General features: G+C 45.0%; 2 pseudogenes; one reads left to right on the forward strand and one right to left on the reverse strand.

Annotated features, from left to right (window-relative positions):
* Positions 1-41,714: 41,714 nt before the first annotated feature.
* Positions 41,715-43,023, reverse strand: LOC149328472 (uncharacterized; annotated as a pseudogene).
* A 2,893-nt stretch (positions 43,024-45,916) lies between these two features.
* LOC149328473 (uncharacterized) lies at positions 45,917-49,738 on the forward strand (annotated as a pseudogene).
* The last annotated feature ends 22,351 nt before the right edge of the window (positions 49,739-72,089 follow it).

Raw genomic sequence — 72,089 nt, forward strand, 5'->3', positions numbered from 1 at the left:
TACCGTTCTCTAGTGCGCTCGTGTCTAGATTATGGGAGTATAGTGTACGGCTCGGCAAGGCCTTCATATTTAAAAAAGATTAGATCCAGTTCATAATCTAGGTCTCCGCCTTTCTTGTGGAGCATACCGAACGTCTCCGGTAATGAGCCTTCATGTTGAAGCAAATGAGTCATCACTAGAAGATAGAAGAAAAGCTCTTACATGTTCATACATTCTTAGAATAAGGTCGAGACCAAAACACGTGTGTTATTCAATCGTCACAACATGCCCTTCTCGAATAATATTTACAAATATGCCCCAAGCAACCAGGCCTTTGGTAATGCGGTTTGAGGAGATCTGCCAAGAACTTGACTTATCAGAAACATTACCAAATGTTGCAGAACGTGGCGATGCATTTGGCCCTTGGTACAGTTTTCCGTCCGTCTGTGATATGTCTTACACAGTTCAACAAGAGACAAACTCCAGCAGAACACGTCATACAAGAGTTCCTTACACTAAAGGAAAAATATGATATCTACACCGAGTTCTACACAGACGGATCGAAAACTACAGGTTATGTTGGAAGTGCAGTAGTGGAAGGGAACTGGGAAAAAATAGTAAGGCTTCCTCAGTGTGCATCGGTTTTTACAGCTGAGTGTTAAGCTGTGTTTCTTGCTACGGAGAAAATAATAAGCAAGGACATCGAAAACAGTATTATCTACACAGACTCCCTCAGTGTACTGAAAGCACTACAGTCCAGAAATGCAGTCATGCCATCACTAGGTACTGTCATACACAACATAACAAGGATCATAACACAAGGACAAAACATAAAATTATGTTGGGTTCCAAGCCATGTTGGAATTGATGGTAACGAGAGAGCGGACGCATGCGCTGCTCAAGCCCGCAACAAGGAAATACAGAACATAAGCATTCCACATAATGATTCTATGAAGCTAGTTCAAAGCAGACTGAGGAACAAATGGCAGAGCACATGGAATAGTCAGATAAATAACAAGCTTCACTTAACAAAACCAATATTAGGGGAATGGAAATCATGCACACATCAGGAACGCTTTTTTGAAGTTATTTTATGTCGTTTACGTATTGGACACACGCACCTTACCCACAACTTTCTACTAACAAAACAAGACAAACCTACCTGTGAAAAATGCGGAGAGTAACTCAAAATAACTCATATTTTAATCTCATGCATAGAACTTGAAACACTCAGAAACAAGTTTTTTACCCCGTTTTACAACCAACACATCCCTTTTCATCCGTCATTGATTTTAGGTGAAGAGGCTGTTATTGATAAGTCAAGTGTTTTTAACTTTTTAAAAGAAGCCAACGTACTCTCGAAACTCTGAACAATGGTCAGTTTTTTACAACTTGCGTTTTTTTTTTGAGCCACACCTCAGCCACCCTCTCGTCGTGAGAAGACGGCTGAGGTCACTATTCTATCGGTTGGGGATCTCGAGATCCTTGCACAGCCAAGGATGGCTGCTGAGGTTGCCAACCCTTTTTAAAGCTTTTACCATAAGCCTCTTTTAAAATTCTGTCTTATATTTTTACTACGTCGCACGAATTAACTTTTTAGGCCCTTTACACCGCCGTTCATTTATACTTTAGCATAACAGCTATTTAAAAGAATTTTCCATACCCTGAGCTTGGCGCATGATAGCCTTAGTTGCTTATGCGCCACTAAACCCAACTCAACTCAACTCTTTTTCTTTTTTTTTATTTGCACGTTCAGTGCTATCTGGCGGAAACGGGGAAGCACCGAACTCGACCGCGAAAGGGCCCTAGTGTCCGCTCTTTACTTTGATGTTACTCTATGGCGCCGTTCATCTGCCGAGAAGCTTGACCTTCGCGGCATATCGTCTTCGCGTGGGCATCACCCTATCACTGTAGTGATAGGCGTATCGCAGCTCTGCCTGCTGGGATCTGTCTGCGTAAAATTACCGCCAACGACTGCCTTTAAAAGAGAAGCCACATCGATCTGCTGTTCAGTTTGGTACCAGTGCGTACATCGAACGCATCGCGCTAAATTCTACTGCCATTGCAGGTAAGAGATTTACTTCTATAGGTCGTCTTTTGACGGTATTCTGCGCACTGCTGCTAGACTTGAACCTGATTTCACCCTGTTTGGTAAAACTGTAGCCTTCTTGTAATCTTAAAGGATGACGAAGGAATTCTAGGTCATGAAAGCACTTGAGGATTTTAAGCGAGAAATGAGGCACGAACTGCGCTCCGTGAAGGATAGCGTCAAGTTCTGTAGTGACACGTGTGACGAAACAAAAGTGATTAGCTTCGAAGTTGAAGCGCTCAGACAAGAGTTCAGCGAACTCTTGAAATGCAATGAAAGTCTGTGAAAGGAAAACAGGCGACTGACGCAAAGAATTGAGGAACTTGAGCAGTAGAGTAGTCTGAATAATTTGGAGCTAAAAGGTGTGAATTCAAGAGAAAGCCCCGAGGACATAGTGATGAAAATTGGTGAGCTAATCGAAGTGCCTGTCTCTGAGGACGATATTGATATCTGTCACAGGGTTCCTACTCAGAAGTTTGATGAGACCAATATCGTAGATCGATTTGTGAGAAGGGAGAAGCGACATGTTTTTCTTTCGAAGGCTAGGAAACACAGGAGTACAAATGACAAACTCGGTTCCGTTGAAAAAGATCTTGTGTTTGTTAATGAGCACCTCACGCAGACTAACAAGAGGATGCTGGGGGCTGCTGTTGCGCGCAAAATGCAGGTTGGTTGGAAGTTTGTTTGGACTTCCGGATGCAAAGTGCTTGCGCGCAAGAATGAGACGGGTGTCCTTCTAAAGATCCGAGAGCTGTCTGATTTAGACAAGATGACTCCATGCAGTGTCTTTTGCTGATGGGAAAACTGTTGCTGTTTTTTTTTTGCCTCATGTATTCTTCACCAACATGTGGTTATTGTGACAATCATAGCTTTAACTTAACCTCTTGTTCATAGAGAGCTAGATTTTCTGTAACTCATCTCAGTGCTCGTAGCATGAAAAATAAGGGCTACTGTATCAATTGTTCTTTGAATCTTGAAAAGTAAAATTTGATACAGTGTTGTTTACAGAGACATGGTTGACCACTAACAATGATCACGTTTCGCTTCCTGGTTACAGCCATAATGGTCTTATTAGGTCGAGTGGTAGGGGCGGTGGTGTTGCAATTTACGTCAAAACTTGCTATCCACAAAGGGTCATAGAAGATGGTTAGGTTTGGTTATTGGGGTTTAACGTCACAAAGCAACTCAGGCTATGAGGGACGCCGTAGTGAAGGGCTCCGGAAATTTCGACCACCTGGGGTTCTTTAACGTGCACTGACATTGCACAGCACACAGGCCTCTAGAATTTCGCCTTCATCGAAATTCAGCCGCCGCGGCCGGGATCGAACCCGCGTCTTTCGGGCCAGCAGCCGAGCACCGTAACCACTGAGCCACCGCGGCGGGGTGGTCATAGAAGAGTTTTCGATCTTGACTGCAAATGTTGAATCATTGGTCATAGCTTTGCCCTATACTATAGTTGCTACAGTATGAAGACCACCTGCTGGTAACCGACTACAATTTTTCAGGTTCTTAGAAAATATTTTGGAATACCTAACATCCACCAATCTTCCATTTGTTCTTATGGGGGATGTCAAGATATACCTGATGTTTGATTACAATATCGCATGTGAGCTACATAGTATTTTTCATACATACGCATGCTCTAACAATATAACTTTACGCACACGAATAACTGCATCTACTCCTACTTTGGTAGACATTAGAGTCATAAATGTGTGTCTGGTGTGTCCTTCCTGAAACTGTGTCTGGTGTGCTGATAAATGACATTAGTGATCATTTGCCAGTTTTCTGTTTTCTGCCTGCTAGATTATATAAACTTAAGTTTTCTGTGATAACGTATAAGGCTAGAGGTATTAATGAAGACTCCAGAGAAATTCAAATCACTGGTTGACGATGTTTCGTGGGACACCATATACGAGATGACCGATGTAAATGATGCCTACGAAGCTATTCTTCATATATTTTTGGCATGCTATGATCAAGCTTTCCCGCTGAAGGAGAGGAAGGTTAAAAGTAAGAAGTTTAAAAAACCAAGGGTAAATAAAGTGCTGTATGATAAAATGAAAACCAGGAATAAAATGTACAACAAATTTTAATGAAACTAGAAATACTGATCTCTTTGCTGAATACAAAAATTATAGGAACAAACTAAATAAAGAACTGATGACTTCAAAATCCGATTACTATGTTCAGCGCTTTTTAGAAATACGCAGTGACTCCAAGAAAGTGTGGTGGCAAGTAAATAATTTGCACAATAGAAAAACTCAGTCTGATTTATCAGAAATAGTTACAGCGAACGGAGTAATGACTGGCTCTGATTTAGCAACAGCAATGAATGAGTTTTTTGTTATTGTGGGCAATGGTGATTGCAATGACCCAATCTCGTGTAAAACGTACTCAAAGCTAATAAAACCATTATCAAACTCAATCACCTTCTATTCTGGAACTCCCACTGAAGTAGCTAGTTTAATCAGAAACTTAAGAGACAACGCATCGACAGGGCATGACGATATTAAATCTTCTCCCATGAAACACGTGGCAATGTCCATATATGATGTCTTAGCGTACATTGCTAACCTTATGCTTGCAACCGGCACGTTCCCAAATAACTTAAAAATAGCTCGTCTGTGTCCTGTACATAAGGGTGGAAACAGAAATTAAATTTATTTATTTATTTATTTGTACCTCCAAGGCCCCATTGAAGGGGTATTACACGAGGGGGTAGAATACTCAGCAGAACATTTCTTCGATGGACGATTTGAATGAATATCAAACTATCGGCCGATCACTATATTGCCAGTGTTATCTAAAGTGTTTGAGGGAGTAATAAACATTAGGCTCGGAAGCGTCTTTCAAAGATACAGTATTATCACTAGCTCGCAATATGGAGTCAGGAAGAAAATGTCTACAGAACAAGCATTGTTAACCATTAAAGAGAAAATAATTGATAATGTTGAACGTCGGAAATATACACTTGGTTTATTTCTTGAATTTCGAGAGGCCTTCGACTGTGTTCAACATGATATTTATTACAATAACTGGCGGATTATGGAATGCGTGGTATACCTCTGGACTTATTAAGAAGTTATTTGTACAACAGGCTTTAGTATGTGCAAGTTCATCATTGCTTTTCTACTAGTATGATTATAAGACAAGGTGTTCCCCAAGGATCAATTCTGGGACCATTGTTATTCATAATATATATTAATGATATAACTAATATTCCTGATTCACCCGATCTAATAATGTATGCTGATGATACTAATACTTTTTTCACAGAATGTTTCTTGCCTATATTAGCAATAAGGGTCAATGATTATTTAAATAGGTTAAAGAATTGGTTGATACCAAATAAACTTGGCCTGAATCTCACGAAAACCACATACATAATATTTAGGCTCATAAAGTCTACTGAGCATTGTGCTGTAGTTACAAAATATAAAAACAATATCGTAACACAAGTCTCCAACCACAAATTTCTAGGTGTTTGGTTCATTTTTAGGTGTTTGGGGCAGTCAGCGGCAATCCGCTATGTCTAACCCTGCTTCTCGCTCTTGGCAGGCCGATCAGGTGTACCGCGATCTTCAAGGGGCGGCTGCGCCCGCACGGCGATCTCGGACGCTGCCACTAGGACTGTCCCGTTGCGCATGCGTCCACCTGGTCGGTTATCATCCACGTGCAGCCGACAAGCCCAAAGTACCCGGATGCAAGAAGCCGGGTGGAGGATCACGTGGTGTCTGCCAACAGCTATATAAACCGTCAACACCCAGGCATCATCGCAGTCAGCGGCAATCCGCTTCTTTGTCTAACCCTGCTTCTCGCTCTTGGCAGGTGAGTTTGATTTGCCAAATTGCTGAAACTGGATATATTGTATATTTTTTTCGCCGCTGACTGCAAGAATGCCTGTTACATGCTCTGCTTGTTCCTAACCCGTGGACGGAAAGTGTTTGACTTGTTCTCGTTGCAAAAGTAGCTACCATTTTGGAAAGAGCTGTTCTGCTATTACGAAAAATGCTTTTTCAAAAATGTAGACTGCTAAGCGTGAAACCTGGACATGCCCATCATGCGAATCCAGTGCAAGCAATCACTCAGACTCGGATGATAGTGACGTTTCTTTTGGTCACGAATTCTCTGCAGTTAACAGCAAACTTGACCAACTGAGAGTTACGGTTGAAGCTCTCACAACAAAAGTGGAGGAACTGCTCCAATTTAAGGCAACAGGTGAAAAGATGGCTGAAACCGTCACTGAAATCCAAACGTCAATGGAGTTCCTTTCTAATAAATATGACTCGGTCATGTCTACCCTAGAAGCGAACCAAGCTGAGTTAACTCAGCTACATGCCCGAGTGGAATCACTTTCTGAGACTGTTGTCGCTCAAGCTGAGCTTCTGGATCAATCAAGGTGCGCAGTTAATGATCTGAACAGTACAGCAGGCGATGCAACTTTGAAATACATGGCCTCCCAACCAACCCTAATGAGAATTTGGTTTCTTTCATGGGCGATCTAGCTCAGACACTAGAGTTGCAAGAATTTGAAGCGAATACAGTCGCTTCAATACACAGACTGCCGAAAAAGGACAGTTCGTCTCCCCCCATCCTTGTTCAGATGCGTGACGTGGCGTCTAAAGAAGTATGGCTTGCTCTATGGAAAAAGCTTCGCGATTTACCTACGGATCAGTCTCACCCTCGGCTGTATTTCAACGAAAATTTGACACGGACAAACAAGGAGCTTTTCCGATTGGCCAGGTCTAAGGGAAAAGAAAAGCAGTACAAATTTGTTTGGACACGTAATGGCAAAATTCTGGCCAAGAAATCAGAAGAAGTGAAGACTGTTATCCGCATTGAGAAGATGTCTGACCTGGATAAGATCTGCTGAGCATGGGTGATCTCGAATTCCTTGCATGTACAACATTTTCCGAAGTAACAAAATTTTTCACAAGTGACGCACAACCTGCTTTTTGCGCGACGCACGTTAATATCCGCAGTATCCGAAAGCACTGGGATGAATTCATGGCACTAACTTCACCTTCTCGTTCTACATTTGACGTATTTGTACTGACGGAAATCAATATTTCAGCCGATATTTTCAATCAGTATGCAATACCAGGTTACCAAGCAATTTCCTGTACCAGACCTGCTAGAAAAGGGGGTGGCGTCGCAGTTTTTGTGAGAGACAGTTGGACTGTCACAGAGCTAAATTCTGACTTCCAGCAAGCAGAAGTAGTAGCATTGCGTTTGAGCACGCCAGCTCTCTCTCTGATACTCTTTGCAGTATACCGACCCCCCTGCTTCAATGGCAGGCTCTTTTTGGCCGAACTTGACAACGCCCTCTCAGCCCACTCGCATGAAGATTATATCTGTGTTATAGGCGATGTTAACATAGATACATTTCGCCCTTCTAGGGCTCTGGTCTCAGATTATCTTGATCTGTTATCAAAATGGGGACTGCAACCAACTATCCAGAAAGCTACGCGAGAAGAATTTCTGTCAGGGCAACTTGTCGTCTCTTGCATCGACCACATAAATGTAAGAGCTCCGAATTGTGCCCTACAATCTACTATCGTCGAAGCAAAGCTGTCAGACCACTACTTTGTCTGTTGTTCTTTAGCCCGGAAATCGAACCCTCCAACAGCAGATAGCGGTAAAAAAGAAATTTCCATCTGCGATCCCAAAATCTTTTACCGACTGGCATCGGAATACGATTGGGAACTGTTCTTGGAAAACGTGCCCCCGAAAGACATTTATGATAAGCTTGTTGAGCTATTACAAGAGTTTAAGAAAGCGGCTACTCGCGTGGTTGAAATCAGGCAGCGCAATAAAGAAAACTCATGGATGACCTTAAATATACTATCAGCTATAAAAGAAAAAGATTTGCTCTGGGCCCAGTCGAAAAGGACACCTGCATCTATCCTGCTACGGTCCAAGTTTAAGGTTGCAAGAAATAAAGTAAACGCAATGATTCGTCAGGCTAAAAGAGTACATTTTCGTAACAAGTTCACAAATGCAGGCTCTGATCCTAGAAAAACGTGGTCTTTGATTAACAATCTACGAGGTGTCAAAAGGCGTGGCAATGATGGCAAAGATTTTGTGTCGTATTTCGGCACTGATGAAGAAAAAATAGCTAATGAATTCAACAGGTTCTTCTCGCAAGTTTCGGGCAGTGCGCAACAGAATCCCTTATTTTGTACTCTGAAGAACAGCACAGTTGAATCTGCACACCTACCTTTGCTAAGTGAGGATGACCTCTGTTCAATTATTTTTGGTCTTAAACGCAATAGATCTGTGGGAATAGATGGCATTTCAGTTGATGATTTGCGAACCTTGTTCGACATACTTAAAGAGGTGTTGCTGTCGCTGTTCAACAGCATTATCTCAAGCGGCATGATCCCGGTGAACATGAAAGCGGCTATAGTTACCCCAATTCACAAAGGTGGTGCACGTAATAGGTATGAGAATTATCGTCCTATTTCAGTCTTGCCCTGTTTGACTCAAATATTAGAAAAACATCTGCTGTTTACAATGACGTTTTTTAGATAAGCACAAAATCCTGTCACCGGTCAATATGGTTTTGTTCAAGGTAAAGGGACGGAAATGCTTTCGGAGGATTTTTCTGACATGTTAAATCGATCTTTTGAACGTAACCAAGTGCTGTGTGCACTGTTTCTGGATGTCAGCAAGGCTTTTGACAACGTGTGTCACAGTGTGTTATTGTGTAAACTGTCCAGGTTAGGCTTCCGTGGAGCGTTTCTTTCGCTTTTGGAAAATTTTTTACTGCAGAGAACGCAATATATCTCCATTGGCCGGGCAAAGAGCGCTTCTTTGTTAATTAAAGCTGGCGTCCCGCAAGGTTCTATAATTAGTCCCCTGTTATTTAACGTCTACGTGAATGACCTTTCAAACTTTGTTCCTGTAGGCCTGTACCAGTACGCTGACGATACTGTACTTGTAACCCAGTCACCGAACTACTCTGACTCAATTTCTTCTCTTCAAGCTGCAGCAATAATTTCTATGGACTGGTTCTCTAACAACCTAATTAAAGTTAACAGCTCTAAGACTCAGCTTATATGCTTTCACAGCCCGATGAAGAAGGTAGATTTAAACCATCACCTTTTCTTGCACGGATCTGATTGTTCCCAATGTCAATGTGTACCCTTGAGCTATACAAATACAGTGAAATACCTAGGATTATACTTTGACAGTGCTCTTTCATGGAATGATCACTTGTCCCACGTTTGTAAAAAGCTCCGAACCGTCTCCTGTGTGCTTTACAACATCAGGTACTACATGCCGCTTTCAATAAGCAAAGTTATCGTAAACGCCCTTGGTTATAGCATACTGCGCTATGGCATAACGATTTATGGTCACTGTGCAGTTCGCTGGAAGTGTAGGATTAATTCTCTCCTACGATCTTTATTAAAAAATATCGGCTATGATTTAGGCCTTCCCTCCAATTCTGATCTCTTTAAGGTATTTTCTCTACCTGATTTTGATCGCCTTTTGATGGAAACGATCGTCCTGAAACATTTTTGGCTTAGTGACTATAAGATTCCGTATGTTCCCACACGGTCTCTTCGACCGAAGGAACCTTTTTGTATTCCCCGACGGTCTACAAGATATGGAAGGCGTGTAAGAGATTATTACGTTCCCTTTCCCTTTAACAGGTTACCTCCAAGTGTTCGCCGGGCAAAAACTAAATACAAAATAAAAAGATGCTGCGATACATTAATTAGAGGGTTTACGACATCATGCATGTGCTTTCCCACCTGTCAAGTAAATCTCGTGATTTCATTGGTTACTGCTGTTTTTATTGCACTGATCTGACGTATTGTCATGCCACTTTGGTTTTTCTTCCTTGCGATTTAATCTGATGAGGATTTTTTTTCCTTCATGTAACATCAGTCTTGTGTCTATTTTGTTCTCACCGTCATACTAACTTGATGTCCGTTATTTTGAATGTTTTTTTTTGCCTGTGTGTACGTCTGCGCGGTTCCGCTGCCTGTCGGGCTCTGCCGCTCAAGCCCTATGAGGCTTTGGCAGGGCGGATTTCTGTACATTTTTTTAAATATTTGGCGCAATAAAGTATTATTATTATTATTAAAGTATTATTATTATTGAAAACTTTCCATGGAATGTCCATGTTTTAAATTTAGTGAGGATGACTTTAGGATGTATAGGATGATTGTATAAAATTACAAACTTAAAACCCACTTGGCTCAATATTTTATTGTTTTATGCTCTTTTTGTTTCGGGAACCACTGGATCTAGTAACTTTAAAGGGTTGCTTGTTCTCCAAAAGAAAGCTCTAAGAGCCATTGAAGGCTATTATGAGAGATCGCGAGATTTGCCTACCAAACCCTCATACAAAAAACATGCTAATCTACCGGTACAACAAATTTATTATTTTAGTTTACTGCAGTATACTCAGTGTAACTGATTGTATGCCACTCTACCTCACAGGCCTACCATAATGTACCACCTGAGAACACGCAAAAAATTTGTGCCCATCACTCGGGTTAACTACGGGAAACAGAAATTAATTTTCCAGGTGCCATTTGTCATCAACCAAACTTCACTATAACGGGAATTCTTGTCATCAACTAAGGTATTTAAAAACGTATAAAAACATATTTGGAAGAGCATCCGTTAGAGTTTTGTGGCCTATCCTCGCTATAATATATGTTTTTGACTACTGGCTTTGTTGCCATGGGAACGTTCTCCGGCATAAAATTTGTCACTGATGCATATGCATTACTGTCTTCACTCTAAATGGTATATGTACTGCTGCTTTATTTGTATCTTCTGATCGAGGTGTCATGTGATATATTCAATTCAGTCTTGTTTGTGTAATATTGTTGTTATATTATTTGGTGTCATTGATGTATTGAATTCATGTTTGTGTCATATTGTTGTTAAATTATTTGGTGTCATTGTTTGTCCTGCACACGCGCTAAAGGTGTGTGCTGCCGCCTGTTTGAGGGAGCCAAGGCCAAGTCAGGCCTACCGCCTTTTGCTTTGGCTTCCCTTTTCATTTTGAAAGAAAATTGGAAAAAAGAAAGGCATTATTGCTTCGAGTATTAACCCGAACAAATGAAGCATCCACACGGGCATTCTAGGACGATCTCCCTTCTTGCAAGAATTGACATGGTGGTTAAATAAGTCCAGACCGCGTGCTGTGTTTTTTGCGTGCTCGCTCGTCCTGCGCACTTGTATCCGCGAGAGTACAGGGGCAAATAGACTTAGAAAGAAGACGGCTCCGTGTGGCCACGTACCTGCGGAGTGTCATTGCATCTAACCTGTTCATGAATCAATGCACAATGGCGCACGAGAAGAGAAACCTACCTCGCCGTGGTGCTTCGTGTCATCTGCCCCTTTGCATGGGTTTGCTACTGGCTTGGTCGCAGGGGTGCCCCGCGTGTGCTCAGCCACGCGGGGCCGTGTTCACGCTGAGTGTGATTGACCCTGTGCATTCCGAATGTTGCCGGCGACTTATGATTCACCGCGCGCTAAAGAGCACAATGTTTTGCGAAAGTTATCGACGTCATTCAACCCTAGCCTACTTCGTGGTGGTTTGCATTGCGTCACTTGCTCATCGTTGTTTATAAATGAAAGGCTAAGTCAGACGACAGCCGAGTTTATCAATTGGCATGAGCCAGCGGTTACTGCACCGCGCTGACACTTCCTTCACTCTCACTCCAGCCCCGGCCCTCCTAGCACATCTTCGAGAATTCAGTTCCAGAAGTTGAAAGTTCGGCCTCTACACGCTGTGGGTGTCGTCGCTCTCGCTGCTGGGACGTTTCGTCTCCCACGAATCCTTGATGTCGCTATGCCACGGAATGAACTTTTTGGCCGGCAGCGAGCACCCCTGGGTCTTTTCAACGGCGAGCCGCGCGAGCAGGAGCGCGATACGCATCTTTTTATTTCTTATTGACTTTAGGCCCGGCAGCGCTCCTATAATTGTAGACGGGGCTTCCTCTCTGTTTTATTGAGGCGAAAGCCTATAATGCCTCTTGCTGTTGTTAGCAATCCGTGTCGGCAGCCGTGTCGAGAGATGTGTCCGCGTTTTGACGGGAGTCCACCGAGATATGTGTGACAGTTACTACGTAATTTCCTGCCCTCAAATACAATTTTCAGTTTCTTCATTACGGCCCCTCTTTCTCTATCTTCTTTCCCTCCCACTTCCTCCTTTCCTGTACGGTGCGCTTCAGGTGTACACCGAGATGACTGAGAATTACAGCGCCATTTCCTTTCCTCAAAAAGCGTTGCGTTCAAAGGGTCAGGCATCGCGCTGAACGGATGGTGGCGTTCCGTGGACTCCCTGGCAGCGCTACAACACGCTGTCGCGTTCCACTCCTAAAGGCGAAGCTTAAGCGCCATTAATTAGCAGTCAGTTAGTGCTGAGTGATTAATCAGTGTCTAGTCATTAATTAGTAATTTGTCGTTACTTTGTCCTCAATTATGTGTGCCGTAATGCAGTGGTGACTTCACCAGTGTCCCATAGGCAAAGTGGGAGTTCCACCGTAATCTTTGTCTACAGACAATGCAAAGTCTTAAATCGAAGTTTCTACTAGAGAAGCCACATTTACAGAGGCAGTGAGGCTATAAATTAAAGCCATCTTTCAAATATCTGTGGAGAAATTTCGCGCGCACGAAAATTCAGTTCACGCACTTCGTTCAAGGCGTTGCGTTCAAGGCGAATAACTGTCTTTAAAATGATGATCATTTGCTCTGTGTTCGAAACCTTCCACAACAGTATCAGTGGTGGTGGAAAAAGCACACAAACAGAAGCAAACGACTACTGAGTAACGTCAAGGATTTTGTGCTATTTTAGATTTATTTATTCAGGGATGGCCGTGAATTTCCCCGTCTGGCTCAGGTCACAAATGCTATCAAATGGAGAATACATGTCTGGCTTCTTCGAAAAGAAGACTGAGAAGAGAATACGCGTGTTTCCTTATAGAATACAAAAGAAGCAATGGTTTTAAAAACAGTTCTCGCGTTCTAAACGAAATGTGTGGTGTTAATAGGCTTTGTTATAGAAGCATGGTTTCTTGAAGAAGTTGTTTCAGCACTACAAAAGACCAGGACACAGAAAGAACCAAGTATGCTGGACAGCGCCTATTACATAGAAGGCTGCTGTTATTTGCTGGCACCTGAAGCTATTTAACACAGCGCGGAACCATACTTAACAAGAATGTGAGAATTCATGTCTGGGCCACCTCGGAGCCCGCGGAGTGTTGGGGAGCGCGGAGTGTTGGGGAATGCTGCAGACCAAATTTCGCGGTGCGTTTATCGCCTCTGACGGTAGCCGCTGCCCTACCACCGCCCAAACTCGACGGTGGACCCAGGGACGAAACATTTTCGTCGCCGATCCGAGTCTAAGTCCCATGCTCGAGGATTCGTGTAAACCTTCGGGACAGCGTTGAAAAAAAAAGTTAAGTTACAAGTTACACAGTTGCGAGCGTTTTAATGTTATTTCGCTGTTCTTAAATCCTGGCCACTACATCGCTTTCGTACTATTGAACTGCACTCGGGAGTACCCGAACTCGACAGCTACCACAGAGAGCCCACTTGATTTAGCTGCTGGCTAATGTTAATTATCAGCAGCCAACTACCATATTTACTAATAATTTCATAAAGAGGTTAGTGATCAGAGCAGTTAAAAAACAGCGAAAAGGGCTTCAAAAATAAAATTTTTGTGTACACCTGCGCCGACAAAAAAACTGAATGAATCAGCATAGAAACAAGCATGCTCAGCGGTCGTCCGACAGAATGCCCGTCACACTCTGCCGTGCAGAGCTTGCAAGGAACATTCGAGATAAGGCGCCTAGGCAGATACTACCGTAGGGAACAATATGGAAGCAGTTCCCACGGCCGCAATAAATTGAGATAGGCCTGGCCGCATCTCGCGTCACAAACAAAGTGATAAAAGTGCGTGCCGACGGCTTTGAGCGTGAGCAAATAGTTCAAAGATTCGCGGAAATGTAAATCAAATGGGGCTCATTTCTACACTGTACGCTCTGGTTACAATGACAGCAGGGTAGAAGAGGGAGTTAACGGTCGGAGAGTTGATAACAACTTCCAAATTTTACAGTGAACGAGTCACATAATTATAGATGCGGTCTAAACCTGTGTTTTTTTTCCGCACATGCGGAAGTACGCCAACACTTTGTCTGAGAAAGTAATGGAGGGCATGCTGATGCAGCCCTCCCGAGTTATACAGGTATATATATTCCGTAAAAATTACTGCTTTCCAGTATATAGTTTCGCCGCTAAGTGTGCGAAGAGGCGCGCCGACTTTTCGGTTTCTGCACTTTTCTAGAGCAAATGAACGCATATTAGAAGACCGAGGGGCGGTGATTGCAATAAATACACAGTAACTTCGGCTGCAGTGTAACGATCATAACATCCAGTGTGAATTCTACCGACCCCCAAAATGTAAGGATGGTTTGGTTTGGTTTGGTTCATGGGGTTTAACGTCCTCAAGCGACTCAGGCTATGAGAGACGCCGTAGTGAAGGGCTCCGGAAATTTCGACCACCTGGGGTTCTTTAACGTGCACTGACATCGCACAGTACACGGGCCTCTAGAATTTCTCCTCCAAAGAAATTCAACCACCGCGGTCGGGATCGAACCCGCGTCTTTCGGGTCAGCAGCCGAGCACCATAACCACTGCGCCACCGCGGCGGCGCAAAATGTAAGGAAGAAGCAAAAAAAAAATTGTTGCCACACACTGCATACAATAATTTCGATTGGCTCTCCGCGCAGATTTGGAATCCACGGCTTGTAATGATAAACAAGAGGGGGTCGGGTACTTGATGGCTATTTTTTTTGTAACTTAACGTTCACAATAAACAAACCTGAATAAAAATAGAGAAAAAGGTTGTATTCACCGAAAAACTGCGCGCTTACACGGGCAGAGAAAGAACAAGAAAAGCACACAAATAGCGCTGACTTACAACTCCTGGTTTATTGCATTGCTCTCAAAAAATACCAGAAAGGAAAACAACAAGCAAAAGAGGGCGAGGATGAGTTTCTGCTGTCACATCACGTCGTCATGGTTATCCAAGATGAGCAATCTCTTTTCTTGTCAATGTCATTGATGGTGTGGTAACGCATGACACGCCTTTCCATGAGGACATGTGACAGAAGGAACTTTTTCTCGCCTTCTTTTGTTTGTTGTTTTTCTTTCCGCTATATATAGCGAGCAATGCAATGAACCTGCCGTTGTAAGTCAGCGCTGTGTGCGTGCATGTCTTCTTTCTCTGTCCCGTGTAAGCACGCTGTTTTTCAGTGATATCATGTACCAACTGGCCCAGCAGCTATCGTTAAACGGTGTATTGTTTCTTTCCTAAGTTTTCCCGCGTAAGTGGTGGCACCTGTTTGATGCTCATACTGAATTCTCTTATTTTCAGGTTCCTCTCTTCTTCAAGTATTTGTTCACTGGATCAGTACTGAAGCTTCGAGAGTCGGAAGAGTCAAGTATGAACTAGAGGAAAGTGCATTCCTGTGCCACGAAAGAAAGTTTGTGCCATTCATTTTGCATTAATTTTCTTCACTGCATTCTTATATTTCAAGCATTCACGCAATGAATAATGAGGAAAAACGTTGTCAGCCCTGCGATGTCACCGCCAGTGTATTGAAATCGACGGGTATGAGCCAAGAAGGTTTCGAAATGAGAAAGGAACTGGCATTTGGTCGACAGTATGAATCTTCTAGAACCAACGATGAAATCAGCACGGACGACAAAGACGAAAATGCTTCGGCCTTCACAATCATCTCCAATTTAATGGAAACAGTGTCCAGTTTTCTCTTCCTGCAGGCATCAGACCGCGGAGAACACAGTTCAACGACTGAAGCTCATTGGATTGACAAAATCTGGGCAGAACGCTGGGCGGAGTGTGCTTCTGAGGTGCGCCTATTGTACAAAAGGATCCAAAATGTGTTTGTACGCATCGCTTCATTCGAGATACCCAAGTTGCAGTGGTTTTTTGTGAACTCTGTGTTGATGCATCTGCTGTCGTGCGTAACAGGAGTGATGGTGCACTTCGCTGCTACCGGTTTACTTTGCGCCCTTGGAATGTGGCAGCGCGTCGAGCCCTTTCTTGACGGCCTACCAAGTTTCCGCTACAGCGTGCTCCTTGGTGCACTGGCATTACCATATATTCCTTGGTTCAGAACACACGTCCTGCCTAAGATTATGTTCATACACGAGTTGTTGTTGTGGATTACGGGCATTCTTCTCCAATGGGTCATGCTGAAAGTCACTCGTTTCGTGGGCTTTGAAACACTTAGTGCGACGCTCGGCTACCTCCTAGAGCTCACTGTGTACTACACAAGTGTAAGTGTTTTAGTTTCTGGCTGTTGCTCAGACTACAGACGATGTACAAGCGCAACGGGAGGTTCAGTGATCGCTCTTGGCGGGAGAGTTCTAGCAAGAATATGCCTTCTTTTTCTTATCGAGACCAACGCTTACGCGAGATCCTTCATGACCTGTTTGATTCAGGAGCTTCTGTGCAGCTTTAGCGGAGCTATTCTGTCGGCAACTTGCCACGCCGTTATCAAAAACTATTCATTGAGTGTGTGCGTCTTTTGAACAGAAGAATGGGGTATAAATAGGCAAGATATATTGCCCACTTATCGAAAAACCGTCACAAGACAAAATGAAATGCTGCACAGCATCATATTTAAGGAATTTCCTAAATGTTTCATGCAATTTTTTTATCCAAGGCAACTACTCTCCATACGTTATATATTCTGTGCATAACTTCAAGGGGACAACCTCAAATCAGATAATGGAGAAAAAAACTTTCATTAGTACCACTGTTTAAAAAGGATCAGTACACCTGGATTTATTCAATGCCCATTGTCTTTTGTTTTCTTTCTCTTGCTCTTATGCTTTGCTGTTTTATGTATTTTCTGTTAAATTATGCCAGCTAACTATCGCATAAGTTATTCATTGCCACAAATTACACTAATAGGTTTAACTTGATTGTATACTTTTGCTCCAGCTCCTCTGCCAAACTTGTGCACTTTCCTTATGTATCCCTGATGGGAGGTCCCCCAGACAGTTTTCACTTTGAGATCTCCGACTGTACTAACTTTTTTATGAAACTTATACCATTTGTATTTCGTTTTAATAAACCTTCAAAAGAACCTTCAAATGGTTATGCAGTCTTACGTACGCAAAAACGGCAGCGGTATGCCCTTTTACGGCTTAGAAAATTTTGGCCTATAAGTGGAGTGATATCCCCGTCATATGCTGTCAGATATATTCACTTTCGGGCAAGCAGTAGGTTGGGAGTGTTTTCCCCAGAAGCCAATTTGACAGCTGTATAGATATTGCATCGCGGCTTCGAGGCTATATTAGCAATATCCAGTCATGCGTGCGTACTACATGGAGCGATGCACATCAAAAGAGGTGAGAAAACGCTTTCTTCAGAAACACGCTCCATTTACCTAATAGCGTTCACAGTGGCTTTGAAAGGTCTTTTAAGAGAGCAGTGTCAATCTGTGTCTTCATGCGGTACTGATTTATTATATCCTTTCAAACGCGTGGTCTAGATCTAAAAAAAAAAAACAACTCCGTACAAAATTCGGAAATCTTGAAGAGGGCTAACACGCGCTGCAGGTGGGTAAGTTGAAGGAAAAAAAAAAACAACAGCGCTGAAACAAGACAAACGGAACGTATGCAATCGCCTGTATACATCCGTTCGTCCCTTCTATGTGCTCTTACAGCCCTTCCGTGAGGAGTTGGAAAACATTCCACCGCAAAGTCCGTCCGTGCCCTCATAGACCAAATAGGCCACCTCACATAACATGGAGAGAAAAGGAGAGAACAAACTCAAATTACCAGAACACTAGCATCACCAAGTGTTTTCTGAGAAAAATTAGAATTTATTTAACATGGTTACACTCTTTTGAAATCTCCCATTGCAAGCATTATATGAAATTGAAAGTACATTGCGACGCTTTATGCAGGAAAGGGGAAAATAGATACAGAGAGGGGGAAAGGCAGGGATGTTAATCAGAAAGGTTTCCGGTTGGCTGCTCTGCACTGGGGAAGGGAATGAGGGACACAAAAAACAAACCGGATCACTGTCACATTGCTCGAGATGACACGAAGCAATGACTACTTCCGAGAACTCTTTTAATCATTATATATTTGCATGTTGCAGTCTCCCGTTTCGCTGGAGCAAGGTGAAATAAAAAATTCTGGAAAAAATTGGGACAATCACCATCATGTGCGATACTATGAAAGCCCAATGAAATGCTCAGTAAAAACGTCTGAGCTACAAATCGCTGAATCTAGGAAATCTTTCAGATGCAGAGCGAGAGTAAGAATACAAATGCCTTTATTTCAACATCAGGTGATGTTAAGCGGTGCACCCAAGAAACCTTAATTTGGCTCTACAAAAGGCTGCACCGCCTTCATAGCAAGGGGAGACCCAAATTAGGCATATACTCTCGAAAACTTTGAATTTGAGCATCTCAGTACCATGACTGAAAGTTGAAATATTAATTTCCAGGTAGCTGTTTAACGATGATAGTTAAGGAAAAAATATGTATTGCATACTACAACCAAATAAATTCCAGTTGGGCGTCAGTGCTGTTCTCTGCCTCTGATTTTCGCTCCTGTTTTCTAGGCTTAAACCTGTAAAGCATAATATCCTGATACAAAATAGAGAGAACGAAACAAAAGCAAGGATTCCAAGCAACTAGAAGAACAGTGGACCAGTGCTGCTGGCAGCTACTTCACTTCAGCGATGATCAGCCGCATATATGGATTCCAGGAAGCACACGCATAGATGTCTTTACAGGAAACATGGGCTGGGCTAGTCGGTGCTGATTCAGTGGAGAATGGGCCAATGGGAGGCCACCCTTTCTGACTCTGACTGGGGCCACTTCAAGTTGTTCGTCGACCGGGCAACAAGGGAAGGCCCTACCAGCGTTGTGATGATACACATTTCCACCCTATGACTACGCGCAGTAGAAGAGCGTGTGGATAAGGATGTTTCTTTCTCCTTTTCTTTGTCTTCTTCTTAGTGGATTTTTAGGAAAGGAAATCACGTGCTAACTGCCTCATTTCGCGATGGACACCTCAACCGATTCGTGTGGGCAGGAAGGAAGGCTGGAGAGAATGGAGGAAGAAAAAACGAGGTGCGCGGTAGCGGAGGGCTCCGTAATAATTTCGGCCAACTCGGGACCTTATGTGAGGCGTCGCTCCTCCAAAAAGAATAATTGCAGTCGTTCAAGATGAGGGAGAGCACGAAAAAGCGACATGCACTGGGCCGCACTCTCGACCGTCTTTCAATCAAATGAAAGGCAGATAAGACTTTTAATAACTCCGAAGAGGGGAGAGTTGAGCTTCTGTGTGTTCTCGCTGTATCCGGTGTTAGCGCAGTTCCCAATATGAGTTTTTATAACATTTAGACCTTTCACATGCGCGGCTTCTATGCAATTGCTGCCATATAACCCTTGTTTCTAGCCTTCACCACCATTACCTTCTCAATTTCTTCGAGATACTCATTCCTGACAAAGCATCGTACAGAATCAGAGCCGGCGATGCATTTAAGTACTGAGCAATCACAAAGCCAGTAGAAGTCTATGCTTACCATTACATTTGTATTACAGCAAAAGGTCATGGCAATATATGGACGGTATCGTAGCAAACACTTTTCGTCAGCCATGACAACCAGGTGATTTTTCGGCGACGCATGGGAAAAACTAGAAGGCTATATTACATAAAAGAGATACCACATAAAAATTCACAAAGAGTGAGAATTGAAGTCAGGTTTTAGCCGAAAATTGAGAGTGGGAAATTTGCTCTCCTGAGCGGTCGCAGTATTAATGCGGCAGAGTCAGGAGCCCCGTTAAGCGCTAAATCCGGCGCTGGTCGAAAGATTGCCCATGATTCGCACTGGAAACTCGGCACCCCATTACGGCCACGCAGTGCAAGTGTTGACGCCAGTACACAATTTCTAATTCATCTACAGGGTCCTGATGTCACTTCAGTACTATTCCGTTGTGCCTCGGGGAAAAAAAAATCTGTCGGAAAAAAATTGAGTCGAGCCACTAGTCGCACCCCTGTGCCCTCGGTCCTGAGACGGGAGCAGTACCCCACGACCACTGAGGACTTTTTTTTCCCCTTATTGCATAGAAATAGTTCCGAAAGAAAAATCTAAGCATGCTTACGCGACAAAACACCAGGTCACTATACCCTTGCATGACCCTATCTTCCAAAGCATTAAAAGTCTAGGAGGCACACACATGCATCCATATAAAGAAACCAGTTTGGCGGCTCTTGCAGGGCAGAATATACTCCCCGCACCAAAGCGCATTGTTCACAAAACAAAGATTTCAACGACCACGGTAATTCGGCGTGGGGGTCCATCATGCGGCTCTTCCATATACCAAAATAGTCCCAGAAACATAAATAGATCATATGGCACAACACAGCTTTTCTCCGCAGGCAAAAAACGGATACTCTAGGGTGTGAAGTCAATCTCCTTCTCAATTTTTCGTTATAATCTGCCCCTGAGGAACACAGCTTCAATGCACAGAATGAAAGAATGGTCAATTGTCTCTGGTGTACTGCACAGATGGCAATCAACCGTACATGGAGCAAGCATCTCCTTAGCACGAAGCCATGCCTTCACAGGCAGCGTAGATGTGTGCAGTTTAAAGAAGAATGTTCTCAGCAGGAGAAATGCACATTCGCCTAACACGTTTTAAAACATTGGTGTCAAGGAACTCTAGAAAAGGTTGCCGATACAGCGATACAGGAAACAAGTACACTTAAGTGCCTGAGTCGTCTGCCTTCCGGTGAGGCTATACAGGTATTCTAAAGAAAAGCGCACAGTGAGGAAACAGAAGGTGTCAGCAACTTCTTTAAGGAATCACCATAAACGCCGCTCACGAGTGTGCCCAGTCGGTGCGAACTGAAAAGGCAAATGAGCACTGAGACGCCTAATAAGCACAGCTACAAAAAAGGTGGTTTGCCGATTTGAAACAGAAAAAAAAGTGAAACAAGCTGATGCACGAATAAGCGAACAAGGCCTAATCCACCACACTCTAGAGAAAGAAATAGGTTACCGCGACGCATGGGTTCGCACTGGGAACGCCATACGAAGGTAGCAAATATTCTGTGCAACTCCTGTACTTTCTTCCCCGTATAGTAGAGAGCCTGCAGCACATAGCCAAGTTTTGCAAATAAAAAAGTTGCACACTTGAGCCCAAGCAAACGATGAGAGTTCCCTACCCATTCATGCCTGGGTTTGTTGCCCCTTGAAGATTACCTGCGAATCCCAGTAGGATACATTGCTGCCAATTCGGTCAAGAGGAACCCTAGGTAGCGAAAGGTTCTGCAGTCCCACCTTCTGGGTCTTAGAAACCCAGAGCAGAAAATCCGTTTTTGCGTTTTGATGCCAGCCATTTAAACATCGTCCACCGAGGTGTCACATTATCGTGCCCGCACTCGTTAATGCAGCTTTCATCAGCAGGTCACCCTACGGCTATTCAGGACAGTTTCTAAGCAGCTTTGTAGAAATTCTGTTGAGAGATATCAATAAAACGAGCTATGAAGGAAGTCCTGTTCACAACAGTTCTCACAGAATAAAGAAACAAGCCGGAAGTACGTTGTAAAGGAGGTTTGTTCGGCTCTTCATAAGCTTATAAGCATAAAAACAAAAAGAAACGCGGGTGTCGTGCCAGACACAGTAAAACATACTTTCAGTGCGACGAAAACGTCATTTGCAATATTCCTTTTATCTCTAAACGGGCATACGTTGGGCACAATGGGCCGCGCCTAAACAAGAGACCAACAGAGCATCAAAGGGCCTCTCAACAAGTTGCAGATTCTGAAATCTGGCACACCACTGCGCGCAATGCTAGTGCATTTTAATTCTAAAAAGACAAAGGTTGTAGGAGGAACTAAGAGCAGGAAAGAAACATTATCTAACTACTTGCAGTGAAGATTGCACCGGATAACCAATGTGCCAGTGCACTTACTTTAGGAACAACCAGATTTAACTACCTGAAGGAGCGCAATAACAAGATTTTGTAAGTTGCGCATGTTGGCGGAAAGTGTGTGTCATTATTTTTTTAAACTTGAAGGCGCGGATCAACACAGCTATTGCACATTGTGTAGTGCATGGTTTGATGTTGTAGTGTGTTGGTATTCTCATGTCTCTTGCAAAAAATAAACAGTTAGCTGCACTTCGTCGTCTGTGTGCGCGTGTGGCCGTGTATGTGCGTTTGTTTGTGTTGGATTTTATGGCACACAGGAGTGTGTGTGTGTGTTCTGTGCCATTTGGCGCTTTCCGAAATCCTTACAACACATATCTGTTGCATACCGGTGAGTAATGTCGGTGCTGTTGCCTCCAGATATCCCAAGGAAAACGTCGCACGTCCGCTTGTCGACCGCTCTGCTTCCTGTCGGGCGTTTGCCAGCGAATAATGATGAGCTTCACGCCTCACCGGATGATTCCTTGCCGGCAAAATAAAAATAAAAAAATGTCGTATAAACCGCAGGAGTTCCGCTGTTCGCTCGCGCTTTCCATGTGCCTTGAAACGCTGCTCGACATTCTTGCCTGAAGGACACATCTTTGGCAGTGTCAGTGCACTGTTCGCAAGAAGGGACTACAAAATGGCTAGGCTCGGTAAGCAGCACGTTGTTTGAATATACAAGCGCCGTAGTGAAGTTGGGAAGAGACGTACTCAAATATTCCTCGACATACAGCTTTCGGACACAGAACTGAACGCGTTTTTTTTTGGTTGCCGCCTTCAAGTCTTGGCTGGTGTACTTTCAAGGTGCGTCTTTCATCTGCCGAAGCATTGAAGCATCTGGAGCACGTGAAATCAGAGTAGCGGAATCAACAGCTGGTGAGTATTAGCTACTACTTCAAATTTTTTACAGCGCGGACAATTTTTAACGAAAACACACATTCGAACGTCATGTATGTTGTTGTTAATTCGATGCATGAGGGCAACAGAAATCGTGTTTCAAGTTTCTTGAGGGATGTGTGAACGCTGCGAAGTCAGCCGAAAAATAATTGATAAGTGTTTTATCTTACTGGTGCAAGTACACCTCGGTAAGGAAACGTCAAGCCTAACGAGATTTCACGAAGTGTGTAGCTGTCTAAGGCCACGTTTTTACAGATGCTGATCCCTTTCATGTCGAGAACTGAGGAACAGTATCCTAATAAAGAAAAAATTGCATTCAGTTGAGAATGTGGATGCTATGATGTTTTGGAATTTTGAATCCCGCGGATCAAAAATGCTCAAATCTCTGGAAGAGTGTTACAAAACCTCCCTCATAGTGAAGGCAAACATTTTTTATTTGTGTATTTATTCTCACATTACGCATAACGCCTGTTTGGCATTACAGTGAGGGGAGCGAGTTACAGCATAATCGTATATCATAGTGGCAGGAAAAGGAAAAAAAAATGCTCACAGAAAAAAAAACAATGCAGCAAAATTTGATACAAACAAACACAAGAATAAAATTACAGCAACGCCTGCAACGATTCATTATATTTTCTTGAAACGACTTCCTGGGTCAACTTATTCATTTATTATTTTTGTAAAAAATGGCGTTTTTAGTAAGTCAGTTGTGCATCTAAGTTCTTTTACTTTGAAACTGTGGTCCGTCCTTGCCGACATATAGTCTGGACGATATAAATAATGGCCATGGTCAATACCTGTTTTTGAATGGTATATATTATGGAAGAATTTCAGCCTACGTACGTATCTGCGCCTCTTCAGTGAAACCCACCCTAAAGACTTCTGCGCTGCTGACACACTGAAATATCTGCTCCAAATATTTAAAACATAACAGAAATCTAGGTTTTGGACCTTTTCTAATTTATCAATATAATTTTTAGTTTTAGGGTTCCATACAGTGCAGGCATACTCCAGTATAGGCTCCACGTTAGCTCTGTAAACTGCTTCGGTATCTCCCTACCTTTTTTCCCATTTTCTGATCTCCAAAAGCCAACCATTTGAGACCCAACGTGGGATTAATGTAGACCACAGAAATGTTAGCAATCATTTTGAGACCAACTTTGGATTTCGCATGCTCCACATTTGCACACCAGCACTCATTTGCTAGAGCATACTGACCAAGATTTTGTATTGCTCCATACATAGTTCTGCATATCTAATGATTGATGTAGAGTAATTTTTCTCTAGCATGTTTTGTTGAAGCTTTTACTAACGGTAGTGGCAATTATGAATTTTTGATTCCTTCATTTTTATTAGAAAATAGTGCGAGAAATAAAATGCATTTCTGGTATTTTGTAGCTGAATATTTCAGCCCTCTAGCCTCGTGTTCGTTCAGTTCATCTGCGCTTTCGAGCGTGGCGAAGCTTCACAAGCCCTGCCAGTTGCTATGAAGAGCTAGAAGTCTTTAATCGAGGCTATTCGTTTTTGTTTCCTTTAGGTTTTTTACCATCCATCTAATTGAGGAATGAAATCCTACAATCTTCTTCCTGGGAAAAATAGATGGAAATGCCTGCGAAAATAAATATAAGGAGAACCTGATTCCCCAAACAAACATAGAATAACTCCTTCGCTTGCGCGTGCCGCTGATAACACAAGAGCACTAAGTAATTGTTTTAATAGATTAACTGAAATCTGCCTTCTTTATCTTGTTAGCTTGGGTTAAGGTGTCAAATAACATTTGCCTTTCATTATTTAATGCGTTTTTGTTCGTAAAAAGAAACTCCTCTGTTTTTTCTTATGAAATCGCTTCTAGAGGAGCCCTTTCTGATGGTTTCGATGTTACTACTTATACCGCACTTATGTATGTTTGGAACTGAAGCTTCAAATACCTTGCAAAGTGTATTCGCTGAATATATTTAGTTGTTGTCACTTGTAGTACCTTTCAGCTATAGCGTTCATCTACCCAACCCTATTTTAAGCATTCGATCCCTACACTGCGCGCGATATTTCGATAGGGGTACATTTAAAGAACAAATGAGTTCCTAGCTCATTGAAAACAAAGCGCTCGCGAACATTATCCTTGCTATTCAACTACATAGAATACTCCTCTAGGTATACTGCAATGTACTGTTGTACTGTTGGCAACTCAAATCAATAAAAAATGAAATATCTGGCTAACCACTGAAAAACTAAATCGGCCAATCTTACGGCGAAAATCGCCCAGGAGGAGCCATATGTAAAGAGGCAAGAAGGCTGCATATCCAGTAATGTTTTTAATTATATACGGTATAATTTACCATGTGCAATAAATACCCTGAAGATTATTTAAGGCAAAACCCTGTATTAAATCCAGGAAGAGAAACATTATTTGCTCCGTGAGTTCGTAACTTTCTACAAACAATTATTAGCTGACAGAGAAGCTGCGGGAAAACAGGAAAAGAAGTGTCACTGATTGCAAAAACGAACGCAAGAAGAAATAAAAATGACAAATAAGCCGCTTGAAAGTTCCTTTGCCTACACCAGATCTATTCACCAAGATACAGATCTCATTTTCACCACCTGAGTGGGTAATAAATAATACCAAATAGGTACTGCGCCTCTGCGGCTCCAAAAACATGGTTGAGGACGGGATGCATGCCTTTCTTTAGGGAACAGATGTACGCAATTGTTTCGCGAGCAGCTATCCCGTTCAAAACAAAATCTCCAGCTCAGAGGTGGCTCTATTTTAGAAGGTTGGAATTTTTTGGTTTTCTTTAACGCACAGCCACGTAGAAACTTCACAGCACTGAACGAGTGCATGGCTAAGAAACAGAGCCCGCAAAACACTTAGGTGCTGTTCTCGATGCCATACTGTGCGTTGTCTTCAAAGTGCCTGACAGCAGCCGCTGCTTTGTTGCCACCCTAACACTGCGTTGGACTCAGTGGCCGATCATTTCGGTGCTTATACAAACATTAGGGACGCGCTCGAGCATTCGTCCAGTCCAAGGGCGCCATTTCAAGGAAATTTTAGCATACGAAAGTTTTCTTTTATTTTGCTGGTATTGAATGGTGGCCGCTACGTCCCTTTCGTACCTGTGAATGGGGCTCACCAGCAGCGGAACGAGACAGCTGCTAAGACATCAGAAATGACCCATTTGAGAAATTTCATCGAACTTTTGCTTGGTATGGCGAGCATTTAAGCCGTAATGTCTGTGTAGAGCACTCTACGCTGCTAAGCTCAGAAAAGCGCGCAGCTCTTTACAGCGGATAATGATATGAAAATGCACAAGTCTGGCTTACATAAAAGTATCAGCGGGGAATTTACTATTTCAAAAAAATGCTGCTTATTTGGGCACTGCATGCTGCTGATACTAAATACTATTGTTTTCCAGAAACGGGCCTGCCGACTTAGAGTTTCGATGTTTTGCTGCAGTAAATGTGCGTACATGTACAGGTCGAGGCCTGTTGCTTTGAAGGCGTACCATAAAATGTACCACATTGTCTCAAAAATGAGATTAAATCCGAAATCTGCCAAGCCAGAAATCACATTAAAGAAACAAGAGAAAATATGTATGCGCAACACGTTGAGTTTATACGTTTATTTGAGTCTGGTGCCAGCGCATGTCTGCACTGAGTTGCTTGCAGAAATATACACAGGTTATTGGCCTTTTGACAGGCACTTATCTCTCAATGCGTAAACTTCAATATGAACAGACGTTTATTTAGATGGAGGCGAAATTCGAGAAGCCCGGGTACTGTGCGATGTCAGTGCACGTTAAATAACTTCAGGTGGTCTAAATTTCCGGCTTCCTTCACAACGGCGTCCCTCATAGCCATAGTGGCTTTGGGACATTAAACCGCCATCAATCATTTTATTAAAACAGAAAGACGGGCAGTGTCGTTTATTTCCTTGGCTTTTCCGCCTAACTGTTGGTGCCTTTCCTTGCTGAAACTTACTTATTTTATTTCCAGGTGCCTTTCTTGTCCAAGCAGCAGTGCACGGGACAGTGTTCAAGCTTGGAATGTCAGAAGAACCAAGTGCCAACTAGAGGGGAGCCTGTTTCTGATCTGGAATGAAAATTTGTGGAAGTTATTTTTGCGACAGCGGTTTCAGCAAAAAATGCAGTCCTTCGTTGACAGCTTGTGACAACGTAAGGAATATTACGTATATACCCTGCAGAAATGAACTGTGATTCTGTACACTGGTATAATTTCTGCTTCCGTGGCAAGCCTAGAGAAATCTTCGTACATCGGCCCCATTTCTGACTCAAAATGTGTCAGCGCAGTGAAGAGGCCGGCTCTAATTTCCCGAATGACTCTAGCCTCGCAGTAAGAAGCACCGACAGCTCAGTGCATCCTCACTGTGAAAACATTCACGGGAAAAATAACGAAGGAAAGAGTTGTCGGGACTCCGAAGTCATCGCCCCTGTATTGAGCTCACTGCATATGGGCCAAGTGTATTTCCAAACCGGAGACGGACTGGCCTTTGGTCGACTGCATGAATATTCTTCAAGAAAGGCAGCAGACAGCAGTGACGAGGGAAAAAGAAATACTTCGCGCTTCACAAGCTTCTCCAATTTGACAAGAACAGTGTCAAGTGTTTTTTTAACACAGGAACCAGGTCGCGGAGAATGCAGATCCGGACTAAAAGCTCATTGGAATGAAGACATCAACGCAGAACGTTGGGCGGAGTGTGCTTCTGAAGTGCACCTGTCATACAGATGGATCCACAAGCTCTCCGTACTTGTCGCTTCATTCGTGGTAGCAGAGTTGCGGCGGATTCTAGTGAACACGATGATCGTGCTTCTGGTGTCGTACGTAACGGGAGTGGTGGCACATTTCGCGGCTACAGGCTTGCTATGCTTCCTTCAGTTGTGGCAGTACATCGAACCGTTTCTTGACGGCCTACCAAGAGTCCGCTACAATGTGCTCCTTGGTGCATTGGCATTACCACACATTCCGTGGTTAAGAACGCATGTACTGCCTATGGTTTTGTGTGCGCATGTGTTGCTGGTCTGGTTTGCAGGCGTTTTTCTTCATTGGACCATGCTGGCAGTCGCTGCTTTAGTGGGCCTTGAAACTGTGATTGCGACACTGGGGTCTCTGCTGGAGCTCATTGTTTATTACTCTATCGTATCCTTTATACTTACTGGCTGTTGGTCAGACTGCAGACAGTGCATCAGCACGACACGAGGTTCAGCGATCGCACTTATCGGGAAAGTTCTAGGAACAGTGTGCATACTGTATCTTATCGAGACAAATGGTTATGCCAAATCACTCATCACCTCTTTGATTCAGGAGGCTTTGTGTGTTTTTACTGGTGGTGTTGCCCTCAACAACTTGCCTAACCAATGTGGAAAATTGGTTGACCAGTCTTTGCGTCTGTTGAAGAGAAGAATGAGTCCTAGAGAGTGAAAGACATACTGGGAACTAATTTAACAACCACTACAAAATAAAAAAAGAATTGCTACACACCATGTTTTTACCTTCATTCTGAAATATTTGTTCCACTTCTATTAAGCAACGCAATCATTTTCCACATTTTACAATTGAGGTTTCTAGGTTGAAGGGGCCAGAATATAAAGAAGTCCAGCTCCGAGACAAATTTCCTGGAGAACCAATTATCTGACAACAACCGGTCTGCAGTAAAAAAGGTATGCTTCTATGGAGTTAAATTTAAAAAAAGGAATGGCGGTGTGTGATGGGTAAGGAATCTTTTGTCAATAACTGTATATATGACCCCTATTATATATTTCAAGGTATTGTGACCTGTTGCCAAAAAGCTGGTTTTGAGTCTTGTCGCAAAAGTCCTATCCAGCATCAGTAAAGTGTTTGTTATCGAGGACTCAGCTAGCTATTCGCTATTAAACATTACTACTGCGTTAAACCCTGCGTGTAACAAGAGGCGACAAAAAGCGCTTCTTGAAACAGTGCCCTAGTGATCCTAAAAGGAGACAACGTGGTGTAGAAAGCGCCTTTAAGAGCAGCAGCAGTTCACCGGATGCCGTATTATTGTATTTTTTATTACGTGCTTATTACATCGTCTAGAACTTTAAAGAAGCAAGCGTCATATACACTTCGGGAACGAGTGATCCCAAAATGCGCAAATTCAAGGGTGAGATGAGGCACTTCACAGTACTCCGGTCGGAAAGGCCAGAATAAATTAAAAATTTGTGGTCACCAGCGTCACCGACTGTATTCTTTGTGAAATTCCAATTGCATTTATCCTAGTGACGCACTTTTGACGTCTCTGGGTGAAAGCATTGTATCATGAAAGGTAAAGTATGGAAGGTTGGTTTGGTTGGTTTATGGGGTTTAACGTCCCAAAGCGACTAAGGCTATGAGAGACGCCGTAGTGGAGGGCTCCGGAAATTTCGACCACCTGGGGTTCTTTAACGTGCACTGACATCGCACAGTACACGGGCCTCTAGAATTTCTCCTCCAAAGAAATTCAGCCGCCGCGGCCGGGATCGCACCCGCGTCTTTCGGGCCAGCAGCCGAGCACCATAACTACTCAGCCACCGCGGCGGGGCTTAAAGTATGGAAGATAAGTTCTCAGACCTTTAATGCAGCAGAGTTGTGAAAGGGAAATAAAAAGCACCCGCAATCACTAACACATTCCTCGACATGATACGGACTAATTTTAGCTTCCTCGAACGTTTTGATAATTGATTTGTCTTGTCGTATTGCAGTCTTCGTTTCGCAATTTCAGCTGGAAAAAAAAAACACAAAGGAATGGTATCATTAAGCAGCATTTCAGGTACTTTGAAAACAGCCTTAAATACGCAGTAAGTACCTTTGAGCTTCAAATCGTAGTACCTAATAAATCTTTCATAGGCAGAAAATGAGAAAGCACAGGAAGGTGGATTGAAATTTGTGTCTTAAGCAGAGGTTGCTTCGTAACGATAATAGTTTAGAAAATTTGAAGCATTGTCCGCTCGGACAAAGCAAATTTCAATTGTAATTCAGTGCTTTCGTATTTCTGCCTTTCTTGCGTCTTTGTTTTTGGACTATAAAACCACGCCGTGATAACCTGACTTTAAACGGGAGGACCAAACCCAAATCAACAATCGTAACAAACAAAAAAGGGAATGGACCAGCGCTGCTCTGACTACTTTGCTTCAGCGGTGTTCAGCTGCATATAAGGCTTCCAAGAAACATTTGTTCAGATCACTTTACAAGTGGACAGGGGTAGTTGGCGCGCCTGCATTAGTGGATTGAAAAAATTCAGGGGGCACTTTGATTGTCTAAAGTGGGTAGAGGCGGAAGCGTTTTCCGCACCACCTTCGCTGTTTGTGTGGCACTGGTGGCGTCACATATCATTGAGTACTAATTACTAAGTGATGACACATCACTAATTAATGGTTAATTACTGATTAATGCCTGCATACTAATTAACTGCTAATTAATTACGCTTAAGCTTCGCCTTTAGGAGTGGAACGCGACAGTGCGTTGTAGCGCTGCCAGGGAGTCCACGGAACGCCACCACCCGTTCGGCGCGATGCCTTCGCTCTTTGAACGCAACGCTTTTTGAGGAAAGGAAATGATGCAGTAATTCTCTGTCATCTCGGTGGACACCTGAACCGCACCGTAGAGTAAGCGAGGAAGTGGGAGTGAAAGAAGATAGATAAAGAGGAGCCGTAATGAAGAAAATGAAAATTGTATTTGAGGAAAGGAAATTACGCAGTAACTGTCACACAAAATTCAGGGGGGCACTTTTTTTGACCTAAAGTGTGGTCACTCATGTGTGGTTAAGAAGTTGAGCTTCGCCGCTGAGTGTGGAACGCGACAGCGTCTTGCAACGCTGCCAAGGAGTCCATAGAACGCCATCGCCCATTCGGTTGTACGCCTCGCTCGTCGGTAAATTGGTTTTTGAGGGAAGGAAATGCATCTGTCTCTCATTTGTCGGTGGACACCTAAACCTCGCCGGGAGGGAATGGAGGAGGATGAGAGTGAGTGAAGACACCGTATTCACTAGACGCGCTTTTGTTCATTCCAAACCATCGAGCTGGCATGGCGGAGTGGATAGCATGCTCGTCTCTCACCCCGAAGACCGGGGTTCGAATCCTGAGCTCGACCAATTTCTTAATCGGTTTTATTTAGTTATATGGCCTGACTAGTAAAGCTAATTAGGCTAATTGGGTAATTAAGCAATTAACTAAGCTCAGTCCCACTTACTTGGAGCAGCATTATACGATCCCTTCAATTGGTTGCATGGTTACTAGCCAAAGTACAATTGGCCCCGTTTGAAATTCGCGCACTGTGACGTCACGACCGTTTCCACCAATTGAAAAGCGTGACATTTTCTGTCGACAACTGCTGCTTACAACGATGAGACATTAAAGGCTTCCGCCTTAAAATGAAATAGACTTCATACTATGCGCTTACACAGGTATCTTGCAGGACGTGGAGATGCTCGGAAGGTTGCGTTGTAGCGACCACAGAATGGTAAGGTGTGGAATTAGCTTAAACCTGAAGAGGGAAAGGAAGACATTATTGAAGCGGACGCCCATTAACGAGTTAGCGGTAAGATGGGAAGTTGATATATTCAAGATACCACTGCAGAACAGATAATCCGTCCTGAGGTAGACGATGTTAGTCTTCAGTATATGAGGGCTAATCTCACTGCTATAATGCAGGAGTGTGAAGTAGAAGCAGGTGGCAAGAAGGTTCGATAGAATACCGGCAAGCTATCTCCGGAGAAGAAAAATATGCTTAAGAAACGCCAGAGCATGAAAGCATCTAACCCTACGTGGAAATAGAACTGTCAGAGCTATGGTAATCAATGAGCGCAAGGTAGCCGAAATAAGGAAGTTTTACGTGGAGAGAATCGAGCAAGCTCTAAAAAATGGAGATAGCCTATATCAGTGAAGAGGAAGGTAGGCATAGGTAAAAACGATATGTATGCGCTAAGAGGCAGAGAGGGCGATGTCATTAGCAACATGTATATGGTAGTTAAAGTAGTCGATGAGTTCAATACAAATATATACACTAGCTTATGTAATGAAAACCTTAATCAGAGAGGCAGTAACGGGCAGTAATTGGTCATCCCGCTAGCAACGAAAGAGGAAGTAAAGAAAGCTTTAGGAGCAACGCAAAGGAGAAAAGCCGCTGGTGAGTATCAGATAACAGCAGATCTCTTGAAGATTGGAGGAGTGTGGTGGTGGTGTGACACTTTTATTAGAACATCCTATCTATTAGGCGTTCAGTACGTCCTGGGCCAAAGCGACGAGGGCACGCTGCGGCCTCAGATCCAGGGAGGCGAGCCAGATGGCCCATGGTTGGGGGGGGGGGGGGGAGAATAGGCAGGGAGTGGAAGGCTGCGTGCCACTGTGTAAGGCAGTGTTCTATGTCTGCATGTTTGTGTGGACAGTTTGGACACTGAGGTGTGGAAGTGTTCCGGTATAGATAAAGGTTGGCTGGTGTATGTAGGAGATTAAACTGTATTCGGCGAAGAATGCGAGATTGTGCAAGAAAAACTAGCCCCCCTGTGTACGCAATGCCTTATGTCTTCGAGCGTAACGGAAGCTTGCAAGGACGCTAGCATTATCGTAGTTGCTCACCAAAGAGTTGAGAACATACAGACCGATCAGGTGGCAGTCCTTTAGATACAATGTATTTACTATGGTAATCGCAAATATTACGAGGAAAACCTTAGACTTGAATCTACCATATCATCAGGCAGGCTTTCATAAAGGATACTCAACAATGAACCATATTCACACTATTAATCAGGTGATAGGGAAATGTGCAAATTATAACTAACCCCTATAAATTGCGTTTGTTGATTATAAGAAAGCACTTTACTCAGCGGCAACCTTAGCAGGCATCCAGGCATTCCGAAATCAAGGTGGGAAACTGACTTATGGGAAAATAGTGGTGGATACCTGTAACGACTGCATAGCTACCGTAGACATTTGTAAAGTCAGTAGTAAAGTTCAATAAGGAAAGGTTTCAGGCAGCTAGACGCGATCCCGCGAATTCTGTTAACTGCCTGTTTACAGGAGGTATTCTGAGGCCTGAAATGGTAACAGTTGGGAACAACAGTTAATGGATACTGCCTAAGTAATCTGCGATTCGCTGATGACATTGCCTCGGTAAGTCACTGAAGAGCTTAGCTGCAAAGCATGCTCAATAAGTCAGACAGGGAGATTAGAACGGTAGGTCTTAAATTTAACATGCAGAAAACCAAAGCAGTTCACAATTGGTAGCGAGGTGCTGGAAGTGGCAAGAGAATATGTCTACTTAGGGCAGGTAGCGACCACTGATCCGGATCATGAGAGGGAAATAACTAGAAGAATAAGAATGGGGTGGAGCGCATATGGCAGCTTCTCTCAAGACCTGAATGTCAATTTACCAATATTCCTCACGAGAAAATATACAACAGCTATTGTTACATGTGCTGAAGTACGGGACAGAAACTTTGAGGCTCACGAAAAGGATTCACCTTAAGGTAAGGACAGCGAAGTGTGCTATGAAAAGTGTGGAGGGCGCCTTGAAAGGGCCCTCGACCACATTTATTCGAGGGCTGCCGAAAAGGAGGTAGTGACAGAGAGGCAGCGGCAGCGCCCGGCCGGAGCCTAGTTCCAGCGTTCTCTTTAGCGCGGGCCCACCTCTTCGTCTTCTTTGCGTGTGCTGAAACGGTGCCACTACAAAATAAAAATGATAGGTGTAACGTTAAGAGAACGGAAGCAGGCAGGACGGGTGAGGAAACAGACGGGGGCTAATAACATCCTAGTCGAAATCAAGAGGAAGAAATGTGCTGTGGTTGAGCGGAGTGGATTCCAAGAGAAGGCAAGCGTAGCAAAGGGCAGCAGAAAGTTAGATGTGCGGATGAGATGAGGAAGTTTGCGGGAGTACGGTAACGCAGTTTTTCAAAGGACAGGGTAAGTTCGAGAGACATGCAGTGGGCTTAGTCAGGCTGCTTCTGCTTTGTATGATGATGATTGTTACTAAACTCCTATTTTGCATCAAGCTCATTACAATTTTTCTGCTTTGGCGAGCACGCAGCAAAGTTTCGAGACAAGGAAGTGTTCAGTCTTGACAGCAAGCGCATTTTGCGGCGCTGCACGGCGTTTCGCTCCCGCGGAAACCGCAAAGCTCTTGAACATGAAGATGGTGTCACGTAACAAATTACCAAATCAACAGAGTAAAAGCGCATGATTACGAACTCCTGCAAATCAGTAGCACTGTTCTCGCTCCTATTTTTTCTGTGTGTTATTTAAGACCTAAATTCCTCATTTAGTATGGAAAAGTCACTTTTGGAGTTCATGTTCCTAAAGCCGTTCATTTTATTTGACAATATACTGGGTTCAAAATTTGGATATGGGTAATTTTATTATGTTTGAAATACGGCATTGGTCATTTTCGCACTTTTTTCCCGAATAATATGACGGGCTGGGGCATAAGTAAAAACATAAAACCAGCTGACATTTGCTTCCGGTCTCCAGCGAGCCTGGGGAGATTCCACGCAAATGATATAAATTGACTTCTTTTAGTTTTGCTCAGTTTTCTGCATGTGTGCTCTTCTAAAATTGGTGTTGGGATGGTTTGTACGTGTTGAAACTATTATATTTTAATGTTTTCACTTTGGTGAGTGCAACGGTAATCAACTTGTTTTCGTTAGGGCGGAATGAAAAGATGCCTGAAGGTGTGGGTTAAATAAGGCACTGTGTTTGTGTATCTTCAAGCACACTCTGAAGGCCTCGATGGGAACTGTTGGGGATAAGAGTTAATGAAGAATACCTCAGTAATCTGCGATTCGTTGATGGCGTTTTCTTACTAAGTCATTCAGGAGATGAACTGCGAACGTTGCAAACAAGATCAATGAGTTAGACAGGTACCGCCGGCAGAAAAAATTAATACGCAGAAAACCAAAGTATTGTTCAACTGTCTTAGAAAAGAACAGAAATTTGGAATTGGTAGCGAGGCACTTGAAGTGGTAAGGAATTACGTCTACATATGAAAGGTAGTGACCGCAGGTCCGGATCATGAGACTGAAATAACTAGATGAATAAGAAGGGGGTGTAGAGCATTTGGCACGTTCTCTCAAATCATGAATGGCAGAATATCCCTCAGGGGAAAAGTACATAACAGCAGTATCTTACTGCTACTCTCCTATGGGGCAGAAACGTGAAGGCTGTTGGGACTGGGTCTCCGAGTCACGAAACGGTCGAGGCGACGGTGAGTCAATTGACGTTTATTTGCAATATGTACAAGGACTTTACATAGTAGATACAAGGGCCAAGAGCAACACGGGCTAGCACAAGGAAGAAGGGCGGCCCCGGCGGCGAGCATAGCTCCGGCTAGATGGCTCTTCTGCTGCCCGTCTGCTGCGCGGGTTCAGCGCGGCTCCGTTTTTATAGTCGCCGGTGTCCGTTGCGGCAGCCAGCAGTTCAAATCCTCCAATCAGGTCACGGCACTAGCCACCGTTCAAATTAGACGAATGGTCGAGAGGCGCCCGGCCGTTGAAAGCTTGCAGTCTGGAACGGGCGGCCGGCGAAGCGTCGTAGGTGTTCGAACCGACGGTGGGCAATGGGAGAAGGAAGGGTCCGCGCCGGGCGCCGGCGAGGCGGGATGATTCACGCAGCAAGCCCCGACACGTCGGAGAAAGTCTGGGCATGCTTTGCGCAACGGCGGGCGCGCGGCGCTGGTTTCCAGAGAGGCCAGCCAGCGAAATGTGGGCGCCAGCACAACAAGGCTAAGGAAAGGGTTCGACTTAAGGAGAGCGCACCGAGCTATGGAAAGAAAAGTCATAGATCTAGCGTTGAGACAGAAAGAGGGCAGAGTGGGTCAGGGAAGAAACGCAAATTAATAACATCGTAGTCGAAATCAAGAGTAGGAGATGGGCTTGGGCAGGGCATGTAATTCGTACGCAATGTAATCAATGGCCTTTAAGAATATCAGAGTAGATTTGAAGGGTAGGGATGCGTAGCAGGTCGTGGCAGAAAGTTAGGTGGGCGGGTTAGGATGAGTGTTCAGTGTTTGGGTTACCGCAGAGGCACAGGACTGGGTTAATTGGAGAGATATGTCCAGAAGTGGGCGTATTGAGTCTGATGATGATGAAGTTTGCCCCGCCCCCGTAAGCTGCCTGGTCGTTGCGCCCGCGTTTGCCGTTCTGAACGAGAACAAGCCTGCAAGCGCGAAGTCCAGAAAGTGTGCTGGCGGAGTAGTGTACTGAATACCCACGTCTGTGGGCAACTATACATCGGGGAGACGGGCAGCTTGGATGGATGCTTCAGAGGGCGCGGCAAAAATTTGTGATAGAGCACAGCGAGCAACCTTGCATGCTTTGCATGTGAAGTACTCTAGGAATTGTTAACCTCTAATTCATCGCACGATTATTATTGGCAGGGCGAAGCCCAAGACATGAGCGATAGCTGTTTGAAGCATTTCTAACCGTAATAAATGAGTGGTCTTGCATAAGTGGCCCTTCAGCGCACATGAAACAGAAATATTGCGTTAACAGCGGATAGAAATACTGTTCTGGAAATATTTTTTTTTTGCATGTGCGCCGGTACAAGCAATTTTTTTAACTATACGTGAATGAGTCAAAAATGAACCATTTGTATGGCAGACGACGGCGTCTGTCGGTGTTTGCCTTCTTCTTGTACTGTGTCTTGGTTTTTACTGGTTCTTTTTTTTGCTAAAACATGAACCGACTGCACCATAAAGCCAAACTATTTTTTATTTTCTTCTTATTTCCTATTTTTTAGAAGCGCCCTCTTTCTTCGGAGGACATCTCTATCACTACTATGTCCGAGCTGTCCAGTGCATTCTTCCGTTCGTCAGCACAGCCTTCCTCTCGGAGCACTACATCCCGTTTAATGGCTTCATGAGAGCATGGGTCTGCGATGCTGTCGTCATCATTTGCACCATCATGAGGCCAAGTCAGGTTTGACCAGCTATCACCAAAGACGCGTTGCCACAAATCTACATGCGTGTGATGAAGTGGTTTTTGGAGAGCGTCGTCAACTTTCGTGGCTCTATAAACACTGCCTTAAGGAAAATATTCGCGATGCTCTCCGCATTAAATTGCACTGCGCCGAACAAAGGATCTGACTCAGGACGCTGGCATCTGGTCCATAGGTTGCTGCATGCCTTGCACGACGCACCGCCGTTAGTCAATCTAGAGCGCGCGAATGCTACCCGTACTTAGCAGCTCAAATTACGCACGTCGTATTCGGAGCCAAGAAGTTGTTTGCATCTCAAACAAGTTCATAATGAATAGCTGCCCTCACTGAGCCGTTGATAGTTCTTTGAAGTTGAAGAACTAAAAATGGTATACAGTCCACCGTCACAGTATGCTTCGTTGCAACCATTCCACTTATGCGGTCAAAAGACTTCCTACATCCGATCCTAGAGGGAGCTGTTCAGATGCCGCAATATAACGAGCGCAGCACATGTACGCCCTGAGCGCATTACCTGCACTGTGTGCTGTCTGCGCGCCATGCTGTCTGCGAGCCACTGCAGAAGGTGTTTACCTGATTGGGGAAGGGGCTCACGTCATTCTACCGTCTGATCCAGTGAGGCAAAATAGCGTGTAACTCATCTAAGCTTCTCAGTTTACTAGCTTTATTTGAGAAGTGGTTAAGCGCAGCAATTTCGTTTTCAACGCTATATTGTCACGTTGTAGTGACGGCAGTCCAGCGGTCAGGAAGACACCAGAAATACTTGCAAACGAATCTCTTTATTTGGGCTGACTTGCTATCTGGAAGTTTCTTTTCCGGCTTTGAATTGAGCGATGCCGTGAGCGGCGGAGTCAGTTCTTTATTTGGGCTGACTTGCGCCCGAAAAAGAACTGACTCACTCGGTGGCGGCGTAAGCAACAAGCGTGCTCGTCAATCGTCGAACTACGAATGCCCGCCGCTCGCGGCATCGCTCAATTTAAAGCCGGAAAAGAAACTTCCAGATAGCAGGACAAGATCATCTACAGTAATCTGGAAAAACCTAGATGCAGCCTTTCATGGCTGCGATCAATCGAGATTAGACTGGTCGCTTCTCGCGTCACGAACAAAAATGATAACAGCCCTTTCCTGCAGCTTTGAGCGTGAACGAACAAACACTACAATGATACGTGGCAATATCTTTCTCACGCCAAACACGCTGCTGCGTCCACTTCAGGCGCATTACACTGTCGTCAAGCGCACAGTGGTTGACCAGGTAGTACGTAGGCCAGTATTTAGCCGGCTATTATCTACACGTTCAATGCACATTTACAGGGTTAAGGGTGGCGCGAAGATGTCCCCGAGCCTGAGAGGTAATTTCCGGTCTCCGCATGTTTGCGGGAAGAGCGAATGTTCTGGCTCTAAGGGCAACTTCACGGCACCTCTTCGTTCTTTTTAACCTAATGGAGGGCCCGCAGCTGTTTTATATTAAATGAAATTTCATCTCGTTAAGGCGTATTGCGATCCTTTTTCGTAATAAGGCAGCGTTTGTAGCTGTGAAAAGGCTGCACTGTTACGTTCATTTCCTTTTTTAGTCCGTTCCTGAGACATCGCAACTAAATATTGTGGTGACACATTTCGTGCTAGCTTTATATCCAGGCCCTCCAATGTAATATCTCATGACATGTAATTTAGAGGAAGAAATTTGACGACGATGATTACGAAGTTCATTCATATTTTGCTCGGACATTACTCAAGCCATCATTTCACGTAAGGAGCGAAAATATTTATTTTTGCTCTAAGAGCGCGAACAGTTGCTTTGCTTAGTCAATAAGAAGTCTATAGACTGTCTATAGGCCATTTTTATAAGGGTTCTTGATTTAGTTCAGTTTTTTCGTGGGCATTCGTACCAGGGCTTAGATTTTTTAGCCCTGCAATACATCTTAGCCGAAACAAAAGTATGGGTGCTAAATAATGGTAATCGAATCTCCTCTGCAGACTGCCCCTACGGAAAAATCTCATATATACATGTATGTGTCATATGTGTCTGGTTCATACGAGATTATGGAATATGTGTCATACGTGTCATATGTGTATATGTGTCGTATGTGCCATATGTGCCTCGTTAACAATTACTGAGAAACGAAAGGAAAGGGAAGGGCTGGGGTGGAATTGAAAGGCAGTTAACAATAAAATAGCTTTCATAGAAGTTAGTGGACAAAAGAAAGTAAAAAAAAATTGTGAAGGCAAAGAAAAAAATTCCTCACTCTTCGGGATTCCAACCACCATCTTACAGTTCTACAACCCACTACACTAACCACTACCCCACGAATTTTTTTTTCTTTATTGCCTGGCTTTGGCTCATGACATTGCACAACAAAAATACACATAACGCTATATACATACGACGCTGTCGTGGTCAGCCAGCACGAGACTGGCTTCGTCAGCTTAAAATTCCCGCAACATACACAACGGCTCTAGTCTTGAGAGCCACTCGGGAGCCTCCGCAGCTGCTTTTTGGATTGCAAGAAACCAGTCCATGGTTTGCCGAAAATAAATTCGGGCCGGTCGTGCGTCTTTGTCACAATGGTAGCCTGCCATTCTGGAGCGCCATATACAGTGGAGGCCCAAGAGCATTATGAGATCAAAAGGTGCCCCATCCTCATTATCAGTGCTTAAATAGCGAATTCCGTGCGCGTCAAGTGGTAGCTCTTTCTTTATGGTCCTTTGTAACACGTCCCAAAAATAAACCCCTTCCCAGCAATGCAAAAAAACATGGTCTATTGTTTCAGGCTGTTTACAAATTAAGCAGTTCGATCCCCACGGTAAAAAGAAATCCTTTCCCTCTAGAAACTTTTTAACTGGTAACGTCCCGGTCTGTAACTTAAAAAAGGAAGTCTTTACTCCTGGTGGCACCTGCATTTTCTTCACCCTTTCTAAAACATCCCCTCCCGGGCCTCCACTGTACAAGGCCCTGTACATGGGCTCTGGGAAAACAATATCGCAAATATCATTCTACAACTTTTTCCTTTTACTTTTCCACAAATAATCGGTGGAAAGACGTGCCGAAAGAAACCGAACGCTTGCTACAATCTCTTTGTAGTAACCAAAAGTTCCACCAGAGAGCTCTTCTGTGGATACCACAAACTCCGGCAGCAATCGCCGCAGCTTCACTTGGCACACGGTGCGCAAGAACGGGTCTGTGACGTCGCGAAAAAACAAAAAAACGGTTCACCAGCTGCCTTAAAAAGAGGTGCCCTAGCCCTAGCCCCCCGTCTTTTACCCGCCGGAACAGATTCGTTCTGCTAGAACGTTCCCATTCGGACGCCCATATGAAAACTTCAAAAATCCTGTGTAGCTTCTGAACGTTCACACGCGAGCAATGCAAAACCTTCATCACAAACCAGAGTTTGCTAATAAAAAAAAGATTGCAGACTGTAGCTCTTGCGAAAATTGAAAGGCTGGTGCCTTTCCATTTCCCAGCTCGGTCACGTGCGTCTTTAGTTTGCTCTTTCCAATACTCCTCGCTATCGCGATAAGCATCGAGCGGAACGCCCAAATACTTGCCCGGGTCGTCGCCCGCAGTACGTTGGTGAAATGGTCCGGGTGGGATGGCCACCATCCATGCCAGAGCCCAAGGCACTTGGATCAGTTAACCGCGCTACCTGTGACTTCGCTGAACGCGCGTACACACCCGACAGCTTCACTTATGCTCCCCTGATCAACCGTAAATACTGCAACGTCATCTGCATAGGCCAGCAGCTTAACTTCAGCTGCTTGTAACCTAAAGCCATTAATACTATTGTTTTCTATGATTTTCATGCACAGCGTTTCGATGTAAATACAAAACAAGAGAGGGCTGAGGGGGCAGCCCTGACGCACCGAACGCTGCACGCTAATGGGGGCCCCCAGACTCTTGTTAACAATCAGTCTCGTCATGCTGTTTCGATACGCCAGGGCTACACCCTTACTGATAACTGAACCGACGTTCACATGGTCTAAAACGGTAAACAAAATTTCATGGGAAACACAATGAAATGCCTTTTCGAGATCAATCTGAAGCATCGCTACTCGCCCATTGATGTCGTCACAGCTTTCAAGCACACTGCGCGCTTTGTGAATGTTGGAAAAAATTGAGCGCCCTTTGATTCCACATGTCTGGTGGGGTCCAACAATATTCGATATCACTGTCTGCAGTCTACGCGCCAATACCTTCATAAAAATTTTGTAGTCCACATTAGTGAGTGCTATGGGTCGATACGCTGTAACCAATTGTAATTTCTCTATATCATCCGTTTTAGGTATGAGCACTGTATTCGAGCTTCCGGCCACCGCGCGTGACGGACGCAGGATCATGAGCTCCGGCGGAGCGGCGATAGCGGCACTTGCTGGCCGCGGAAACAGGTTAGCTGCCGACGCAGATCAGGAATATGAAATTGTGTTGCCTACCTTGCCTACAGGACGTGTTGTTCTTAACACGGTGTTTCTTCACGGAGACGTGAGAGCGAGGCCCTACAGGGTGGAAGATTTTCGGGATGCCCTGGCCAACGCTGGTGCGCTCCCCGACGTCGTGGCGTTGCGGGCGTATCAGATTAACCACGTGTGGGCGGTGACGATGAGCACCTCAGAAGCTGCGAAGAAACTTGATGCCTGCAAAGAGCCACCCCACGAATTTTTTGTTCTTTCATGGCATTTATTTACATGGTTTTGTATAGAAAGTACATATATACATATGTGTGTGTACACACACACACACACACACACACACACACACAAAATAACTATTTACAGAGCACCTAGGTAGGCGCTACGTGGCAAAAACATAATAGTAACATATTATAACTAAAAGGCCGGCAAGGATATAGAGCGCATCAGGAGAGGAAACCAATCCGGTACAAAGTCCAATTTTTCGTAAATGTCCGTTACCGGCAGCAACATTCGGCTAAAGTGAATTCTTGTCGAAACAACAGGTTCAACGTTGCGGTCTTGCATGCGCGTTTTCCAAAGGCTATGAAGCCCAATCAGAAGAATCATATGATAGGGGTTCGAGTCAGGTTGGGAAACAACAAGGTAGCACACACTGTAGGAATTTAGAAGAAAATCTTTCTGTAGCGTCCTCTGCAACTCATCCCAAAACAAAATCGTGTCTTTCCAGTCTATAAAACAATGTTCAATTGTTTTCGGCACATTGCATAAGAGACAGTTTATAGAAGACACACAAATGTTTTTCCTATCGAGCCACGTCTTGACAGGTAGAGTTTCAGTGTGTAATCTGTAGAAAAATGTTTCCGTGCAAGGAAAAATTAGCATTTTAAGCACTCGCTTTAAAAAATCATGACCCATGAGCCCAGAGCAAACAGAACGATAAAGTGGGGGTGGGAAGAGCATCGGCATCAAATCCCGGTACACATTTTTGCGCGAAACAGAATATAAGTACTCATTTGAAAACCGAACTGTGAAAAAACACACGGAGGTATAAACTTCCTGCATAAAGCCTAGAAAACGGGATCGTTCGGTAAAATTGGAAGAAACTACTAAGTTCGGAAGTAGAGTCATGAAGTTAACCTGCAAGAATGCTCTAATAATCCGAAGGAAACAAACACGAAAAAAAGAAGAAACGGGCAACCAACTGTCTCACCTACAGGTGCTCTAGGCCCAGGCCTCCTGCACAAACAGGCCTGAAAAGCTTATCACACCGCACGGGCTCAAATTTGGAAGACCAAATGAACGTCGCAAATACACGATGGAAACGCTGTATGTAATGCCTGGCGCAGTGAAGTACCTGGAGTACGTAATAAATCCTTGTTGCCAGAGAGGTGTTCCAAGCCTGGGCGCGACCAAAAATTGAGAGGCGATGCGGTACAAACGTCTGAGCATAACGCTCGACAGCCGGAACTCGCTCTCTCCAGTAATGGGCACTGGATTTGTAGGCATGAAGTGGAACACCAAGATATTTAGGAGGCACACAAGACCATTCTATGCCAGTGTACAGAGGTGGAGTTGTGCCCCATGAACCAAACCATATGCCAGAACTTTTGGAGCGACTCATTTGAGCACCAGAAACGATGCCGAATTGATCTATTTTGGACAACACAACACAATAGCTGCAATGAGCAGCTTGCCCTGCTTCAGATTTACCTTTCGAAAGCATTTGACCGCGTTCACCATTCATTTCTGTTTTCACTTCTAGAGCGAGAAAACGTGGGTTCTACTGTACTTAAAGGGGTGCAACTTTGCTGCGGCAACTGTTCAACACGATTGATCATTAATGGCCAGCTCTCAAACCCAGTGCCAATCCGCTCTTCCCTGAATCAAGGCTGTTTGATGTCTCCTCTGCTTTTTGCTCTTTACCTGGAACCGCTTTGTTTGAGTGTTTTGCGTAACATTATCATCCATGGGTTCCCTGTTTTGGGTAATGAAGTCAAATTGCTAGCATATGCTGACGACCTTGCATTTTTCTGCATTGACAAGCCCAGCATTGATGATGTGTTGTCCACAATAGACCCAACGGCTTTTTTTTTCTTTCATGGTATTTATTTACATGGTTTTGCATACAAAGCATATACATATGTGTGTACACACACACACACACACACACACACACACACACACACACACACACACACACACACACACACACACACACACACACACACAAACAACTATTTACAGAGCACCTAGGTAGGCGCTACGTGTCAGAAACATAATAGTAACATGTTATAACTAAAAGGCCGGTGAGGATATACAAAACCTCAGGAGAGGAAACCAATCCGGTACAAAGTCCAATTTTTGTAAATGTCCGGTACCTGCAGCAACATTTGGCTAAAGTGAATTCTGGGCGAAACAACAGTCTCAACGTTGCGATCTTGCATGCGCGTTTACCAAAGGCTGTGAAGTCCAATCAGAAGAATCATATCATAGGGATTCGAGTAAGGTTGGAAGACAACAAGGTAGCGGTCACTGTAGGAATTTAGAAGAAAATCTTTCTGTAGCGTCCTTTGCAACACATCGGCAAACAAAATCGGTCTTTGCAATCTATAAAACGATGTTCAATTGTTTCAGGCACATTGCACAAGCGACAGTTTCAGAAGACACAAAAATGTTTTCCTATAGAGCCACATCGTGGCAGGTAGAGTTTCAGTGTGTAATTTATGTAAAAATGCTTTCTATACAAAACCATGTAAAGAAATACCATGAAAAAAAGCCGTGGGGTGAGCACCACCATGTTTTTCGTCGGCCGCCACACACCGGTACTTAGGACAGATTTGTTAAATTTTGCGTATGTACGCGTGGTTCGCTCGTGGGGGCCAGCGTCATTGTGATGTTGGTGAAGCAGAGCAAGAGCATCACCAGCATTTATATTTTTCTCGAAATATTGAGGCATACGTGACATGGCCAGTTTCCGATCATACGCGAGCATGGCTACTATACCTACGTGCTGCTATTGCGCCATTCATCGATTCAGATATTGCACCGTCAACGCAGCCCCTCTCCAAATGCCCTGCTGTTTCACCATGCATCATTGTCACGATGTTTTGGTGTAGAATAATCCACCAAATTGATTTATGCTTGCTGCCAATATCTCCTGTGGCTGCTGGAAATAATTCTGTGCGGACAAGTGAACGAGAGTATTGTTGTGCAAGCCACTGGGAGGGAACCACGTACTGTTAATTGAACGATGTACTTTATTCCTGCTGCAGGATAAGAATGTTTTTGAGAACACTAAGGCTCATTAACTGCATAACCTTTCGGTAGACATCACAGCCTCGACGTGGCAAAAGGATCAATGAAGGGACGAATAAAGAAAGAGGCATGGCATAATGAGAGGCTAGTTCATAATTTCGATCACCTGGGGAATTTTGCACGCACTGACTGAACTCTTCAAATATCGAAAAGGGGTGGCATGTGCGTCAGCATACCTTCGTTAAAACTTTCATCGCACAGGATTTCAAACGGTTCTGACGCCAGCGTTTGCACATTAGGCGCTCGTGTACGCCCGTGGTTGCTTCTGGCCGTCACAACTTTGTGACCGTGCTCTTCTTTGCGCTGTTGTTGGGCGATATAATTTTCCGGCAAAATAAAGTATCAGGTGCTGTTGATCTCTGCGTGCAACTGGCTCGATTTTCCCTCGCTTGCTTTGCGCAGTTTTAATAATCTACGGTTATGAACAAATAAGCCCCCCCCTCCCAAACAACACTGTGCTCTGAAGCAAGTGATTTCTTAATTCCGAATATTCAGACAATGGACTGTAGTACATTGATGTAATTCGTCCTCCAACGCATTTTTGAAAAAGCAAAAGATCATAATCACTCAAAGCTCACAGACTGCAATCTACAACTCTAGAAGTCTTCTTTTGCACCGATACTTTAGCAATTTCTGGTAAACGTTCGTCACCTGGTGAACAGTACGCCGCAGAAAATGTTTGCTGAAATGAAAAATTACTAGATTTTCCGAACCGGGTAATAGGCCCACAGCAGCAAGGTGCAAAGACACAGCATGAAAATGGCGTGCATGCGCAGCCCATCTGTTACACAACTTTGTAATAAAAAAGCGTTGGGAATTACATGACATATTCGGCGATGTTCTAAAAACATACTCTGCAGTCGACACCTATGAATCATACGCAAAACATAATATTTACAGTTTTTAAACATGTGTACCAGCGGACTGTACGCCGTAAATCTACCAAACCCTTTGGGCTAGCAGGATGGTTCGTGTTAAAAATGCCAGCACACACAAGAGGAGCACTCGTCCTATGTCCGCACTTCTGTTTGTTCTCTTCGCGCAACCTTACAGCAACTAGCCCACCGTCATCTCCTGTTCGTCTTTTTGGGATAACAAGAAAAACATGAACATTCACAGGCATGTGCCCTGAAAGTAACAAAACATACATTCTTAAGTATTCGTCCAATAACATACATAAATACAGATTAAGATGTACATTCATACGGCTTTGTATGCGAGCATAAATACAGAAAGTTTAACCGAGGTCCCTGCAAACAGATAGAAATCGCAACGTTGAGGGCACCGAGAAGCAAGGGGTTATGCTGTTCATTCAGGTGGGGTGCCGGCTAAGGCCGCCGCCACTGGACAAGAAAAATGACAAGCACCACGAATATAGTCAGCAGCACGGACACGAAGAAGTAGCCCAGAACCACGACCCACAGGGTCTGCCGGGTCCTCGGTTGCGCAGCCTGACTCTGTGGCTGCTGCTGTTGGGATGCTGCCGTGCGCGTTCCAGTGCCTGCGGTCGAGTAACCGCCCGTTGTGTCTCCTGTGGTCGTCGCCTGCGCTGCCGTCCTCCCGGTGGTCATCGTTGCCACTGCAACGTGGCGCCACCTGACAGATGGCGGTAGCGAAGGTTCTCTACACCGCGTGATCCGCTGTGGTCTCCTTGGTTGTTCCCGCAACGCCAGTCGTACAACCCCGAATGCCAAGAGTTCACGGCCATGGTTGTATTCCGACTGCAGGGTAAAATAATGTATACGCGTTCAACACACAAAGAATACAGAGATAAGAAAAAACAGGAGGTATGGATTACAAAAATGATATGTGCTTAACGTAGTTCAACCTAGTAGACCTTAGGAAGCAGGTGCCCATTCTTCAATTAGAGGGGGCACTTAAACTCGGCCTTAGGGTGTGGCTTGATACATTTAGTTAGTTATTGCCCACGCTATGCTGGGTTGGTAAATCCTGCTTAAGATTCATATATGGCGGCGAGTCCTCATATACCACGACCAGCGCAGTGCCGCCGCGATTAAGCGATGCACCACTGCACCGGCAGGGGGCTGTTTCTATCCCAGCCACCCTTCGGGATTTTGCGACCCATGTTGCTCTTCGCGAGCTACCTCTCGCGCAGATAGCAGGACGCTCGTCTGAACTTACCCGAGCTTACACGAGTACCTCGTGTAAGCTCGGGTTGCTAGGCAATGGCACAAGATCGTACGTGCCGTTTTTGCAATACGCTTTTGGTGTTAGCTTGTGGATAAGCGTTTGGTCATCAGCTGTGAAACCGAGCACCTGTGCGAGGGTGGTGCCCTCTGGGTATGTACGCGACAGTTGGCAGCGGCGCGGTGCCATCTGTTGAAGCGCCGCTGAAGCGGTGGCTAGGCAACGGCGACTAAAGGTCGCTTGACAGCCGCACCGCCACCAGCATACCCGACTAGCCGAGCTGGGCTCCAGTGGTGGTGCTTTCGCAAAAAAATGTCGGGTTTTATCAGTAGCAAGGCGTCAAATTTACAAGTGGAACTGGTCAGCCTGAAGCAAGGTTTCAGTCAGAGCAGTGGCTTGCGAGAGCGTACACTTCACTGGTAAGATGACGCCTTTAAGAAGAACCTTGATATCTACCGATAAAGCCTATTTGCAATGAAGCGCATGATTCCTTTCATCATTATTTCCTTTGTTTTCTCTTCTATGACGCACTGGTGCGATTCAATTCTTCAAGACACCATTGTGCGCTTTCCTGATGTTTTGCTCAAGCCTTTCTGCCAGTTACCATACTCTGTTTTCCAGCGCATCTTTGGAGGACGCCTGTCCCTAACACTTCTTTGTTTCGTTGTGCAAAGAAGTTCATTTTCGTTCTCGTACTCTCTCCTGCCTGGACTGCCAGTGGCCGATTGGCAGTATGAAATAAGTAAACGTTATGCGCTGAGAAACTTCTACATCACACTTATGGACGTTATGAAAATTAATGCGCCGAAAAAGATTTATTGCGCACTTGTTTTTCATATGGCTGTGACAAGAGCAGCATTGCATTATGATGCAAAACAAGCTTAAATTCTTAAGGTTTAGTTTCTTTTTCAGAAGACACTATTAGCGTCAAAGTAAACGCCGACAGCGAAGGAAGATATTCGGGGGAGATAATATTAGAGCGGTCGATTTGCACTTCGTAGGAAGGAAGAATGCACTTTAGGTGGGCTAATCTGCTTGGCATGTATTTATAATCCAGTAGTGATTTTTTTGAGCTGATGTTTTAGTTGTGCTCGTCGCATTTCATTTGACGCTCATTAAACAAATCTCTCAAACGATGCAATATAAAGAAGGATAAGACGCACACTTAATTTCTTTCATCAGGTTCGTTCATAACCATCATGGTGTCAAGCTGATCTCACCTGAGCTAGAACTTGCATTCTTTCTTATGCGAAGGACTTGATGCTTAATGTAATTCGCTGAGTGCACAGTCGCGCACATTTGGAGGGACGGAAGAGTAACGGCGCAAAATTACCAGTTCTGGATTTGCAAGCAGCGGAGGCTCTACAAGAAAGGGGACTTCGAGTATTCATTAATCACTTGTGCCATTATAACATCGTAATTATAATCGGCATAATTTGTCCTCTGGCGGACAAGATCTTCTCTTACTGTTATTCAGTTATTCTCGTCTTGCGTCAGCTGCAGCCGCCTCATCTGCACTAACTTGCTAGTCTGGTACTTTCCCCTGACACGAACTTGGGAGAGTCTTTGTCAAAACTAAACATTACAAAGGAGCAAAGCGTCCTGCGCACATACAAACAAGGAGGAGAAGTGCGCACAAGTGCAGCAGCTATTGTTACTTTGGAATGTTTAGTTTTGACGACGTCTCGACCAAGCTGCTTGCGTACTTTTCTTGTCCTAAGGGAACTTAGTGGAGGCTGCGTGCCTTTCGTGAGCACTGTGGAGCCGATCACCGACCAGCGGCGCCTCCAAGTCCTGACTGAACACGAGGAGTGCCTGCCAGAGCTCGATGGCACGATCCCGAGACGAGGTATCGGGGCAGGCCCCGGTACAGATAGAAGAAGGCCATTGTCCCTGCTTAACGGTGGCCAGGGCTCGAAGTCGAGATGGTGTGTAGCGAGGACATTCCCAGAAGAGGTGGTGCAGATACGCACGGCAGTTGCACGTTGGAGCAGGAAACAGATACAGGTGGCGTCGTGCCACCCCGATGAAAGCGGTTCAACAAAAAAAGGGTAAGAAGGGTGCCTGTTTGAATCCGCCGCAGCAGGACCGATTCTCGTCGCGTGAATACCATCGGGGGAGGCGCAGGTATAGAGAGGGGGTATCCCACTGCCGTGAGGTAAGCGGTGCGATAAATTTTCATCACAACGCATCGTCACAGGACTCGCGTCCTCATAAGACGCATCATGGCAGGACTTTCGAGGTACACACGCCTTGATGCGCTCAAGAGCTGCAGCAATCTCAGTGAACTCTCAGAGCCTCTCGACATGCACACCCACACGCAGCGGACCAGACTGTTGCTCCTCGGGCACGATGTACACAAACTGTTTTCTTGCCCAGCAAGAGGCCACCATAAAAAACCACGCCACTGACTGAGGGAAAGCTACTTCCAATACATATCCATGCGCATCACCAAATGCGGCACCGGGCTTGTGCCAAGAGCCACGTTAAGACTATGAGCTCACTCCCCTCAACCGAACGCGTTTGTACACGGGCGCTGCATTCCCTGCAGACGGCAGCGGCCACACTTACAACGCCACTGCATGGTACGACCAGACAACCGAGAGTCAGGGCCAATGCCACCATACATCGCCAGAAGCGCCATTCAGTCATCTTAGACGGCCATATTAGACTACTTGGAATCGGCTCTCGCAGTTTCTTCTGAAACTTACCCCATCCACTATCGTGTGTACACGGATTTTCAAGCTGCCCATCGGGCAGGCGCCAACATTGCTTATACGGACCCTGTAATGCAGAAGATAAGGCATAACGCGCGCCTACTTCGAAAACGCGGTCAGCACGTTAGCATCCATTGGGTCCCCGCGCACTGCGGTATCCCTGGAAACGCGAAGACTCATAGTCTAGCACGCGCTCATCTCTCTACCCTGCTAGCCAGAGCTTCCGGTTCTCTTCCTCCTTTCGTCGCTACAAGATAAATTGCGGTGACAATCGCACCTGCTGGGTCTTCCAAGCCCAGAGCAAAAAAGCCGTTTTTTGCGTTTTGATGCCGGCCCTTTCAACATTGTCAAAGGAGGTGTCGCATTATCGTGCCCGCACTCGATGATGCCCAGCCTTGATCAGCTGGTCAACCGATTGAAGACGAGCGGCTATACAGGACAGTTTCTAAGCAGCTTTGCGGTGTTGAGACATATCGAAGGCTCCAAAAAAGGAAATTAAAACAAGCTATGAAGGACGTCCTGTTGTAGTGCCGTATATTCACAACACCTCTCAATGAATTGAGAAACCAGGAATGGACAAGAAAGTGAACGAACACGTAACACAGAAAAATAAACGCGGGTGTGGCGCCAGACCCTATAAAACCTACATTCACTGCGACGAGAACGTCATTTACAATATTCCTCTTATCTGTAAATGGACATACGTCGGCCATTAGGGGCGTGCATAAACAAGAGACCAATATAGCACTAGAGGGCCTGTAAACTAGCCGCAAACTCTAGAAGTCTGCACCTCACTGGAGCAATGCGAATGCATTCTATTACTAAAAAGACAAAGGTTAAAGGTGGAACTCAGACCATGAAAGAAGACTCATTATTGAGCAATTTGCCATGAAGATTGCACCAGATAACCAATGTGAGAGTGGCCTTGCGCTCATTTTAGGAACAACCGAATTTCACTATCTGAAGGAGCGCAATACTGAGGTTTTTGTAATTTGCACATGTGGGCAAAAAATGTCTTTTTATATATTTTTTTTGAGCGCGAAGGCGCGGATCTACAGATCTACTGCCCATCATGTCGCGCAGGGTTCGACGTTGTGGTTGTGGTATGTTTTATGCTCATGTCCCTTGCTAAAAATAAACAGCTGCACTTCGGCGTGTGGGTGTGCGTGCGCGCACGAATATGTGTTTGTGTTGGGTTTTATGGCACACAGGTGTGTGTGTGTGTGCGTGTTTTAGTTTGGCTTCGTTTACTGGATTTTACATCCCAAAACCATTCAGGCTGTGAGGAACGTCGCAGTGAAGGACTCCGGAAATTTCGACCACCTGGGGTTCCTTAACGTGCACTGGCATCACACAATACTCGGGCCTCTATAATTTCGCCTCCATCGAAATTCGACTGCTACGGCCGGGATCGAACCTGTGTCTTCCGGATGTGCAGCAAAGAGGCATAACCACTGAGCAACCGCGGCGGGTGTTTGTGTGTCTGTTCTGTGTCAGTTGGCGCTTTCCAAAACCCTCACACTCAAATAATTGTTGCATACTGGTGAGTAATGTTGGCGTTTATTTTATCTTTCACAACTTCACATTCATTGTGTTTTCGCCCGTGGCGCCGTTGCCTGCAGATGTGTAAAGCCCCTCGATAAAGCAAAAGTAAAAAAAAAGACCTTTGAACTTTACGCCTCTTCTCCTCTCCTAGCGCCCCGCCGGATATTCGAGCATTCCATTGGCCGAGGCAGCGCGCGCTCTTGGCTCCGCAGCAGACGCCGGCGCCATTGTCTGGGTCGAAATCGCGCTTCGTTTTCTTTTCATGCGACACAGTTTTCGCTGGAAGCATTTCGCCAGCTTGGACGCTTTTCACGCGCTGCAGCCCTCGCCCTAGCGCATACCCAAGGGAGCATCATTTTCAGCGATTCCAAAATGGGTATGAATAATTTCGCTAAAGGGCGAATTACAAACATCTCCCTTAGAATCCTTAACGTAACCAAATTCTCACCAAATTATTCCCAATTGATATGGGTCCCAGCCCATTCGGGGAATCCGGGGAACGAGGCAGCCCACAATAAAGCCCGAGGTTTCGTCGACCGGGCAGTGGATGAGTCTGGCTCCCTGAATTTCACGAAGGACTCCATGATCACATATCATGATCTCACCAATCATTTTAAACTAGAGAGGAGAATTTTCCCCCTCCAGACAAAAGACTTACTAAAGAACAAGAGGTTACGTGGCGTCGTCTACAGACGAGATCGATACGCACCCCATCAGTCCTCGCGCACATTTATCCAGATCTTTACAACCCAAACTGCAAACACTGTGGCCAACGTGCTACCTACGATCACATCCTGTGGGACTGCAAAATAGAGCCACCTCCGGGTGATCTAGTTACAGCTCCTTCTCTCGAGCGGTGGGAGACCGTGCTGGCTAGCTCTGACCCCAGAACGCAAGTTTTGGCGGTGGAGTGGGCTGACAAAGTCGTCGAGGGCTATGTACTCTCGACCACTTAACGCGACCTCTTGCCAAGCTCTTCCCGGCGAATAAAATGTTTTACAATCAATCGATTTCACGCGCTGCGGCGACGCCGAGCATCTGTTGCACTTACGGGTGCAACGACCGATGTGACATTCCGTCCGGAAAAACAAAGGCGTCTCGCCGAAAGGTCTGGCTGCATAAGAGCGTTGGGAGCGTCTGGTAGCATCCCCCTGAATAGGTGCCGCCACCGTCGGCTTTCGGGGAGAGCCCAGAGAAGGAGCGCCGGCATAGACAACTCCCTTAGTGAAACTAGGAAGAGACCTACCACATTATTCCTCGACATACAGCTTTCGGACAATGTACTGAGTCCAAATTTTTTGGCTGCCACCTTCAAGTCTTCCCTGCTGCACATTCTAGGTGCGTCTTTGATCTTCCAAAGCCTTGGAGCATCTGGAGCACGTGAACGCAGAGTATCGGAAGCAACAGCTGGTGAGTATTGACTACTACTTCAAGTTCTTTACAGCGTTGCCAATTTTAGCGAAAACACTTATTCGAACGTTATGTATGCAGTTGTTAATTTCATGCATGGCAGCAGCAGAAATAATGTTACAACTTTCTTGAGGGACGTTTAAATGACGTGAAGTCAGCCGAAAAATGATTGACGAGTGTTTTATTTTATTGGCGCAAGTACACCTACGTAAAACAAACAACATTAAGGGTAAAGAGTTTTCACGATGTGTGTAGCTGTCTAAGGCCACTTTTTTACAGGTCATGATCCGTTTCAAGTCGAGACCTGAGGTACTGTAGCCTAATAAAGAAAAAACTTGTGTCCAGTTGAGAATGGTGGATGCTATGATGTTTCCGAGTTTTGAATCCCGCGGATCAAAAAAGCTCGAACCTGTGGGCGAGTGTTATAAAACCTCCCTCATACTGAAGCCACTCAAGATTTTTTATGTGTATTTATTTGTCACATTACCCACAGCGCCTTTTTTCATTACAGTGGGGGGAGACAGTTACAACATAATCATGCAGCTAATGACAGTAAAAAGGAAAAAAAATGCTTACAGAAAATACATTGCAGTGTAATTTTACACAAACGAACACAAGCATAAAATTACAGCACAGCGGCAAACTATTCATTAGAATTTCTAAAAAAGCTACTTCCTGTGGGTACTTTTTCCAGTCATTTATGGTTTTTGGAAAAATTGATGTTTTAGAAGTCAGTTCGGCATTTAAGTTCCTTTACTTTGAAAGTGTGGTCCCTCCTTGCAGATATATGGTCTGGCAAAAATTAATGCTCACAATCAATGCCTGTTTCAAAATAGTATATATTATAGAAGAATTTCAGTCTCAGTACGTATATGCGCCTCTGCAGTGAAATCAATTCAAAAGACTTCTGCGCTGCTGATACATCAAAATTTCTGCTGTAAGTATTCAAAACAAAACGGACAGCTACGTTTTGGATGTTTTGTAATTTATCAACATCATTTTAAGTTTTAGGGTCCCATACTGTGCACGCTTACACCAATATAGGCCTTACATTAGTTATGTAAACTCCTTTAGTATCTACCTACCATTTTTCCCGTAGAATTAATGTGGACTACTGAAATATCAGCAATCATTTTCAGTCCAACTTTGGATTTTGCATACTCTACATTTGGACAGGGGCATTGATTCGCTAAAGCATAATTTCCAATAATTTGTATTGCTCCGTACATAGTTCTGCGTATCTAATGGTGGATATACTGTAATTTTTCTCTAGCATGTATGGTTGAAGCTGTTACTAATGTTAGTGGCTATTATGAGAGCTAAACAGGTAATTTTTTATTTCTTCGTTCTTTATTACAAGAAGGCGTGGGTAACGAAATGGATTTCTGGTACTTTGCAGCTACATGTTTTAACCCTATAGCCTCGTATTTGTCAGGTTATCTCTGCCCTTCGAACGTGGCGAAGCTTCAGAGGCCCTGGCAAATGCTATGAAACGATAGTAGTTTCTAATATAGGCTATTCGTTTCCTTTGGGTTTGGTATCGTCCGTCTAATTGAGGAACGAAATCCTACACCCTTCTTCATCGGAAAAATAGAAGAAAAGGACGGAGAAAACAAATGCAAGCGGAATCTAATTCCCCAAACATACATAGAATAACTGCTTCTCTGGCGCGTGCCGCTGATAACACAAGATAACCAACTACTGGTTTTAAGAGACTAACAGAAATCAGCCTTCTTTATCTTATTATCTTGGGGTATCGTGTCGAATAACATTTGCCTTTCATTATTTAATGCTTTTTCGTTCTTCAAAACAAACTTTTTTTTCATATGCAATCGCTTCTGGAGGAGTACTTTCTGATGGTTTCCATATTATTACTTATACCGCACTTATGCGTATATCTGGCACTGAAGGCCACGCAAAGTATATTCACTCAATATATTTAGGTACTGTTACTCATGATATTTTCACGTTTAACTAACCAATCGTACCTTATGAATTCGATCTGTACACCGACGCGATTTGTCGATGGATGTAATACGTTCTAAAAACAAATGTTTCCAAAGCTAATTCAAAACAAAGTGGTCGCGAAAGTTGTCCCTCCCACTGAAATATAGTATTCGTCTAGGTGTACTCCATTGAATCGTTCGCAAATCAAGTTATTTGAAAACAAATTATCTGCCAAAGAGTTGAAATGTAAATCGGCCAGTCTTACGGCGAAAATAGCCCAGGAGAAGCCGCATGTAAACAGGCTAGGAGGCTTCAAAATCAACAGCGTGTTTAATTATCTTCGGTACAATTTACCATGTGGAAGAAAAACATTAAAGATTACTTAAGATAAAACGCCGTGCTAAATCCAGGAACAGAAATATTATTTGCTCTGTGTGTTTGTAGCCTTCTACAAACGATTATTAGGGGACGAAGAAGCTGCGGGAAAACAGGAAAAGAAGTGTTAGTGATTGAAAAAACGAACGCAAGCAGAAATAAGAACGACAAATAAGCAGCTTTAAAGCGCTTTGCCTACATCATATCTATTCACCATGATACAGATCTCATTTTCACCATCTAGCTAGGTAATAATTAATATCAAAGAGGTATTGCGCGTCTGGGCGCTCCAGAGACGAGGCTGAGGATGGGAAGCACGAGGGAACCGATGTACGGAATTGTTTCGCGAGCAGCTATCGCGTTCAAAACAAAATCTCCAGCTTAGAGGCTCTAATATAGAAAGTTGGAATTATTTGCTAATACCTACGTTTTTTTTTTAACGCACAGCCACCTAGAGGCTTCCCAACAACGAACGAATGCATGGCTGAAAAACAGAGCTTGCAGAACAGTTAGGTGCTGTTCTCGACGCCCTAGCACTGCGTTTGACTCAGTGGCTGAACTTTTCGGCGCTTATTCAAGTATAAGGGGCGTTCGAGAGAATTCGTCCAGTCCAAAGGGGCCATTAGAACAAAATTTCAGCATACGAAAGTTTTGTTTTATTTTGCTGTCATTGAATGGTGGCCGCTACTTCCCTTTGGTACCTGTGAACTGGGCTCACCAGCAGCAGAACGAGACAGCTGCTAAGACATCAGAAATGACCCAGTTGAGAAATTTCATCGAACTTTTGCTTGGTATGGCGAGCATTTAAGCCGTAATGTCTGTGTAGAGCGCTCTACGCTGCTAAGCTCAGAAAAGCGCGCAGCTCTTTACAGCCGATAATGATTTGAAAATGCACAAGTCTGGCTTACATAAAAGTATCAGCGGGGAATTTACTCTTTCAAAGAATGCTGCTCATTTGGGCACTGCATGCTGCTGATACTAAATACGATTCTTGTTTTCCAGAAACGTGCCTACCGACTTTGAGTTTCCACGTTTTGCGGCAGTGAATGTGCGTTAATCTACAGGTGCAGGCCTGGGCCTTAAAACGTACCATAAAATCCACCTCATTTCTCAAAAATAATTTTAAATCCGAATTTTGCCTAACCAGAAATCCCATTAAAGAAACAAGAAAAAATATTTATAAGTAACACGTTGATTATATAGGATTATTAGAGTGTGGTGCCAACGCATGTCTGTATGGAAGTGTTTGCGGGGATATACCCAGGTTATTGACCTTTTGACGGGCACTTTTCTTTCTTAATGCGTGAAGTTCAATATGAATGGACTTGTATTTGGATGGAGGCGAAATTCTGGAGGCCCTTGTACTGTGCGGTGTCCGCGCACGTTAAAGAACCCAAGGTGGTCGAAATTTCCGGAGCCCTTCACTACGGCGTCCCTCATAGCCATAGTGGCTTTGGCACGTTAAACTTCCATAAACCAAAAACCATTTTAATCAAACAGAGAGACGGGTAGCGTTGTTTATCTCCTTGGCTTTTCCGCATAAGTGTTGGTTCCTTTTCTTGCTGACAATTACTTATCTTATTTCCAGGCGCCTTTCTTGGCCAAACAGTAGTGCACGGCACAGTGTTCAAGCTTCTAATGCCAGAAGAACCCAGTGTCACCTAAAGAGCCTGTTCCTGATCTGGAATGAAAATTTGTGGAAGGTATTTTTGCGACAACAGTTTCAGAAAAAAATCCAGTCATTCGTTGACAGCTTGTGACAACGTAAGGAACATTACGTATATACCCTGTAGAAATGAACTGTTATTCTGTACTCTGGTATAATTTCTGCTTCCGCGGCGAGCCTAGCGAAATCTTTGTACATCGGCCGCATTTTTGACTCAAAATGTGTCAGCGCAGTGAAGAGGTCGGCAATAATTGCCCGAATGACTCTAGCCTCGCAGTAAGAAGCACCGACAGCTCAGTGCATCCTCACTGTGCAAACATTCATGGGAAAAATAACGAAGGAAAGAGTTGTCAGGACTCCGAAGTCGTCGCCCCTTTATTGAACTCGCTGCATATAAGCCAAGTATATTTCCGAACCGGAGACGGACTGGCCTTTGGTCGACTGCATGAATATTCTTCAAGGAAGACTGGAGACAGCAGTGAGGTTGGAGAACGAAATACTTCGCGCTTCAGAAGCGTCTCCAGGTTGACAAGAACAGTGTCAAGTGCTTTTTTATCACAGGCACCAGGCCGCGGAGAATGCAGATCCAGGCTTAAAACTCATTGGAATGACGACATCAACGCAGAACGTTGGGCGGAGTGTGCTTCTGAAGTGCACCTGTCATAAAGATGGATTCACAAGGTCTCCGCACTTGTCGCTTCATTCGTGATAGCGGAGTTGCGGCGGTTTCTAGTGAACACGATGATCGTGCTTCGGGTGTCGTACGTAACGGGAGTGGTGGCACATTTCGCGGCTACAGGCTTGCTATGCTTTCTTCAGTTGCGGCAGTACATCGAACCGTTTCTTGACGGCATACCCAGTGTCCGCTACAATGTGCTCCTTGGTGCATTGGCATTACCACACATTCCGTGGTTAAGAACGCATGTCCTGCCTATGGTTTTGTGTGCGCATGTGTTGCTGGTCTGGTTTTCAGGCATTTTTCTTCATTGGACCATGCTGGCAGTCGCTGGTTTAGTAGGCCTTGAAACTGTGATTGCGACACTGGGGTCTCTGCTGGAGCTTATTGTTTATTACTCTATCGTATCCTTTTTAGTTGCTGGCTGTTGGTCAGATTGCAGACAGTACATCAGCGCGACACGAGGTTCAGCGATCGCCCTTATCGGGAAACTTCTAAGAACAGTGTGCATACTGTATCTTATCGAGACAAATGGTTACGCCAAATCTCTCATCACCTCTTTGATTCAGGAGGCTCTGTGTGTTTTTACTGGTGGTGTTGCCCTCAACAACTTGCCTAACCAATGTGGAAAATTGGTTGACCAGTCTTTGCGTCTGTTGAACAGAAGAATGAGTCCTATAGAGTAAAAGACATACTGGGAACTAATTTAACAACCACTACAAAATAAAAAAAGAATTGCTACACACTATGTTTTTACCTTAATTCTGAAATATTTGATCCACTTCTATTAAGCAACGCAATCATTTTCCACATTTTACAATTGAGGTTTCTAGGTTGAAGGGGCCAGAATGTAAACAAGTCCAGCTCCGAGACAAATTTCCTGGAGAACCAATTATCTGACGACAACCGGTGCGCAGTAAAAAAGGTATGCTTCTATGGAGTTAAATTTAAAAAAAGGAATGGCGGTGTATGATGGGTAAGGAATCTTTTGTCAATAACTGTATATATGACCCCTATTATATATTTCAAGGTATTGTGACCTGTTGCCAAAAAGCTGGTTTTGAGTCTTGTCGCAAAAGTCCTATCCAGCATCAGTAAAGTGTTTGTTATCGAGGACTCAGCTAGCTATTCGCTATTAAACATTACTACTGCGTGGAACCCTGCGTGTAACAGGAGGCGACAAACTGCGCTTCTTGAAACAGCGCCCTAGTGATCCTAAAAGGAGACAACGTGGTGTAGAAAGTGCCTTTAAGAGCAGCAGCAGTTCACCGGATGCCGTATTATTGTATTTTTTATTACGTGCTTATTACATCGTCTAGAACTTTAAAGAAGCAAGCGTCATATACACTTCGGGAACGAGTGATCCCAAAATGCGCAAATTCAAGGGTGAGATGAGGCACATCACAGTACTCCGATCGGAAAGGCCAGAATAAATTAAAAATTTGTGGTCACCAGCGTCACCGACTGTATTGTTTGTGAAATTCCAATTGCATTTATCCTAGTGACGCACTTTTGACGTCTCTGGGTGAAAGCATTGTATCATGAAAGGTAAAGTATGGAAGGTTGGTTTGGTTGGTTTATGGGGTTTAACGTCCCAAAGCGACTAAGGCTATGAGAGACACCGTAGTGGAGGGCTCCGGAAATTTCGACCACCTGGGGTTCTTTAACGTGCACTGACATCGCACAAAACACGGGCCTCTAGAATGTCTCCTCCAAAGAAATTCAGCCGCCGCGGCCGGGATCGAACCCGCGTCTTTCGGGCCAGCAGCCGAGCACCATAACTACTCAGCCACCGCGGCGGGGCTTAAAGTATGGAAGATAAGTTCTCAGACCTTTAATGCAGCAGAGTTGTGAAAGGGAAATAAAAAGCACCCGCAATCACTAACACATTCCTCGACATGATACGGACTAATTTTAGCTTCCTCGAACATTTTGATAATTGATTTGTCTTGTCGTATTGCAGTCTTCGTTTCTCAATTTCAGCTGGAAAGAAAAAAAAACACAAAGGAATGGTATCATTAAGCAGCATTTCAGGTACTTTGAAAACAGCCTTAAATACGCAGTAAGTACCTCTGAGCTTCAAATCGTAGTATCTAATAAATCTTTCATAGGCAGAAAATGAGAAAGCACAGGAAGGTGGATAAAAATTTGTGTCGTAAGCAGAGGTTGCTTCGTAACGATAATAATTTAGAAAATTTGAAGCATTGTCCGCTCGGACAAAGCAAATTTCAGTTGTAATTCAGCGCTTTCGTATTTCTGCCTTTCTTGCGTCTTTGTTTTTGGACTATAAAACCACGCCGTGATAACCTGAATCTAAACGGGAGGACAAAACCCAAATCAACAATCGTAACAAATAAAAAAGGAAATGGACCAGCGCTGCTCGGAGCTACTTTGCTTCAGAGGTGTTCAGCTGCATATAAGGCTTCCAAGAAACATTTGTTCAGATCACTTTACAAGTGGACAGGGGTAGTTGGCGCGCCTGCATTAGTGAATTGAACATTGAGGATCTGCCCTGCTTGATTTTTGACCCCGACAACCTCGAATGGCTGGTCGGCCAGGTCAGAAGGAATCACCAGCCAACGGCTTCCTGACAGTGAGGTCACCGCTCTGTCTAGTCCAGTGGTGAGTAACATTGTGTTGATCATGATGATTTTCTCTCCTTCTGACAGAAGTAATATCGCGTTAAATATGAGAGAAAGCACGCAGAAGGGACACACACCATAGAGCTAGTGACTGATTTTTTATTGAAAGGAAATGCTTAAAAATCGTTTGGGAGATCTTTCAACTTGGCTACGTATTAATGCACTGCAATCCCTATTCCTCGCCCTCACAACCAATATAACGTCCACCAGCTCAAGATACTCAGCTCCAAACGGAAAATAAAGAGCCAGAGGGCGCAATATATTTGTGCGTCATAAAGACGCGAAAAACCCACTAGTCGGTGTTTATTCTTGTTAATGAAAGGTGAAAGCTAAATGTCGCACACGCCTACGTACCTACATCCAGTGGTGATGACCAGATGCTCCAAGAATAGCAGGGGGGATACATTAGTACAGGTGTGAGTTTGAAATCATCTACGGATCATGAATGGGTTCTTCCGGAAATGATATAGGAGGAAATGGACGTGCAAGAGCCCCAATGGCGAGACTAAAAATGAAATAGACTTCATACTATGCGCTTACACAGGTATCTTGCAGGACGTGGAGATGCTCGAAAGGGTGAGTTGTAGCGACCACAGAATGGTAAGGTGTGGAATTAGCTTAGACCTGGAGAGGGAAAGGAAGAAATTATTGAAGTGGAAGCCCATTAACGAGTTAGCGGTAAGATGGTAAGTTGATATGCTCAAGATACCACTGCAGAACAGATAATCGGTTCTGAGGTAGACGATGTTAGTCTTCAGTATATGAGGGCTAATCTCACGGCTATAATACCGGAGTGTGAAGTAGAAGCAGGTGGTAAGAAGGTTCGATAGAATACCGGCAAGCTATCTCCGGAGAAGAAAATTATCCTTAAGAAACGCCAGAGCATGAAAGCATCTAACCCTACGTGGAAATGGAACTGTCAGAGCTATCAAAGGTAATCAATAAGCGCAAGGTAGCCGACATAAGTAAGTTTTATGTGGAGAGAATCGAGCATGCTCTAAAGAACGGAGATGGCCTAAATCAGTGAAGAGGAAAGTACGCATAGGTAAAAACGATATGTATGCGCTAAGAGGCAGAGAGGCCGATGGCATTAGCAACATGTATATGGTAGTTAAAGTAGTCGACGAGTTCAATACAAATATATACATTAGCTTATGTAATCAAAACCTTAATCAGAGAGGCAGTAACGGGCAGTAATCGGTCATCCCGCTAGCAACGAAACAGGAAGTAAAGAAAGCTTTAGGAGCAACGCAAAGGAGAAAATCCGCTGGTGACTATCAGGTAAAAGCCAGATCTCTTGAAGATTGGAGGAGTGTGGTGGTGGTGGTGGTGTGACACTTTTATTAGAACATCCTATCTATTAGGCGTTCAGTACGTCCTGGGCCAAGGCGACGAGGGCACGCTGTAGCCTGAGGTCCAGGGAGGCGAGCCAGATGGCCCACGGTGGGGAGGGGGGGGGGGAGAATAGGCGGGGGAGTGGAAGGCTGCGTGCCACTGTGTAAGGCAGTGTTCTATGTCTGCATGTTTGTGTGGACAGTTTGGACACTGAGGTGTGGTAGTGTTCCGGTATAAAGTTTCGCTGGTGTATGTAGGAGATTAAACTGTATTCGGCGAAGAATTCGAGATTGTGCAAGAAAAACTAGCCCCCCTGTGTACGCAATGCCTTATGTCTTCGAGCGTAACGGAAGCTTGCATGGACGCTAGCATTATCGTAGTTGCTCACCAAAGAGTTGAGAAAATGCAGACCGATCTGGTGGCAGTCCTTTAGATACAATGTATTTACTATGGTAGTCGCAAATATTACGAGGAAAACCTTAGACTTGAATCTACCATATCAACAGGCAGGCTTTCATAAAGGATACTCAACAATGAACCATATTCACACTATTAATCAGGTGATACAGAAATGTGCAAATTAAAACTAACCCCTATAAATTGCGTTTGTTGATTATGAGAAAGCAGTTTACTCAGCGGCAACCTTAGCAGGCATCCAGGCATTCCGAAAACAAGGTGTGAAACTGACCTATGGGAAAATAGTGGTGGATACCTGTAACGAGTGCATAGCTACCGTAGACCTTTATAAAGTCAGTAATCAAATTCAATAAGGAAGGGTTTCAGGCAGCTAGACGCGATCCCAGGAATTCTGTTAACTGCCTGTTTACAGGAGGTATTCCGAGGCCTGAAATGGTAATAGTTGGGAACAACAGTTAATGGATACTGCCTAAGTAATCAGCGATTCACTGATGACATTGCCTTGGTAAGTCACTGAGGAGATTGGCTACTTAGAGCAGGTAGCGACCACTGATCCGGATCATGAGAGGGAAATAGAAGAATATGAATGGGGTGGAGCGCATATGGCAGCTTTTCTCAAGAACTGAATGTCAATTTACCAATATTCCTCACGAGAAAATATACAACAGCTATTGTTACCTGTACTGAAGTACGGGACAGAAACTTTGAGGCTAACGAAAAGGATTCACCTTAAGGAAAGGACAGCGAAGTGTGCTATGAAAAGTGTGGAGGGCGCCTCGAAAGGGCCCTCGACCACATTTATTCGAGGGCTGCCGGAAAGGAGGCAGTGACGGAGAGGCAGCGGCAGCGCCCGGCCGGAGCCTAGTTCACAGAGTTCTCTTTGATGATGATCTCCTCAGGCTGAATCATCATCAAAGAGAACGCTGGGAACTAGGCTCCGGCGTTCTCTTTAGCGCGGCCCCACCGCTTCGTCTTCCTTGCGTGTGCTGAAACGGTGGCACTACAAAATAAAAATGATAGGTGTAACGTTAAGAAAACGGAAGCAGGCAGTACGGGTGAGGGAACAGACGCGGGTTAATGACATCCTAGTCGAAATCAAGAGGGAGAAATGTGCTGTGGTTGAGCGGCGTGGATTCCAAGAGAAGGCAAGCATAGCAGGGGACAGCAGAAAGTTAGATGTGCGGATGAGATCAAGAAGTTCGCGGGAGTACGGTAACGCAGTTTTTCAAAGGACAGGGTAAATTCGAGAGACAAGCAGTGGGCTTAGTCAGGCTGCTGCTGCTTTGGATGATGATGATTGTTACTAAACTCCTATTTTGCATCAAGCTCATCACAATTTTTCAGCTTTGGCGAGCACGCAGCAAAGTTTCGAGACAAGCAAGTGTTCAGTCGTGACAGCAAGCGCATTTTGCGGCGCTGCACGGCGCTTCGCTCCTGCGGGCACCGCAAGGCTCTTGAACATGAAGAAGGTGTCACGTAAGAAATTACCAAATCAACAGAGTAAAAGCGTATGATTACGAACTGCTGCAAATCAGTAGCACTGTTCTCGCTCCTATTTTTTCTGCGTGTTATTTAAGACCTAAAGTCGTCATTTAGTATGGAAAAGTCACTTTTGGAGTTCATGTTCCTAAAGCCGTTCATTTTATTTGACAATATACAGGATTCGAAATTTGGATATTGGTAATTTTAATATGTTCGAAATACGGCATTGGTTATTTTCGCACTTTTTTCCCGAATAATTTGCGCGCTGGGGCATAAGTAAAAACATAAAACCAGCTTACATTTGCTTCCAGTCTCCAGCGAGCCAGGGGAGATTCCACGCAAATGATATAAATTGACTTCTTTTAGTTTTGCTCAGTTTTCTGCATGTGTGCTCTTCTAAAATTGATGTTGGGATGGTTTGTACGTGTTCAAACTATTATATTTTAATGTTTTCCCTCTGGTGAGTGCAACGGTAATCAACTTGTTTTCGTTAGGGCGGATTGGAAGTTCCCTGAAGGTATGGGTTAAATAAGGCACTGTGTTTGTGTATCTTCAAGCACACAATGAAGGCCTCGATGGGAACTGTTGGGGATAAGAGTTAATGAAGAATACCTCAGTAATCTGCGATTCGTTCATGGCGTTTTCTTACTAAGTCATTCAGGAGATGAACTGCGAACGTTGCAAACAAGATCAATGAGTTAGACAGGTACCACCGCAGAAAAATTAATACGCAGAAAACGAAAGTATTGTTCAACTGTCTTATAAAAGAACAGAAATTTGGAATTAGTAGCGAGGCGCTTGAAGTGGTAAGGAATTACATCTACATATGGCAGGTAGTGACCGCAGGTCCGTATCATGAGACTGAAATAACTAGACGAATAAGAAGGGGGTGTAGAGCATTTGGCACGTTCTCTCAAATCATGAATGGCAGAATATCCTTCAAGGAAAAAGTACATAACAGCAGTATCTTACTGCTACTCTCCTATCGGGCAGGAACGTGAAGGCTGTTGGGGCTGGATCTCCGAGTCAAGAAAAGGTCGAGGCGATGGTGAGTCAATTGACGTTTATGTACAATATCTACAAGGGCTTTACATGGTAGATACAAGGGCCAAGAGCAACACGGGCTAGCACAAAGAAGAAGGGCGGCCCCGGCGGCGAGCGTAGCTCCTGCGTGATGGCTCTTCTGCTGCCCGTCTGCTGCGCGGGTTCAGCGCGGCTCCGTTTTTATATCCGCCGTTGTCCTTTGCGGCAGTCAGCAGTTCAAATCCTCCAATCAGGTCACGGCACTGGCCACAGTTCAAATTAGACGAATGGTTGAGATGCGCCCGGCTGTTCAAGGCTTGCAGTCTGGAACGGTCGGCCGGCGAAGCGTCGTAGGTGTTCGAACCGACAGTGAGGCGGGGGAGGAGGAAGGGTCCGCGCCGGGCGCCGGCGAGGCGTGATGATTCACGCTGCAAGCCCCGACATGTCCCAGAGAGTCTGGGCCTGCTTTGCGCGACGGCGGGCGCGCGGCGCTGGTTTCCAGAGAGCCCAGCCAGCGAAATGTGGTCGCCAGCACAACAGCACCACAGCCGCCAGACAATGCGCTACGAAGAGGAGCTACTTCCGCGTGGCTCGGATGCGGGGCGAGCTCGTACGCCAGGCTCCTCCAAGTTCACGTCCGGTATTCAGCCGCAGGCAGCTCCAGGCTCCTTTCCGTGAGCACGTCCCGCTCCTCACGACAGGATCACTGCTCCGCCTCCTTGTCACCCAGGATCCTGGACCAGCTTCGCTCGGTCCTTCGGAAGAGCTTGATCGTACAGCATGTTGCCAAGAACCGGCCGACAATAGACAACACTCAACACGAGCAAGTGCCCTCCGTCACCCGTCAAAACACCAGACTTCAAAGTCACAACACTCTGCTGGCTATATTTCTGACTCCATTTTGTTCCCTCTTCAGCAAGAGACACATTGGGGGATACAAGAACTCTAAAGCGATAACTCAGTGTCAAACACATGTTACACACGGAATGAAATGAGTGCAAAATAAATTCGCTCTATTGAGATCCCTCGGTCAGGAAAACACTCAGCTGAGGCCACAAATGAGGACATCAATTTTGCCCCAATTTACAAGCGAACTTGATAACCGCACGCGAAGTGACAAAATATAAGTCATTAGGAGGGAAGGCAGCCTTGCTTAGAAAGCACAGCTTAGTATGTCTGCGTTCGCGTTTAACTCGCTTCTAATGGACGTTAAACGACACCCGCTACTGCGGAAGCGAAGTTCTCTGCCTCTTTCACAGTAGCTGCGCTTTTCTCTCTCTCTCGGTACTTGTCTTTCCAGTTTCTAGGGGGGGGGGGGGGGACAAAACGAGAAAGATTCGCTTTCACTGACTAGCGACTTGTCCCTTTCTTTGAGCTTCGCGCGCCAGTCGCGACGTTCCATAGCGAGTGCGCAACGTTACCGGTTGGGCCTTCATTTCCTTTCTTTTGTTCGTGGTGGCAAGTGAGACCAACGAGTCCTCGATTTCTCGTGCACCCGACCTTTTCGCTCGATGCGAGGTCCGCATCTACCCGGCCTTTTGATTTTGCGCCTACTAAATGGCGTTATTTCCACTCGCGGCTTTCCATCGCGATAGCTAAGCTTGGCCGAGCGCTTAGGCGGTTTCTTCTTGCCAATTTTCTTGCCCCTGTCACTACGGCCTCGTACAATATTTCGCCTATTGAGCCGTACACGCGTTTTATCTGCGCGCGCGTGCCGCTTCCTATGGGACTGCGGTGTCTCCCGTGAATGCAGCGGAAAGAGAGAGCCTCCATGAGAGCACGTGCCTTTACGCGTCTTGCTCTCTCTGTGCTGGCGGCAAGATTCACCCCTTCCTCGCTCCTTCATTTTGAGTTTCTTGAGCAGCGCTCTCTTGTACTTCGGTTTCCTTCCTTGATACTCTTTCCCGCGCGAATGCTTGAACGATCTCTTTTGGCCGTTTATCCTACTGCCCAGACCTACGTGCCTCGACACACTTATGCACTTCGCTTTGCGCGATAGTGATGCCTCGCTCATTTCTTTAGCTCTGATTGTGACTCTAGTCTCAGGTCTGACAACGTGACTGACGCTGCTCCAGTCATTTTGCCAGCGACGCTGATGCTTTCGATGGTGGCAAACCGTTTTAGCGCGCTTGCCCATTCTTCCTTTTTGGATGCAGCGCTATTTCTTTTGCCTGCCTTTCATCTTTCTGTGACAGCTCTCTTTCCTGAACTTGCAGCTTTCTATCTTGTGCTTTCCTTTCATTATATCCTGTGGATGCACATGCTGCTTTCGTCGCCTAGGCTTCTGCTCTCTGACAATATCTCTTTGATTGTCAACCGATTCACGTGCGCTACCTAGATGAGGCTTGTCTTTGGCACCTTACTAAGTTCCTCAAATCTGCGCTCTTCATGCTCACGTCTTTGAGTGCACATTCATCCTCCTCTTACTCGAACGGGTTGACGTATACCGCCCCTATGTCCTCTGGAACGTTCTGTTCTCCACTGTCGTCCAGCACCTCAGTTTCTTCAGGCGCAGACGAACCAGTATTTTCTACTGACATTACTGTTGACACGCAGCTCTCGTCGTGCTCCTGACGCGTTTCAGCCAATATAGGATGAGGGTCGGCTCTGTACTCGGTCGCGATGTTCCCGTTAGAGCAGCTGCTTTCTGGAACGTCGCAAAGCTCAGAGCAGTGCGAAAGCACGGGACTCGTTTCGCGTCGCTCGCCAGAGACAGCGTCCGCAAACTCTACATGCACCCGCTTCCGTTGATCGTAAGTGTCGGGTTGCTGCATTTTTGCCGAACGCAATGCACAACACGTTGTGCCACGCTTGTTTACTTCGCTTGTGTTGGCACAGGCGTTTTCATAAATTTCCAGACGGACGTCATCTCTCCCCTGGTCTGCAACTTCTCCTGCTTTTGACTCGCTAGGAGATCCGCTTCCCGGTAACTCCGCCACAATCTGAATGGGCGAGACCGTTGTGATTTCACCGTCGGATGTTGTGGCTACCTTATCCGAAGGTAGTGAGGTTTCCTCAGGTGAAGAATGCGGGGCTACTTTCACTGTTATAGCAGCAGTTACATCTGCCACGTACCAACTACCTTCCCCTGTGCCGCAATGGCAGGGCTGCTCTGCAGCGACGCACTCTACCACTGTCTCACGATCTTCCAACCCTTCAGCATTTTCGAGCCACTCTAAAATGTCGGATTTAAACTGGTAGGGAAAATCGTAAAACGATGGGTTGCTATTCTCTCGCAGGTACCTTTGGCAGGTAGTTCCGGCGTGATGGCTGTTCTGCTGCCCGTCTGCTGCGCGGGTTCAGCGCGGCTGCGTTTTTGTAGCCACCGGTGTCCGTTGCGGCAGCCAGCAGTTCAAATCACCCAATCAGGTCACGGCACTGGCCACCGTTCAAATTAGACGAATGGTCGAGAGGCGCCCGGCAGTTGAAGGCTGGCAGTCTGGAACGGGCGGCCGGCGAAGCGTCGTAGGTGTTCGAACCGACGGTGAGGAATGGGAGAAGGAAGGGTCCGCGCCGGGCGCCGGCGAGGTGGGATGATTCACGCTGCAAGCCCCGAAATGTCGGAGAGAGTCGGGGCATGCTTTGCGCGACGGCGGGCGCGCGGCGCTGGTTTCCAGAGAGGCCAGCCAGCGAAATGTGGGCGCCAGCACAAGGCTAAGGAAAGGATTCGACTTAAGGAGAGCGCACCGAGCTATGGAAAGAAAAGTCATAGATCTAGCGTTGAGACAGAAAGAGGGCAGAGTGGGTCAGGGAAGAAACGCAAATTAATAACATCGTAGTCGAAATCAAGAGTAGGAGATGGGCTTGGGCAGGGCATGTAATTCGTACGCAATGTAATCAATGGCCTTTAAGAATATCAGAGTAGATTTCAAGGGTAGGGATGCGTAGCAGGTTGTGGCAGAAAGTTAGGTGGGCGGGTTAGGATAAGTGTTCAGTGTTTGGGTTACCGCAGAGGCACAGGACTGGGTTAATTGGAGAGATATGTCCAGAAGTGGGCGTATTGAGTCTGATGATGATGAAGTTTGCCCCACCCCCGTAAGCTGCCTGGTTGTTGCGCCCGCGTATGCCGCTCTGAACGAGAACAAGCCTGCAAGCCCCAAGCCCAGAAAGTGTGCTGGCGGTGTAGTGTACTGAATACCCACTATCTGTGGGCAACTATACATCGGGGAGACGGGCAGCTTGGATAGATGCTTCAGAGGGCGCGGCAAAAATTTGTGATACAGCACAGGGAGCAACCTTGCATGCTTTGCATGTGAAGTACTTCAGGAATTGTTCACCTCTAATTCATCGCGCGATTATTATTGGCAGGGCGAAGCCCAAGACTTGAGCGATAGCTGTATGAAGCATTTCTAACCATTATAAATGAGTGGTCCTGCATAAGTGGCCCTTCAGCGCACATGAAATAGAAATATTGCGTTAACAGCGGATAGAAATAGTGTTCTGGAAATAATTGTTTTTTTGCATTTGCGGCGGTACAAGCAATTTTTTCAATTATACGTGAATGAGTCAAAAATGAACCATTTGTACGGCAGACGACCGCGTCTGTCGGTGTTTGCCTTCTGGTACTGTGCCTTGGTTTTTACTGCTTCTTTTTTTTTTGCTAAAACATGAACCGACTGGAACATAAAGCCAAATGTCGTCGTCATCATTTTCACCATCATGAAGCCAAGTCAGGTTTGGCCTGCTATCACCAAAGACGCGTTGCCACAAATCTACATGCGTGTGATGAAGTGGTTTTTGGAGAACGTCGTCCACTTTCGTGGCTCTATAAACACTGCCTTAAGGAAACAATTCGCGATGCTCTCCGCATTGAATTGCACTGCGCCGAACAAATGATCTGACTCAGGACGCTGGCATCTGGTCCCTAGGTTGCTGCATGCCTTGCACGACGCACCGCCGTTAGTCAATCTAGAGCGCACGAATGCTACCCGTACTTAGCAGCTCAAATTACACACGTCGTATTCGGAGCCAAGAAGTTGTTTGCATCTCAAACAAGTTCATAATGAATAGCTGCCCTCACTGTGTCGTTGATAGTTCTTTGAAGTTGAAGAACTAAAAATGGTATACAGTCCACCGTCACACTATGCTTCGTTGCAACCATTCTACTCATGCGGTCAAAATACTTGCTACATCCGATCCTAGAGGGAGCTGTTCAGATGCCGCAATATAACGAGCGCACCACATGTACAGTCAGGCCGGAATGAAACGCGAATACGCATAAGTCATATATTTCTGCTTTGCAGCGAGATATTTCTTTAAAACCGATTTTCGATTATGCATTCCAGTAGGTCCTTTACCCAGGCACATGAATCGGGCTAGTTGTGCACTTCAGCTGAAAGTAGGGAGGTAAAATATTTTGTTTTCTTGACATGCTCTGTTCGCGTTTCATTCCGGCAAGACTGCACGCCCTGAGCGCATTACCTGCACTGTGTGGTGTCTGCGCGCCATGCTGTCTGCGCGCCATGCTGTCTGCGCGCCACTGCAGAAGGTGTATACCTGATTGAGGAAGGGGCTCACGTCATTCGACCGTCTGATCCAGTGAGGCAAAATAGCGTGTAACTCATCTAAGCTTCTCAGTTTACTAGCTTTGTTTGAGAAGTGGCTAAGCGCAGCAATTTCGTTTTCAACGCTATATCTTTCTCACGCCAAACACGCTGCTGCGTCCACTTCAGGCGCATTACACTGTCGTCCAGCACACAGTGGTTGACCAGGTAGTCCGTAGGTCAGTATTTAGCCGGCTATTATCTACACGTTCAATGCACATTTACAGGGTTAAGGGTGGCGCGAAGATGTCCCCGAGCCTGAGAGGTAATTTCCGGTCTCCGCATGTTTGCGGGAAGAGCGAATGTTCTGGCTCTAAGGGCAACTTCACGGCACCTCTTCGTTCTTTTTAACCTAATGGAGAGCCCGCAGCTGTTTTATATTAAATGAAATTTCATCTCGTTAAGGCGTATTCCGATCCTTCTTCGTAATAAGGCAGCGTTTGTAGCTGTGAAAAGGCTGCACTGTTACGTTCATTTCCTTTTTTAGTCCGTTCCTGAGACATCGCAACTAAATATTGTGGTGACACACTTCGTGCTAGCTTTATATCCAGGCCCTCCAATGTAATATCTCATGACATGTAATTTAGAGGAAGAAATTTGACGACGATGATTACGAAGTTCATTCATATTTTGCTCGGACATTACTGAAGCCATCATTTCACGTAAGGAGCGAAAATAATTATTTTTGCTCTAAGAGCGCGAACAGTTGCTTTGCTTCTTGATTTAGTTCAGTTTTTTTCGTGGGCATTCGTACCAGGGCTTAGATTTTTAGCGCTGCAATACATCTTAGCCGAAACAAAAGTATGGGTGCTAAATAATGGTAATCGAATCTCCTCTGCAGACTGCCCCTACGGAAAAATCTCATATATACATGTATGTGTCATGTGTGTCTGGTTCATACGAGATTATGGAATATGTGTCATACGTGTCATATGTGTATATGTGTCATATGTGCCATATGTGCCTCGTTTACAATTACTGAGAAAGGAAAGGAAAGGGAAGGGCTGGGGTGGAATTGAAAGGCAGTTAACAATAAAATAGCTTTCATAGAATTTAGTGGACAAAAGAAAGTAAAAAAAAATTGTGAAGGCAAACAAAAAAAATTCCACACGCTTCGGGATTCGAACCACCATCTTACAGTTCTACAACCCACTACACTAACCACTACCCCACGAATTTTTTTTCTTTAGTGCCTGGCTTTGGCTCATGACATTGCACAACAAAAATACACATAACGCTATATACATACGACACTGTCGCGGTCAGCCAGCACGAGACTGGCTTCGTCAGCTTAAAATTCCCGCAACATACACAACGGCTCTAGTCTTCAGAGCCACTCGGGAGGCTCCGCAGCTGCTTTTTGGATTGCAAGAAACCAGTCCATGCTTTGCCGAAAATAAATTCGGGCCGGTCGTGCGTCTTTGTCACAATGGTAGCCTGCCATTCTGGAGCGCCATATACAGTGGAGGCCCAAGAGCATTATGAGATCAAAAGGTGCCCCATCCTCATTATCAGTGCTTAAATAGCGAATTCCGTGCGCGTCAAGTGGTAGCTCTTTCTTTATGGTCCTTTGTAACACGTCCCAAAAATAAACCCCTTCCCAGCAATGCAAAAAAAACATGGTCTATTGTTTCAGGCTATTTACAAATTAAGCAGTTCGATCCCCACGGTAAAAAGAAATCCTTTTCCTCTAGAAACTTTTTAACTGGTAACGTCCCGGTGTGTAACTTAAAAAAGAAAGTCTTTACTCCTGGTGGGACCTGCATTTTCTTCACCCTTTCTAAAACATCCCCTCCCGGGCCTCCACTGTACAAGGCCCTGTACATGGGCTCTGGGAAAACAATATCACAAAGATCATTGTACAACTTTTTCCTTTTACTTTTCCACAAATAATCGGTGGAAAAACGTGTCGAAAGAAACCGAACGCTTGCTACAATCTCTTTGTAGTAACCAAAAGTTCCACCAGAGAGCTCTTCTGTGGATACCACAAACTCCGGCAGCCATCGCCGCAGCTTCACTTGGCACACGGTGCGCAAGAACGGGTCTGTGACGTCGCGAAAAAACAAAAAACGGTTCACCAGCTGCCTTAAAAAGAGGTGCCCTAGCCCTAGCCCCCCGTCTTTGACCCGCCGGAACAGATTCGTTCTGCTACAACGTTCCCACTCGGACGCCCATATGAAAACATCAAAAATCCTGTGTAGCTTCTGAAAGTTCACACGCGAGCAATGCAAAACCTTCATCACAAACCAGAGTTTGCTAATAAAAAAAAGATTGCAGACTGTAGCTCTGGCGAAAATTGAAAGGCTGGTGCCTTTCCATTTCCCAGCTCGGTCACCTGCGTCTTTAGTTTGCTCTTTCCAATACTCCTCGCTATCGCGATAAGCATCGAGCGGAACGCCCAAATATTTGCCCGGGGTCGTCGCCCACAGTACGTTGGCGAAATGGTCCGGGTGGGATGGCCACCATCCATGCCAGAGCTCAAGGCACTTGGATCAGTTAACCCCGCTACCTGTGACATCGCTGAACGCGCGTACACACCCGACAGCTT

This window comes from Amblyomma mixtum, chromosome 9 (assembly GCF_055824585.1).
Source record: "Amblyomma mixtum isolate Tamu chromosome 9, ASM5582458v1, whole genome shotgun sequence".
Classification (NCBI taxonomy): domain Eukaryota; kingdom Metazoa; phylum Arthropoda; class Arachnida; order Ixodida; family Ixodidae; genus Amblyomma; species Amblyomma mixtum.